The sequence below is a fragment of the Hylobates moloch genome, unplaced genomic scaffold, assembly GCF_009828535.3.
Source record: "Hylobates moloch isolate HMO894 unplaced genomic scaffold, HMol_V3 SCAFFOLD_18, whole genome shotgun sequence".
Taxonomy (NCBI): Eukaryota; Metazoa; Chordata; class Mammalia; order Primates; family Hylobatidae; genus Hylobates; species Hylobates moloch.
The window spans coordinates 31,436,232-31,508,320 of NW_026652293.1; the positions used below are offsets into that span (position 1 = coordinate 31,436,232).

Here is a 72,089-nt window from a genome sequence, read left to right on the forward strand (position 1 = left end):
TGGTGGCACACAGCTGTGGTCCCAGCTACTTGGGAGCATGAGGTAGGAGGATTGCTTGAGCCTGAGAGGTCAAGGCTGCAGTGAGCTGGGATCACACCAGTGCACTCTAGCCTGGGTGACAGAGCAAGACCCTGTCTCGAAAAAAGAAAAAAGAAAGAAAGAAAGAAAGAAAACATTCAGGCCAGGCACCGTGGATCACATCTGTAATCTCAGCACATTGGGAGGCCAAGGCAGGCAGATCACTTGAGGTCAAAAGTTTGAGACCAGCCTGGCCAACATGGTGAAACCCTGTCTCTACCAAAAAATACAAAAATTCGCCAGGCATGGTGGTGTCTCCTGGTCCTAGCTACTTGGGAGGCTGAGGTGGGAGGATTGCTTTAACCTGGGAGGCGGAGGTTGCAGTGAGCCGAAATCTTACCACTGCACTCCAACCAAAAAAAAAAGCCAGGTGCGGTGGCTCATGCCTATAATCCCAGCACTTTGGGAGGCCAAGGCGGGTGGATCACCTGAGGTTAGGAGTTCAAGACCAGCCTGGCCAACATGATGAAACCCCATCTCTACTAAAAATACAAAAATTAGCCAGGCATGGTGGTGCCCGCCTTTAATCCCAGCTTCTCAGGAGGCTGAAGCAGGAGAATTGCTTGAACCTGGGAGGCAGAGGTTGTGGTGAGCCAAGATCATGCCACTGCACTCCAGCATGGGCAACACAGTGAGACTCTGTCTCAAAAAACAAAACAAAACAAACAACAAGACAAACAAAAAATTTCAAATCAACAAGCATTAAAAATTATTAATCTATTATTTAAAATTTTATTCCCTTTCCCTCAACCTCCAAATAACTTAGGCTTACATGGTTTTACAAGTAAATTCTATCTATCTATCTATTCTTCAAGGAATAGATTATCCTTTTCTAATACAGACTATCCTAGAAAATAAAATGAGAGAGGGCAACTTTTACATAAGACTGGATTAGGAAGATATAAGGGAAGAAAATTATGACTGCATCTCACGTGTAAATACAACTATAAAAATCCTAAATAAATGTTAGCAAATAAAATCCAGTAGGGAAAAATAAATCCTCAAAACCAAATAACAATGAAACAAAAAAAAAATATGACTAAGGAAGGTTTATCCCAGGAATAAAAAGATGTTGCAATATAAAGAAATTCTATTGAACTAATTAACCACATTAACTGATTAAAATAAAAGAAACAGGATAATCGTAAGAGACATGATAGAAAAAGTATTCAATAAAACTCACTAGAAATTCATAATAAAAACTCTTGGAAACTATGAAATTAAAAGACACTTCTTTAGATTTTCTTGACAACAGAGGTTAAGACAGAGACCAAAGTACTAAGTACTGTTTTTGGGAGATGATTCCAGGAAGTAGGAGTGAGGCCACAAGGAGGATGAAACAAGCAAGGAAGGCAAGCCAATATAAGGGTGTGTGTTATCAAGATTGCTGCTCTAAGCAAGAAGGTCTCAATACCACTGAGACTTCTAGGAGTATACAAAGAATTGTCCATCAGAGAAAAGTAAGACTAGAGGCTGAGGCATCTATTCATAAGCTCCCATCCACCAGTGATTGACAGATGCCCACAGGCAACATTAACACCCCCAGCCCAGGACTTCCAGGTTGTACCCACACTAGGACTGAGTGGGCTCCTGTGGTTTCTGAGAAGGCCTGCTATTGCAGAGAAGTCACTGGGCAAAAGAGAAAGACACGTGGCATATGCTTGAGGTGAGATGCTGTTAGCATGAGCCACCAATGTCTGCTATAGCTGCAGCTATAATTAGAGGTGGACAGAAGGGATGTGATGCTGGGTACCAACAATGTCTGTCATAGCTAACTAACAAAAACCTACAACTGACTGGGTGTGGTGGATCATGCCTGTAATCCCAGCATTTTGGGAAGCTGAGGGGGGCAGATCACTTGAGGTCAGGAATTTGAGACCAGCCTGGCCAACATGGTGAAATGTCATCTCTACCAAAAATACAAAAATCAGCCGGGTGTGGTGGCTCACACCTGTAATCCCAGCTACTTGGAAGGCTGAGGTGGGAGAATCGCTTGAACCTGGGAGGCGGAAGTTGCAGTGAGCTAAGATCATGCCACTGCACTCCAGCCTGAGCAACAGAGTGAGACTCTGTCTCAAAACAAAACAAAACAAACAAAAAAACCTACAACCAACATCATGATGGTGAAATGCTTTAAAGTCAGAAACAAGAGAAGGAGCCTCCTGTTATGAAAATTACTGTTGAACATTGTATCTGAAGGCCTACCTGATGCTATAAGGACAGAGAAGTATAAAAATTTAAAAGGAAGAGACAAAACTGTAGATAAAATAACTGCCTACAAAAACAGTCTAAGAAAATTTACAGATAATTCATTAGAACTAAACACAAGATTACCCTATAAAAATTAATAGACTTCTGTACAAGCAATAATCAATTTTTAAAATGTAATTAAAGTAATATTCACATTAACAGTAAAATCTCTGTGATCACTGGGAATAAAATCCAATAAAAGATTAACAGAACTCTTATGGACAAAATTATAAAATGATATTGAGGAACATAAAATAGAACCTTATAAAATACAAGATAGATCAACTTTATGCTCATAGATGGAGGGACTCAGCACTATAAAGATTAAATTATCTGGAACTTAAAGTCAACACATTCCCAACAAAAACTCCAATGCATATGTTTTAAGGACCTTGAAGAAAATGGTTCTAAGATTCATAGAAGGGTTAAAGTCCCATGAATGGCCAAAATAATTCTGAGAGGGAGAAAATAAAAAAGAACATGGAGGGGTAGCCTGACCAGTTAGTAAGATGTATGCCACAGCAAGTCATTTTAGAGTCATTGAGTCAGTTTTTTATTGACATAACATTAGAAAAATATTTTCATAAAAACAGACTAGAAAATCCAGAAAGAGACCCAAGCATACATATAGGCTGTTGGTGTACGATAGAGCGGGCATTACAAATCAGTGGAGAAAGATCAAGTTATTCAATAATGGTGTTGGAACAACAAGATATAAATACAGAAAGAAATAAAATTAGATTTCTTCCTCATGCCATAAAAGATTAAATATCCAAGTGTAAATAACAAAATGTTAAAACTGTAAGAAGTAAACTTACATACCTTTATAGCATAGGAGATGATTTTCTTTAATGAGACGTTAAAAGGAAGTATAAAGGAAAATAGGCTGGAATTAGACCACATTAAAAACTTAAAGTTCTGTAAAACAAAGGGTGACATGACTAAATATAAAAGACAAGTGACAGATTGGAAGAACATTTGTGACATATATACTTGTCAAAGGAGGACTATCCATAATCTATAAATAACTCAGACAAATCAATAAGGAAAACATATCAAAAACATTGGCAAAGACTAGGAAAAAAATCTAGAAGAAACATGAATTACCAGTAAAGATGGGAAAAGATGCTCAATCTCAAGAATAAACAAGGAAACCCAAAATAAAGTGCAACTCCATTTAACTTCCATTAGATTGGCAAACATTTCACAAATTTCACAACCTCCTTATGCAATTCACTGAGGACACGACATCTCTTCTATAATATTCCTGACAAAAATGCACAACCCAATCAAATCACATGTAAACCATTAGGCAAACCCAAATTTAGGAACAAGAAACAAAATAACTGTCCTGTACAATTCAAATACATCAATGTCATGAAAAATAAAGAAAATCTAAAAAACTGTTCCAGATTAAAGGAGATTAAAGAAACATGGCAGCTAAATACATTGAATGTTCTGGGTCAGAAAAAAAAATTGCTAGAAATGACTTAATTGGGAAAACTGGTGAATTTTATAGTTCTACATCAATGTAAGTTTCTTGAATTTGATAATTTTATCATGGTTACGTAAGAGAATACCTTTGTTCTTGGGAAATACATGTGTGACTATTTAGGACTGAAGGGTCATGATGTCTGCAATTTATTCTCAAATGGATTAAAAAATTATATAAGTAAAAAACAAATATGTATGAAGGGAAGAATGTAATAGAGACAGGAGACAGCAAGGGTCCCAGGCGAAAGCCTCCTTCAAGCCCAAAACAACGTGAAGGCTCAAAAACCAGACTGCTGGTCCGGGGTGGATGAAACCTGCCCTTTCCTGACTGATTCTCTCTGAATAATGCTCACCTGTGCACTGGGGAAAGGGGTGGAGCCAGGGGAAGTTCATTCCACTTGAAGGGGGAGGAGCCTGGCCTCTTCAGCTCCTGTGTGGTGGCCTGGGATTCAATCTGTAAGGTGGAGGCCTGCTAGCAGGACTGTCTCTCACTTTGCTGAGAGTTCCTCTTTCCTTTTTTTCTTTTCACCCAATAAGCCCTGCCCTACGCACCCCACAATGTGTCTACATGCCTGAATTTTCCTGGTTATGTGACAAGAACCCCATTTTTTCCTACAACATTTATGGCGCCCAGAATGTGGGATCTGAGGAAGAGTCAGACCCAAAACCTCTCACTTTCATTTCTGAGCCTTTTGGTCCTATGGCATTTTTCTTCGTTTTTCAAGACAGTAACAGCACCTATCTTTTCTTTTAAAATATTGCAGGTGGTCCACACCCACCTCAGTGGTGGCAGGCATGTGCAGGACGATTGGGTGAGCTGCAGCTCCCCACCCCCCTTCTCTCCCAAGGGGGTGCACGGCTGTGTCTGCAGCATGTGTGTAAGTTGAGGTCACACAGAATGGGAATGAGCCACAGCCGCTGCCCAGGCCCCAAGGCAGCCCCAAAGGGCTGGCTGGTCAGACTCAGTCCAAACCCAGGGGAAAGAAACCATTTGCATAAGAATAAGAGGTTCTTTCCCCAGGCGTCTTTCCAACCCTGCACTTTAAACTTCTTTCCTTTTCTCTACCCTGTCAGCAGTTAACTTTTAAGGAGTTGTTTTGTTTTTGTTTTTTGCTTTTAGAAGATGTTTTACTAGGCCAGGAATGATAAGGATCACTGTTTATATTCTCTGCAAAGTTGTTTTTTTTTTTTTGAGATAGAGTCTAGCTCTGACACTCAGGCTGGAGTGCAGTGGTGCTATCTCAGCTCACTGCAACCTCCGCCTCCCAGGTTCAAACTATGCTTCTGCCTCAGCCTCCCAAGTAGCTGGAATTACAGCCACGCACCATCATGCCTGGCTAATTTTTGTATTTTTAGTAGAGACAAGGTTTCATCATGCTGTCCAGGCTGTTCTCAAACTCCTGACCTCAGGTGATCTGCCCACCTCAGCCTCCCAAAGTGCTGGGATTACAGGTGTGAGCCATTGCGCCTGGCCACTCTGAAAAGTTTTAATTATGTAAAAGGATTTGTGAGGTTGATCTTAAGCTGTAGCCAATCTGGTGTGCTTTGCATGATTTTCTGTATAGTCAGTAGCAAACTTTGCTGTAGGCCTCCATCTTTTTTCATGTGCCTGGGAGCATGACCTGTAACCACGTGGCAATATTTTGTTTATCCTCTGCCACTTTACAATGGCAGCTGATTCAGTCCTGGCTTAGGGAATGAGTACTTTCAGGTTGATAGCTGTGTGGCTTTTGCCATTTACTGATTGCCATTTACATTAAAGGTAACCTTTAAATGTTCTAAATTTTGTAAGAACTGCTTACCCCCTTTGAAAATACCTCATACACTTGCAGTTAAATCATAACCTTTATTAAGACTTGCTGGTTTCACCTGTGAGGTTACGTTTAGTAAAGTTTGAAAGCCAGAAATATTGGCAGCTTGGTGAGGCTAAAGTAGGATAATAAGGGAGTTAAAAGGATTTTCTTAGAGCATGCTCAGCTTAATTAAAACTGGATATCCAAGTTATAGGTATAGTTAAAAGGCCTTTCTGTTTTTTTTTTCTTGGATCTTGTTTTGCTGGAAAAATGTTTTTTTTTCTCAGCCAAATGAATTTTCTCCATTTTGTCTTGCTACTCTTAATGCACACATGAGAAGCCAATAATCCAATTAGGAGATTGGCAAAGGAAAACTCTTATGGCTGCTGGGTTTTCTTCTGCCTATCTGTGTAGTTACATATGTGTTGTGAGTGTGATGTCTATTAAAAAAAAATCTCTAATTAATTGACTTAAAGAAGGATAAGTGCTTGGATCAAAAAATTTTTTAAAGGGAAGATAAAAGCTGTGGTACCCTTCAGTTCAGATGATTTTAATCTTTGAAAAGTAAAAACAGCCTTAAAGATTATTAGTAAAGTGCAGATGTCATCAAAATGTAAATAGGTGGACTAGATTGTGCAGGTCAGATACTAGGTTTGCCAAATGTTTTGGGGTTATAAACTGCTTTCTTGGTTTTTGAGAACTGCTCAACTTCCTGCCTCACAATTGGTAAGGCCTGGGGACATACAGAACCAACCACACCCTTAATTATGCTGGAAGGAGTCAAACCTTGGCTTCACTTAGTACATAATTAATACAATTTACCAGGTTTTACATTAAAGTTAAAAATTTTTAGGAATTACCGTTATAACATGTAATAGAAACTACTGGAAATAGATTTACATGCAACGTATGTAAGAGCAGTAAAATGTGTTTTTAATAAAAGATTATAAGAAGGTGTGGAAATGTAAATTCTTTCTTAGGGTTGAAGGATTGTTTTGAATTAGATAAGATAAAACCCAAAGTTCAAACAAGCTGTGGAAAGACTGTAAAAATTCATCTTGAAAAGAAATTCTGCATGTGAACATATTAACTAAATTCAAAAGGTTATTATAAGGTTTTTATGTAAATTGAGCATTGAAATAAAAGCACAACAAGATACTCTTAAGGCATTAATCTGCTGTTTAGCAAAATTTGTAAATGGTTATAAAAGCTTTTTGCTTTTTTAAGTTTTTGAGTCATTTTGGCAAAATAAATAATTTATGGTAATCTGGAATTCTGTTTCATAACGTCAAGTGTTTTAAACCTCTCACATATTTAATTGGCTTCCCCAAATCAAACTTCAGTTTCAAAATTGTCTTTCCTGATGCCTGGCTTTTGGATGCTACAGAGGGCCCCTGGAATACTCAAAAGGCAGGTAAATGGGATTAGTTGACATGTTTAGTTACATGGGTTTGCCAAAATGATGTTCAATCTTCTTTAGTTTATATTTTAGTGAATAATATTAATATATATTCCAGAATTGTATGGGATTTCTAAAATTCTAATGTCTAAAGTATATACTCTCAATCCTAATTAAGGTTGTTATATTAAGTTATTGTAAACCCCAGAGATAACCAACCTTCTTTGTCAACTGTGTTTCTGACTGTAACTACCCTGGACATTTTGTTATTCAGAAAAGTGTTGTCTTGCTTTGAGCCTTTTCAAAAGATGGTTTATAATAAGCTATAGGACTCTGCCAGGTGCACTCAAATACAGGTTTCTGATAGCTTTGGAGATTGTAACATTGAAATAAAGGAAAAACTATTTGTGGCCTTTAATAATTGATAAAGACATGAACAAAATTTGGAGCATGTTTGTTTCTTTCTGCCTGGTTCCTCTAGAATTTGGAAACTATCTGTGAGTATTCTTAACTTATGGCAATATAGTTATTTCCATCAGGACTCATGAAGAGCTGAAATGCTCATGAATATCAAGCAAAATGACTAATTGAATGGACTAAACTAATAGAAAACTTCAGTAATCTTTTTTACTTTTGCTTGGAGCATTGTTAATCCTTGCTTTGTTTTTCAGAGTTATGGAAACTTATTTTGAACTATTTATGGCCTCTAATAATTGAGAAAGGTGTGAACAAAATTAGATGCATGTTTGTTTCTCTCTGCCTGGTTCCTCTGAAATTTGGAAACTATCTGTGAGTATTCTTAACTTATGGCAATATAGTTGTTTGCATATAGTGCAATAAGAATCCATTTTCTTTTGCAACAGAATGCAATTAGAGAAACTGGTTGTTTTATCAAGGCTTTGACTGGAAGGGTGTGCTTCCCTTTAAAGAGTCAAGCTTGACTTGCAGAGCTGATAAAACTAGGTCTCATACCCTTGTCTACACAGTCTCCATACACGGTTCCTAACCTGCAGTGAGTAAAGAATGTCACTTTCCAACAGGCCCAGGAACCACATGCTCTTGGGACCTCAAGAAGAGCAGAGTTTACCCAACTCACAGGTATTTGAGGATACAAACCCATGGCTGGGCTCAGCTTTAAAAGGTCTTACCGGAGATTCCTTGTGGAACAGTTCCACCAAAGCCAATCTAAAAGACCTATGTAGAAATAATTATTCTTGTTGCACTTTATGCAAATAATCAGGCCAAGTATAAGACTAACATCTATTTCATAAATAATGCAGTCCTATCATGATTGTTTTTAACAGAAATGAGGACTAAAGAGAAATTATATTTTAAAACTTACACATTTATCATTAAATTCTAGACTCATTAGTTGTTTTTAAATTTTTGCCTACATTTTAAACTAACTCTGCTTATTCCTATAAACCGACCAGTGATCTCCAGCTGCAGCTCAGAGGGAACAAGAGGGATGGGTGATATAAAAATCTGGATCAATATTCTAGTTCTGAGCAATTATCCTGCAATTCCTGGCAGGTGATGGGAATAAATAGGGTGCCCATAACCCAGAGGTTTCCTTTTTGGGAAAGTAAGACCAAGAGAGCTAACCAAAGCCAAGCCCCATGCATTCCAAATCTTAGCAAGCATATCTATAGTCACCAATTATCTGGATGTCCTTTTCTCTCCCTTGTTGGAGGAGGACTCAATCCCACAGCTTCACTGTGGCATTCGGCTTATGATAAGGAATCCATGCAATGCCCCAGAGACACACTCAATTCCAAGCTCGGGTAAAAGCCTTAGGAAAGAAAACTGGATCTGAGGGATCCAGAGGCAGACAATAGCAGAAATTAAAAGGCACAGCACAGGTGAACATGACTAATTCCTGCAGATTAAACCAAGCTTCCGGTTTCATGGATAAAAGTCATGCTAGTATCCATGGCGTAAGTGAGGTCTAAGGAATTCAAAGGCTACTGACAGCAGGGTAGATAGGGCATATGTAGGTAAGAGCAGATACTCCCACACCATCCTCGTCTCCCTGATAATGGGTGAAAGCTGCTTTGACACCCATGGGTGGCACCCTGTCATGGTCACCGGGACTTGGGGATACAAGGACAGAAGAGACAAAGAGCAATGCCCCACTTTCTCTCCCTCACGTGCCCTATTTTCCAGGGAAAGAAAGGAAGCAGGGACACCTGCTCCTCTCTTTCTAGATGAGTAGCCATTTATCTTCAGTCTGTATCCCTTTCAAATGCATCCTGAACCCCTGGGACTCCTCTGAAAAAAATGCCTTCTTTCTTCCTTTTTCCTCCTCTGTCCTCTCCACCGAAAAGTAATTGTGTCTTCGCACTACAGGAAACTCCCCTTGGATGCATCCTCCAAACTGGAAAAAGTTAATTTCCCAAACCTTAAACTCGTTGGCATAGGATTGGGCTTGGGGAAAGGGAACCCAGAAGCCTGACATGCTGGCACAAGGGTAAAAGTTTTTTTTCCAGTTGGGCTTTTGGCCTCCTTCTCCCAATGCAAATTGGTAAAAGGCCTTAGGATTTTTGAGCTGTCCTTACCTCACCTCGCTTCGTTTTAATACATATTTTCTAAGAACCCGATTTGTTTCTTCTCGCCTCAGGCCATCAGACTCTAAAAGGTCATGCATCCAGAGCCTCGGATGATGGCCCCTTTTGTCAGAAACCGTTAATATAGGCCTCTGAGGGAGATCTGACTGCCGTATTCCCAAAACGGCACCTCCTGTCAGCAGGAGGCAGTTAAGATCGTCTTACCATCCTTATCTTTATTCTTATCCTTATCCTTATCCTTATCCTAACAGCAGTTAGATGTACTTCTTTAGAAGGGAGAATGATAGAGACAGGAGACAGCCAAGGGTCCCTGGTGAAAGCCCACCTTCAAGCCTACAACAGCCTGAAGGCTGAAAAACTGGACTGCTAGTCCCGGAAAAAGCCCGCCCTTTCCTGACTGATTCTCTCTGAATAATGGCCACCTGTGCTCTGGGGGAAAGGAGTGGAGCCAGAGGAAATCCCTGCATGGGGAGGAGCCTGGCCTCTTCATTTCCTGTGTGGTGGCCTGGGATTCAATTTGTAAGGTGGGGGGCCTGCTAGCAGGACTCTCTCACTTTGCTGAGAGTTCCTATTGCCTTTTTTCCTTTTCATCCAATAAACCCCGCCCTATTCACCCTACAATGTGTCTGCATGCCTAAATTTTCCTGGTTGCATGACAGGAGCCTAGCTTTTTCTACAACAGAGGGAAGGGAGGAAAGAAGAGAGGGAGATAGACAAAGAGAAAAAAAGGCAAGTGCAGCAAACTGTTATTAATTGGTGAATCTAGGTGGAGGTTATACAGGATGTCATTGTATTATTCTAACAACTTTTCTGCTAATTTGAAATCTTTTCAAAATAAAATGTTAAAAGTACATATTTACGTCATGTTGGTAAGGATGTGGAGAAATGGAAATTTTCATACTCTGATAAAAGGAATGCAAATTATTGTTACAGTTCTTGGAGGGTAATATAATGATGTTTAATATATTGATCTACTATTAATACAGTATGATGATGATATGATTGTAATATCAGTAATGATCAATATATCTATACCTTATACCTTAGCAATTCAAATGGGATATGAGAAGAAAATAGTAGAACTTCATATTTATCTTTTAAGAAAAAATTTACATTTTATAATGGGTATTACATGTTAATACAATAGGACATTTATATAATTTATAAATACAGACATATTGAGGATAAGCAGTTAAGCTTTTTTATTGATGAGGCAACACAATCAGCAAAGCAGGAGACCATTCCCCTTAAGAAATTTAAGTGTACATGAGGAGATTATAAACATATGTAAGAATATTAATTGCAGCATAATTTGTAATGGCAAAACTTTGGAAACATTTTAAATATTCATCAGTAAAAGAAAACATAAATCAATTGTGTTTTATTAATATAATGGGATGTTAAATAGCAGTTAAGATGAATGAAGCAAAGCTGTAAGTACAGGTTTAGAAAATGTTGAGTGAAAAAACCAAGTCACAGAACCATAAGTCTATTCATGTAAATTGTCTTATTCATTTGGCTGTTCCAACAAAGTACCATAAACTGGGTGGCTTATAAACAACAGAAATTTATTTCTCACAATTCCGAAGGCTTGGAAGTCTAAGATCAGGGCACCAGCAGAGTCAGGGTCTGGTGAAGTTCCTCTTCCAGGTTCCAGACTGCTGCTGACTTCTAATTGGATCATGACATGGCAGAAGGAGAGCTAGCAGTTCTTGGGCCTCTTCTTATAAAAGGCACTAATTTCAATCACGAGGCTCCACCCTTAGGACCTGATCACCTCCCACAGGCCCCACCTTCAAATATTATCCCACCGGGATTAGGATTTCAACATATGCATTTTAGGGTTGACACATTCAGTCCATTGAATAAATTTGGGCACAGAGAAAGACATGAATAGCACGACAACAACGTGGAGAGACATAGGGAGAAGATGGCCATTAACAAAGCCAAGAGGGAGAGGCCTGGAACAGACTCCCCCTCACAGCCCTTAAAAGGAACCAACTTTTAAGACACTTTGATATCAGACTTCTAGCCTCCAGAACTGAGAGGTGAAATTTTTATTAAGTCATCCAACTTATAGTACTTTATTATTATAGCCCTAGCAAACTAATACAACATTTATAACTTGGCAATTTTGTTATTTTTTTTAAAGTATGTTTTCAACCAGAGGGAAAAAACCCTTCTTCTCTCAAAAATGTAAAATGAGGAACTAGAAGGGGTGAAGCTGATCTGCTATTTAATAGAATATCCTTATATATTTTAATAGTAAAGTTAAAATTTTTATCTGTTATCAAAGAGGTTTTTGTTTAATAAACCTGGTGGGTCAGTCTCATGGAGCAAGGGAAAACAGTTCCCATGTGCTCAGAAGAGCATTTTGTAATTTCCTAATTAAGGATAAGAAAGACAATTCCCAAGTTTCCTTCAGAGAAGACTGGGGCAATAAACATAATTAACTCTAAGAGGTTTAATAATAAATCACCAAATCTCATGAGTATAATAAATACAACTAGGGAATTATTTTAATATAGTCTCAATATAATAATCACAAATTCAACTTCAGAACAGTGTGAATTACAAATATAATGTGGATATTTTCTTGGCATAGATCTCAAGCCATGCTATTTTTAAGGTCATTTGTTATTGGAAGCAGAAGGGGCATGATAATATATAACCTTAGTCCTGCTGACAGAATTTCAGCAAGAGTAACAATGTCCTTCTGCAAACTCTTGATGATACCTTGCTAGAGAAAAAATATGAAGCTGAATAAAGCACAGAATATGAATATGACCCATGAGAAAACTTATTTAAGACCACCTGTAGAATTCTGCAATCACATACACAGGTTTTCTTGTTAGCAACATGCTGGTCTCTCTAATTCCCAATAGCATCTTGCTGTGATATTGTGAGCCTTTAGCATTTTGAAGCTCTTGTCTTCACATGTTCAGAACAGTGCCTGGGATATGCCTTTGATAGGTTCTCAACTGATAGGTGTCAATGAATAAGGTGAGACAAACAGTTTGATATGGATCCATATTTATTGGATCTCATAAACCCAAAGCAAGCTTATTGACAGTAAGTACAGCAGATGGGGTCAGGGTGGGGGCAGGAGGGTTGCTTTGTTGCCCAGGTTGGAGTGCAGTGGTGTGATCATAGCTCACTGCAGCCTCAAACTCCTGGGCTCAAGCAATCCTCCCTAGTAAGTCTATCGAGTTGCTGGGATTACAGGCATCAGCCACCATGCCCAACCAATCAGGTGATTCCTCTCCTCTGCTTCTGTGTTGGGCCTATAAAAGTCCATTGCTCACACTGTGCAGCACTCTGAACTTTTGGTTCTCAGTGATGCATGATTCCTGAGTCATTCTTTGCTCAAATAAACTGGTAAATTTAATTTGTCTAAAGTTTTTTTTTTTTTTTTTAACACATGTAAAGTGTTATTACAGAAGAAAGTGTAACTATTAAAACAGTGTTTTAAAGGACCAAAAGCACAGAAGTCAATTAGTTTAGGCAACAACAATAAAATACTTTAGACACCTTTTTTTTTTTTTTTTTTTTTTTTTTTTTTGACGGAGTTTCACTCTGTCACCTAGGCTGGAGTGCAGTGGTGCAATCTCGGCTCACTGCAACCTCTGCCTCTGGGGTTCAATCGATTCTCCAGCCTCAGCCTCCTGAGTAGCTGGGACTACAGGCATGCACCACTGCTTCCAGCAAATTTTTGTATTTTAGTAAAGATGGGGTTTCACCATTTTGGCCAGGCTGGTCTCAAACTCCTGACTTCAGGTGATTTGCCTGCCTCAGCTGTTCAAAGTGTTGGGATTACAGGCATGAGCCACAGTGCCTGGCTGACAACTTTTTTTTTTTGAGACAGAGTCTTGCTCTGTTGCCCAGACTGGAGTACAGTGGTGCGATCTTGGCTCACTGCAACCTCCACCTCCTGGGTTCAAGCGATTCTCCTGCCTCAGCCTCTTGAGTAGCTGGGACTACAGGCGCACGCCACCACGCCTGGCTAATTTTTGTATTTTTAGTAGAGACGGGGTTTCACCATGTTGGCCAGGATGGTCTTGATCTCCTAACCTCATGATCCACCCGCCTCGGCCTCCCAAAGTGCTGGGATTACAAGTGTGAGCCATAGCGCCCCGCCGATAACTTTTAAGAATAATCACACTGATTAGAATGTCCAGATTATTTACTATAATAAATAACTTTTAAATAATATTTACACTAGAGATTAAGAAATGGAGACTAAATAGGAGAGGGAAATGTTAGTCTTTTACACTTTAAATACCAAGAATATCAAACTAATATTATCTTTTCCTCACAAAGTAGCATTTATTAACTTTAGTACATGTTTTCTCAATATTTTTCCAAAAGAAATAATGGTTTCAATGACCTATCCTCAACTATCCCCCCACCCCTTTCCATCAACCTCCTTGAGCTCATCATATCAAGATCTTAATTGTTTCCCAACAAGAGTCTTCATCAAGATTTACTCTCCAAGCTTTAGTTCCATCCACCCACCTACCCAACCTTAAAACATCTATTTATACATTTGTCCGTCCCTTTTCTCCCACGTATATGTCCATCCTTGTAGCTATTCCCTCGCCCACCTGTCTGTCCATCATCAATCCGTCCATGCTACATTTACAGAATATTGAGATAAAGGCATTGCCCTAACAACTTGATACAGGAATAAGTAAACAGAATTATATCACAGTATAAAAAGTGCCACCAAGGAGAAGCATCCCAGAACTCGATGGTAGTACAGTGGAAAGACCTGTACTTGGAGGAAAGATACTGGAACTTTCTAGGAGAGTTGACACATTGGCTGAATTTCGAAGCTAAAATAAGCATTAGGAAGGTAAAGGAGTATTATGTACAAAGACAAAGAGATATATGAAAGCAATATGAGTCTGGAGAAACTGTAATTTGACCTGACTAGAAGGTAAGTTGAATAATGAGAGATGACTGAAGAGGTGGACAAAGTGGAGATGGCAGATAGCCTTTCCTTCAGTTATGGTTTCAAACCCTGTGAAGAAAGCTGTTGAGTTTCTATCCACCTGCATATTTTTTATTATTATTTTAGTTAGTTGTGCTTTTTTCAAAGGTAAACACTCTATTCCTTTTGCTTCTTCCAGTTTTCAACTGAAGATGTGGAGACCTCTCCTCACAGATGTGTTTTGAAAATTTAAAAGCATTTTAAACAGCAACCTAAGTAAATTAATTATTCAAGACAAGACACAGACCTCTTTAATTGCTTCAAAGAAAGTAAAATACTGGGTAACTTGTCAGGTATTTGTCCAAATCTTCTTTTCCCACAACTGCTGCTCCAAAGATTATGCATTTAATAATTATAGAAAAATCTATTAACAATATTTAGATTAATACTAAAATTTAGTAATAATTTAGAAATCTCTAGTTTGAACTATTCATGAGGAAATTACAAACTACTACACATTTCTAACTGGTAGCATTCACATGCCAGCTGTGGTCTATTATTTGGTGACATGCGGGGACTGCTTCTAAGTTGTTTGAGGGTCTTCTATTATCTGAGTTATCAAGGACAAGATGATGTGACCTGCAGCTCATTGGGGGTCAAGGGGAAAGGTGGTAGAGGTGAGGAATAAGAGAAGTAAAATGTTAAGTGCAAAGGCTTTATTCTCTCTGCTTATGGATCCTTCCTCATATCCCCGCACTGAGTCCACCAGTTCTGCTTCCCAGTAAACAGCCTATGGGGTACCTGCCTGTAAATACCTGGAGCATCACAAGGTTGGGGGGGCGGGGAATTAACAAACACCCTAAAGCCTTTGAGGTAGAAGCAACGCAGGCCCCCTTATAATGTGGGCCAACCGCCCGGCCGGATCTCGCCCGGAGTGGTCTCCTGGATCTTCTCTCCTCAGGCGAGCGTCCGGTTCCCGCGCGCTCCAAAGGGCTGCCCGCCGGCCGAGACCACAAAGGGGCGGCGCCTGACCCATCCAGAGGGCAGAGGGCGCTGCCTGCTCCGCTCTCCAGGCACCGCCCCGGCTCCCGGATGTAGGTTGCCCTCCGCCCGCCCCGCCCCGCCCCCCTCACCCGCAGGCCACCCGGCTTCCCACCGGATGGCGGCGGCCGGGTCCTGGAGGCCCGCAAGGCGGGTGCTGCTCAGCGATCTTCGCTGACCGGCCGCGGCGGTAATCCTGCCCCGCCCACTTAAGTAAGCAAAGGTACGGCCCCCCCAGGCCCCGCCGCCTGTCCTGACAGATAAGCCTCCTGGTCAACCAGGCTTCTCTTAAGTTTTGCTCCGTATCCCCGCCCTAGCTTTGAGCCCCACCCCCAGCGGACATACTCCGCCTCCAGCCCGCCTCAGAGGAAAGTGAGCTCTGGGTTAAGAAGCTGCGGGTCTGCGCCGCCTGAGTGCACTCAGTACCTGTAATGCCTGTGGTGCCGGCCGGGAGGGTCGGGCCCAGGAGAAGGCAGACTAGCCCCTGCCCTGCCCAACTTCAGTCCAGCCAGAGAGAAGTAAACGAGGGAGTGGGTGTTAGGTAAGGAAAGTACCCTGACCGGACGGGTTAGGTGAGAAGGTTTCTTGGAGGAACTGAGACTGGAAGATGGAGGGAATTCGCTAGGCCAGAGGCGGGAGGGTGCCCAGGGGAGGGGACAGAGTTCCAGTAAAGTAGCAGGCCTCGGTGAGAGGATCACCATAGGTTCCAGAAACTAAAACAATTTTTGACCAATATGGCTGGAGCGTAGAGTAGTCCAGCAAGAAATAAAGCTGGACAGAGAATGGAAGTCAGATTCTAGAAGACTCTAGAGGTTCACACTTTAGGCTTTTAAAGTGGGAACGTGGCATGATCAGATCTACATTTCATAAAGGTCACTCTGCAGAGTGCATTGGGAGGAGATCAGACTACAGACAGGAAAATCAGAAGACTGGCATTGATGTGGACTAGGATGGGGGCAGTGAGGATGAAGAGAGAGGGGTGGATTTGAAAGATGTTTTGCACATAGAATTAACAAATTTTGGATGAGGTGGCAGGGTAGGTGAGAATTAAAGAGAATGAAGAGTAAAGATGACTTATTTCTGCATCAGCAAGGTCAATGGTGACCGTACAAGTTATTGCTCTCCCCCCACCATATTTTTAGCACTTTCAGAGCTGTTACCTTACTGCCTTGAGTGATTCTCTTTTGTGTAGAGAATTTATTGCTGTTCCAAATTAGAGGTTTCTTGAAGAAATGGACATCTTCAGGTTTTCTTTTGCTTAGATTGTACCGCAAATTACCCATTTGATCATTTGCTGAATGATCCAATGAATCAATGGTCTCAAGGGTTTGATCCTCAAAACTAAAAAAAAGCTGTCAGAAAGGCCAGTCCTCAAGATGTAGATTTACAGTCACGTGCCCCATAATGACATTTTGATCATCGATGGACTACATATATGACATTGGTCTCATAAGATTATAATACAGCTGAAAAATTCTTATCACCTAGTGACAAAGCCATCATAACATTGTAGCGCAACGTATTACTCACATGCTTGTTGTGATGCTGGTGTAAACAAACCTACCATGCTGCCAGTCATATAAAAAGATAGCACACATAATTATGTGCAATACATAATACCTTATAATGATAAATGACTATTGTTACTGGTTCATGTATTTACTGTATTACACTTTTTATCATTATTTTAGAGTGCATTCCTTCTACTTATAAAAAACAGTTAACTGTCAGCCTCAGGCAGGCCTTTCAGGAGGTGTTCCAGAAGATAGCATTGTCATCATAGGAGATGACAGCTCCGGGTGTGTTATTGGCCCTGAAGACCTTCCAATGGGACAAGAAGTGGAGGTGGAAGACAGTGACATTGATGATCCTGACTCTGTGTAAGCCTAGGCTAATGTGTGCGTTTGTGTCTGTTTTTAACAAAAAAGTTTAAAAATTAAAAAGATATAAAAAGCTTATAGAATAAGGATATAAAGAAAGAAAATAGTTTTGTGTATCTGTACAATGTATGTTTTAAACTTAGTACAAAAGAGTCATTTTTTTCAAGTTTATAAAGTAAAAACATTGTGGTAAGCTAAGGTTATTGAAGAAAGAAAAATATTTTTTCATAAATGTAGTGAAACCTAAGTGTACAGTGTTTATGAAGTCTATAGTAGTGTACAGTAATTTTTCTAACAAAAGAAATATATACTGTTACAGAATATTAAAAAGACTAGAAGAGAAGGTATCACTTTTCTGAGATGAGTCAGTATTTGATCTTACATCATGTTATAACAGTAAAATAGAATCAAAGATTGACTCACCCCAGCATTATCAAAAGACCATGGAGGCCAGGCGTGGTGGCTCATGCCTGTAATCCCAGCACTTTGGGAGGCCGAGGCGGGTGGATCATGAGGTAAGGAGTTCGAGACCAGTCTGGCCAACATAGTGAAACCCTGTCTCTACTAAAAATACAAAAAATTAGCCGGTTGTGGTGGTGTGTGCCTGTAATCCCAGCTACTCAGGAGGCTGAGGCAGGAGAATTGCTTGAACCCAGGAGGTGGAGGTTGCAGTGAGCTAAGATCGCATCATTTCACTCCAGCCCAGGCAACAGTCTGAGACTCCATCTCACAAAAAAAAAAAAAAAAGACCATGGATTTGGGGGGCCAAGCAGCCCTGGGTTTGAATATTGGCTCTATCCCAAACTAGCTGGGCAATTCTGGACAAGTGAGGCATTCCTTAAGACTCAGTGTTAGTTTCCTAGGGCTGATATAACAAAGCACCAAAAACTGGGTGGCTTAAAACAACAGAAATATATTGCCTCACAGTTCTGGAGGCTGGAAGTCCAAAATCGGTGTCAGTAGGGTCATGCTCTCTTGAAAGCTCTATAGGAGGATCTGTTCCATCTCCTAATTTGTAGAGGCCCAGGTGTTCCTTGGCTGTATCACATCACTCCAATGCTCTGTCTTCACAGGGTGTTCTGGGTCTCACTGTCTTCTTATGAGGGCACCAGTCATATTGCATTTGGAACCTGCCCTATTCCAGTATGAACTCAACTTATTGTATCTACCATGTCCCTATTTCCAAATAAGGCCACATTCGCAGGTACTGAGGGTTAGGACTTTCACATGTCACTTTTTGGGGGACAAAATTCAATCCATAACACTCAGTATCTTCATCACATAGGTGAGAATAAAGTTACCTTCCTTGGAGAGCCATTGTGAGAACCGTGTATGAACTTATTTTTAAAAATTCCTAGCACAATATCTGACACATGATAAATAAGAAAAGTGTAATGTAATAAAAACCAGTCCATTGGAATGATACATTCTTTTTTTTTTTGAGATGGAGTCTCGCTCTGTCGCCCAGACTGGAGTGCAGTGGCGTGATCTAGGCTCACTGCAAGCTCCGCCTCCCAGGTTCACACCATTCTCCTGCCTCAGCCTCCTCAGTAGCTGGGACTACAGGCACCCGCCACCACGCCTGGCTAATTTTTTGTATTTTTATTAGAGATGCGGTTTCACCATATTAGCCAAGATGGTCTCGATCTCCTGACCTTGTGATCCGCCTGCCTCGGCCTCCCAAAGTGCTGGATACATTAAGTGGTGAAAAGCACAATTACTTTTGCACCAATCTTATAGTTATCAATACTATCTTTAAACAGTGTTTCTAATATTTTCTACTATTATCCTTTACAGTTCACAAGCAATGAGTTCTGCTTTTCACTCTCTTCTTGCCTCACCCTATTTGTGTTCTATTTTCACTTTTTTAAAGTAAACTATCTTTATGTGGGATATACCTTTTAGAAACTCTAGCACACACCTTAATGAAGAGCTCCCAAATATAATCAGCAAATGTCTCAGGTGATATGTCCTGGAAGTGAGGGAAGGGAAAGTGAGAAAAAGTAGTGTTTTGCACTGTTTATAATATATTATCTCTAGTTCTCATTCCAACCCCATGAGACAAGCATTATTAACCTTGCTTTTAGAAGAAGAAACTCAGGCTGAGAGAAGGTTAAGTAACTTGCTTAAGGTCAGAGCTAGCATGTGGTAGGGACAACATTCCCCCCAGGTTTGCCTGGCTCCAAAGAGCACATGTATTATTCTCCCCTCCTTCCATCACCTTGTGGTATTATTTCCAAACTCACATTATCTTTTCCTATTTCCTTTCCAAGTAGTCACTTGGAGCTGTCATTTTCCATATTCATATACTTCACTAAATCCTTGCTTCTCTTTCCCAAAATTGGCCAGAAGTAAAATTGTGAAGTATGTAGAAATCTTCTTTTGATCATTTGGTAAACTTTGACAAGGCCTTGTGGAATACTTTGGAGACTGACAATCATACCCAGCCTTTTCTCTTTTTCTGCATTCTCAGAGACCAAGATGTTCTTCCTTCTGTGTAAGACCCCTCCTTTGTGCTCTTAATCTCATCCCTTTTAGTCTCTTTGGGGATCTTTATCTCAGAACTGTATCTTTCATCATTCCCACTTCCTCTGCACTTACTAATATTCCCTATTTTTTTTAAATCCCTTTATAGCATCCTCCCTCTGAGTCATCACCCAATGGCTTATTTTCCATCTTTTTCTTTTGAGCCCTGGAGAGAAAAGTATAGTATACAGTTGTCAACTCCATTTCTTCTTCAACTAATCCACTGTAGTCAGATTTTGATCCCACCTTCCACTGAAACTGCTCTAAGATTACGCGAAAGCCTTTTAAATACCAAAGCCAATGAATGCTTTGAAATCATCATCTTACTCCATTTCTCTGCTGTAGCGGACAGTTTTTATTGCCTCATTCTGTTTAAAACTCTTCTTTTTCTTGGCTTCTGGAAGATTGCATCTGTCTGTGCTCCTCTTAATTTTCTTGGGTTTTTTCTTCCTCTACATTCTAATATGGCCCACAGCCTGTCTCTCATTGCATGCCATCCCGAGAATTCTTCCACTCTGATAGCTTCAACCAGGACCTTTATACATAGCTACGCACCAGAGATGTATAGCTGATTCTGTCCTCACCTGACCTTCTCTTTAATATTTCCAAAGGACTTTCTCTTAAGACGAATATTGAAGAAAAAGTGAAAATTTGCTGTCAACCTCTCAAAGTAGAGAGAGAGGGCATTCTAAGCAGGCAGTTTTGATATCGTGCAGAGGTATGGAAGTATGAAAGACCAGTAAAAATTGAGAGGGCTATGGTAAGTTCAGTATTGCTGCAGGGTGAAGTGGAATAGGTGTGGTCAGGATGTGTGGAGAGATGAGAGGTGAGGCTAAGCAAATAGGCAGGGGTCAAGTGATATGAAGGATCTTATTAGCCATACTAGATGGTTTCAAATTTTGCCCTATGTATGGTGAGCCATTGTGGCATTCTGAGAAGAGTAGTGTAATTGGCTGTAAGTTTTAGACAGCTTACTGTTAGGAAAGTAAAAGAAGTCTAAGACTAGAAGCAGGAGGCCAAGGAAGAAGCTATGGTAATAATCCAAGTGAGAGATGGTGATGAGGTGAACTAAGACAATGGACATGGTTTGGAGAGACAATGGGTGTTTCTAAAGTGGAATCAGGAGAATTTGTTGAAAAATCAAATAAAAGGGAGGAAAAAAGGTGGACTCTAGGATGATGAGGTTTCTGGTTTTTGTAATGGGGTAGATGAAAAACAATTTAGCACAATGGATTATAGGAAGTGACGTGTATTTATTGGAAAAAATTCATGCATTGATTCATTCATCAGACAGACATTTAAGCATTTTCTACATGCTAGACACTATGCTAAGCCCCAGAGTAATTTCTAATTTGGACATAACTTTGAGAATGCCTTTAACATCGAGATGGAGATGTTTAGCAAACAGGTAGAGATAGGCATCTAAAGCTCAGCAGACACATCTCCATTTTGTTGTTATTATTAACAACGTTGTCACATATGTTCTTGTGGGTAAATTTTTGCCCAGATGCTTAATTATCTACACTGTGCAGAAGATATTAGAGAAATGAGAATGGCTGAAATTTATAATCCCATGCCATGTCATTTATATTACTTTGTTTAATAATGTCCTTATCAACTTTTGTTCTTCTGTGATTGACATAACTTTCCAAAAGGAACAAATGTGCAACTACATGACTGAGCAGTGTGATATAACTGATTTCTGAAAAATTTGATATAGAATCAAAGGGTTAAATATCCTCTTCATAAGCATTTTTATTACTCTCTGTGAAATTTACTACCTTCTTCAGTTTAACATTTCAGTGTTCTTGGACTTAACGTTTTAGATATGATTACTACTTATATATTGCGATAGCATTATGAATAAGCATTATCCTTTTTGGAAAAGGGGAAAAATTTGGAAAGTCATAAATATATGTACCTTTTAACTCAGTAATTCAACTTTTTGAAAATTCAGCTACTCTAAAATCATCTAAGCAATAGAAAAAGCTGTATGCGTGATGATGTTTATCACAGCTTTATTTATAGCTTTTAAAGGAAAGGAAGCAACCTTGGTGTCCATGGGAGTAAATTATAGTTATTTTTTGTGTAACCATTAAAATTATGGTTGGAAAATTATAGAGAGATATGAAAAGTGTATATGATAGAATGTTAGACAATTCAGGAGAAAATTTTAAGTAGACTATAATTATAACCATGTAAAAATTACATATGAAAAATAATGTAAGTATATTGCCAAAATACTAACAATAGTTATATTTGGATGGGGAAATTATAGTTTGTTTGTTTGTTCCCAAATTATCTGCGTATCAGAGATTGATCATTTTCATTTTCCCAGGGATCACTTGCCCTTTCTCTAATAAAAGTACCCTGACTCAACAGAGGGAATTGCAGGTTCCTTCTCTGAGTTCATGTGGTTTCAGTGGGGTTGACTCCACCCCGCCAGAGACATAGCCCAAGCCAAGATCATCAAAAGCAATTAGACCCAATTCTAGGACTTTTATTGGAACTTTAGGAAAAATGCAAGTTATTTCCACTGTGGATTGGTAAGAGGATAGAGTGGAAGCCTGGAGCCGTAGGCAGCCATATAGTCAGAGTAGGGGTACAATCTATTTGTGAAAGGAGCCAAGACAGAGGAACACAAAGACAAGAGATGGCGACAAGGAGACTGGATTCTGAGAACACTGTTTGAGCCCCAGGACCTAACTGTGTCTGATGTGAAATTATCCCTGGAATTTTCAGTTATGTGAGCCCATAGCTTTATTTTGGCTTCAGCCAGTCTGTATTTTTTCTCTTTTAATTGACAACAAAAAGACTCCTAATTAATTAGATAATCAGATTTTGTCACCTTTTTATTTTTTTTTAAAAAGCATATGCATCATAAGCACTCCAAACCATCCTAAACATTCTAAAGCTTATATTCATTTCTTGACCTGCACTAGAAGTGCAGGTGAAATATTGATTTTAACTTTAGGATTCCAGAAATTCCAGAAATCTTGACTCAGCCCAGTCACATTGCCTTCACAAAGTTACCGAAGGTTTTAAGCAGGGGGAACAAAGTAATACAGAAGGACTTTGTTGTTAGTTGGGCTAGTATTTGATAATTACAGTAATGTGTACTTTTTGTTTTGTCTCTCTAGAACCCCTCCCTTCTCCTGCTGACAGCATTCCCTACTTCTTTTTGGGAACTATTTCTTTACCCAGCTCTGCCAGGGATGGGCAGATTATGTAAATGTGGTCATTCAGCATCCTTTTGAGATTTTCCAAATAGAAATTAAGAAAAAAGACTCTTTTACCTGAAGTTGAAGCAGAAAGATGCTAGTGCCCATGACTCCACTCTTCTAGAGGATGCTGGTCTGAGAGAAGGAGGCCATCTTGCTGAGGAAAGCAGAGGTAAGATATAAAGTCCAAATGGTAAATAATTCAGTTCTAGTAAATCTCCAAGAATAGCTACATTCCTGTCCTTTGCATTATTTGATTATATGAGCCAATAAAATTTCCCCCACCCCCTAAGGTACTTCCTATTAGATTTGTTCATTTGCATCTGAGAGTCCTAGCTAAATATATGTCTAGTGCCCCGGTAAACCGAGGTAGGGACATGTAGCCTAACCTAAAGGTCATGTCAGATCTATCTGTTTTTCCCTAAACCTGCAGATCTTGGGACCTTGCCACTTTCTAGTCAGTGGCATGTTGGAGATCAAGCCAAGGATTTTTACTTTGTGTATGAATGAGGAAGATAGAAGATAGTGCAAGATGGTAAGGCATGTTTTGAAGCAGGAAGTTCTTTTTTTGTTTGTTTGTTTGAAATGGAGTTTCGCTCTTGTCACCCACGCTGGAGTGCAGTGGTGCAGCTCACTGCAACCTCCGCCTCCTGGGTTCAAGCAATTCTCCTGCCTCAGCCTCCCGAGTAGCTGGGATTACAGGTGCCTGCCACCATGCCCGGCTAATTTTTTGTATTTTTAGTAGAGGTGGGGTTTTGCCATGTTGGGCAGGCTGGTCTCAAATTCCTGACCTCGGAGATTGAAACCATCCTGGCTAACACAGTGAAATCCCGTCTCTACTAAAAATACAAAAAAAAAACCAGGCATAGTGGCAGTTAGCCGGGGGCCGAGGGAGGAGGGTGCAGGAGGCCCGAGCATGGCGTGAACCTGGGAGGTGGAGCTTGCAGTGAGCTGAGTTCACGCCACTGTCCCCCAGCCGGGGGGCAAGGCCGGACCCCGACCCAAAAAAAAAAAAAAAAAGTCCTGACCTCGTGATCCGCCTACCTCAGCCTCCCAAAGTACTGGGATTACAGGCGTGAGCCACCGTGCCTGGCCTGAAGCGGGAAGTTCTAAATCAGCTTACCCACTTAAGTGAAAAGGAGTAACAGAGAGAGAACAAGATGGCTTGTCATCTGTGAGGAGGCAGTTCATTAGCTGTAAAGAAAAAGGAAATGGAAGAGAGAGTATCTACATGGCACTGAAAGATGAAAGAAGCACCCACTAAGAAATGTGGTCCAATCAGTGACTTGAAACCCAACTGGATTAGCAATTCCTCTCCCTTGAGAAGGGGAGAAGGGCAAAAACATGGTGGAAGGAAAAACAGGAGAGTTGAGAATGGGACAAAAGTTGCATGTTGGTTTAGTACTAGGAGAGTTTTACAGAGATATACTATACTATTCCAGTTTTTTTAAAAACAGGAGTGCTTGCTAAATATTCAATCATCAAAGATAAAACATGGCAGTATATCATTTATGATTTCTCATTGATATTATACTTCTCATTTGAACAGCTAAGTTTGAAACTCTAAGGAAAAGAAAAGCTCACATAAGACCTGGCTAGTCAGGTGTGTATATTGAAATTCAATCTTTTCATAATAAAAATCAATAATAAGAATTCTTACATTTTCTCTAATATGAATCAAAATGCACAAGATTTTAGTTGTCATCAGCAGTGTTATATAAATTAGCAAACACAAGAAAAATATGAAAAGGTTGTTAATATTTATAAATTTAGAGATGCTATTTATATCCTATGCCTTTGAATTTGATGCTAATATATAACAGTTAGTGAGTTAACTTGGACAAACAGCTTCGAACATGAAATACATTTACTTCAAAGTCAAAGCCATTTTTCTAAAAGGATGAACTAGTTTTGCAAATGTACATGCAAATTTTAAAGGGAGCTGATGTCTTGGTACATGATTCAGTTATTGGAAAACTTCTAAGTATGTTTGAAACAATTTGGGTATATAAATCTTTTTTCAACTGCAAATTTTATGAAATCTTACTACAAGTATTTCTGATGAAAATTTAACATCTGCACTGAGATGTGCTATAAGTGTAAAATATACACCAGATTTCAAAGACTTAGTATGACAAAAAGAATAGAAAATATTGCAACAATTTCTTATATTGATTACATGATGATATTTGAAATACGCTGGAATATACTGTTCTATCTCAGCATGAAATTTAAGAAGGACAGTGTGGAGGAGGTGGGAGTAACCTTTCTGAACTTACATTTCAACTTATTCCCTTTTAGCACTCCACTGCATTTCTCAAGGGTTCCTTTGGAAATTATTTAGCCAATGAGCCTCCACTGGAAAACAAATGACAAACATGGAGGAAATGTTTATGTAGTAACATATAGAAAAACATTCTCACTAATCAAAACGATGCACAGTGAAACAGTGATGAATACTCTTTCTTGGATCTTCAACTCAGCTGTGTACATACCCTAAATATGCATGTTCCAATTCATAAGGGTGAGCCACTGATTCCAGCTTGAGTTCAAAGGAATTGCCTGGGAATTCACAGCTCTTGTTTTTCTTGTCTGGAAGTCTTTACGAGAGCAATTAGGCAAAAAAAGAAACAAGACATCCAGAGAGAAAAGGAAAAGGTGAAATTGTCACTGTTTGTTGATGACATGGTCTTATATACAGAAAAATTTTCTTATATATAGAAAAATCTAAAGACTCAAAAAAACTATTGAAACTAATAAATAGATTAAATAAAGTTGCAGGATGCAAAATCAACACACAAAAATCAGCATTTCTATACACTAACAACAGTCTATCTGGAAAAGAAATCAAGAGAACAATCCCATTGACAATAGCCACCAAAAAAAAAAAAAAAAGCTTAGGAATAAATTTAACCCAGGAGAAGGGCCTATACACTGAAAACTATAAAATGTTAATGAAAAAATCAAAGACACAAATGGAAAGATACCCCTTCCAATCAATTCATCAATTGGAAGAATTAATATTGTTAAAATGTCCATACTACCCAAAGCAATATACAGATTTGAAGCAATCCCTATCAGAATTACAATGTCATTTTTTTATAGAATAGAAAAGATAGTCTAAAACTGATATGGAACCAGAAAAATTTTGAATAGTAAAGGCAATCACTAACAAAAACAGCAAAGCTGGAGGCAACACAATACCTGATTTTAAACTATACTACAAAGCTATGGTAATTTAAACAGCTTGGTACTGCCAAAAAAATACACACATTGACCAATAGAACAGAATAGAGACCCAAGAAATGGCTACATGTATGTAAGGTCAATTGATTTTCAGAAAAAAAAAGTCAAGAATACACAATGGGGAAAGGATAGTCTCTTCAATAAAAGAGTCTTGTAAAAACTGGGCATCTGTATATAGAAGAATTAAATTGGACTCATATCATATGCAAAAATCAACTCAAAATGGATTAAAGACTTAAAGGTAAGACTCGAAATTGTAAAAGTACTACAGGTTGAGTATCCCTCATTCAAAATACTTGGGACTGGAAGTGTTCTGGATTTTGTTTTTTTATTCTGGAATATTTGCATTACATTTAATGGTTGAGCATCTCTAACCCAAACATCTCAAATCCAAAATACTCCAGTGAGAATTTCCTTTGAGCGTCACGCCAAAACTAAAAACGTTTCAGATTTTGGAGCATTTCAAATTTCAGATTTTCAGATTAGGGATACTAATTTTTTTTTTCTTTTTCTTTTTCTTTTTTTTTGAGACAGAGTCTTGCTCTGTCGCCAGGCTGGAGTGCGGTGGCGTGGTCTCAGCTCACTGCAACCTCTGCCTCCTGAGTACAAGTGATTCTCCTGCCTTAGCCTCCCAAGTAGCTGGGACTATAGGCATGCACCACCATGCCCAGCTAATCTTTTGTATTTTAGTAGAGACGGGGTTTCATCATGTTGGATAGGATGGTCTTGATCTCCTGACCTCGTGATCTGCCTACCTTGGCCTCCCAAAGTGCTGGGATTACAGGCATGAGCCACTGCACCCGGCCTAGGGATACTAAATATAGAATAAAATAAAAGGGAAAAACTACATTACATTGATCTGGGCAATAGTTTTTTGGACTTTTTTTTAACCCCCAGTGCTCAGGCAACAAAAGTAAAAATAGACAAATGGGACTGTATCAAACTAAAAAGGTTCTTCACTGCAAAGAAAACATTTAGCAGTGTAAAGAGACAACCTATGGATTGGGAGAAAATATTTGCAAGCTATACTTCCAATAAGGGGCTAATATCCAAAATATGTAAGGAACTCAACTCAATAGCAAGAAAACAAAAAAAAACTCAACTAAAAAATGGGCAAGGGACCTGAATAAACATTTCTCAAAAGAAGATACATAAATGGCCAACAGATATATGAGAAAATGCTCAACATTGCTCATCATTCAGAAAATCCAAATTAAAATCCCCATATCATCTCACACTTGTCAGAATGGCTATTATCAAAGAGCTGAAAGAGAACAAGTGTTAGGAAGATTTGTGGAAAAGAGGGTCCCTCTTGTATACAGTTGGTAGAAATGTAAATTAGTACAGTCTTTATGGAAAACTATGAAGTTTCCTCAAAAATCTAAAAGTATAATTACCGTATGACCTAGCAGTTCCACCTCTGGGTATTGACTCAAAATATTTGAAATCAGTTTGTCAAAAAGATGTCTGCACTCCCATGTTCCTTGCACTGCTATTCAAAATAGCCAAGTTATAGAATTAATCTAGATGTTCATCAACAGATGAATGGATTAACAAAAAAGTGGTGTAGATATACAAAATGGAATATTTTTCAGCCTTAAAGATTCTGTCATTTGTGACAATATAGATGGAATTGGGAAACATTATGCTAAGTGAAATAAGCAGGCACAGAAAGATAAATACTGCATATTCCCACTTACATGTAGAATCCAAAACAATTGAACTCAGAAGCAGAGAACAGAATGCTGGTTACAGAGGCTGGAGGGTGAGAAGAATGTGGAGATGATGGTCAAAGGGTACAAAATCTCAGGAGAAAAAAGTGTTATTTTTTCTTGAGAGCTATTGTACAGTATGATAAATATAGTTAATAATAGTGTATTCTACATTTCAAAATTGCTAAGAGTAAATTTCAAATGTTCTCATCACAAAAAAAATTTGAGGAGATATGTTAATTAGCTTGATTTAATTACTGCACATTATATTCATAAATCATAATATCACTTTGTACCCCATAAATACATGCATTTATAAATTGTCAATTTACCAAAAAATGGAAAGATACATTTGGTTTGAGATGAACCTGTAGTGGCTCCCCTCCCCACTCCCACAGAAGGAAACTAGATATTTGTCTACTAATCAGTGAGGAAAACTGCATGTTTATAGGGAAGTGAGGTTGGCATGTTATAGTTATGAAATCTGCTGGGTGGCTTGGATAGTATCTTGTTGGAGAAAGGACTCCTAGTCAAGTTTTAGGCCTAATTCTGCTCCTAAGATACTTGCCCTGGAAAAATCACTGATGTCCCTAAGTCTCTTTTCTATAATTTGAAAATTGGGCATTAAAATAGCTGAGCTTCAGAGTCCCTTTCAGGTCTATCATCCTAAAATTATGTAATTCATGAATCACAATAATTTCAGAAAACATAAGTACATTTTTCCTCCATATGGGGCCAACATCCATAATTCTGAAACACTATTATTAAAGAAGATAAAATAGAAAGAAAAAGACAGGTTCCATGGCTATTTTAAGGGTCTATTGGCATAACTCCATGAAGCATTTTGGTAAGTGACCTTGTTGTAGTTCTGCAGCTTTAAACTTCAAGAAAGTTTTCAGACCAAGCTGTATCACCCTTGGAGAGGGGGTGGCTGAAGGAGAAAAATGGTTATTATGTCTAAGCCTCTGTACACTGCACTGAACTTGGAGGTGACGTTGTACATTGTCTGGGCCAGAGATTGATGAGATGCACCTGACTCAGATGAAGACATATCCTGATTAGTCTATAGACAGAACTACTGGAGGGGATTAATCAAGCTTCACATGACCCTCACTTACTTGGACGTAGCAACATCTGTGCTTCCTTCCCCTTCCCTCCATCAGAATCAGGGAGGGAGTTCTAGAAGCTTGCCTCTGCATGTTTGCTCTAAAAAATAATGCTAAGTTCTGTGTCTTTCCTTTTGTACCCTTTAGAGAATTGAACTTTGTCTGAAAACCCCAAGAAAGACTATGTCAGATATTTCGTGTAGTCTGAAACTGTAATTGAACTTAACAGTACAGTGGTTGCTTATGTAAAAATGAAGGAATCCAGCCGGGCACGGTGGCTCTTGCCTGTAATCGCAGCACTTTGAAAGGCCGAGGTGGGTAAATCACGAGGTCAGGAGTTTCAGACCACCCTGGCCAATATGGTGAAACCCTGTCTTTACTAAAAACAAAAATTAGCCGAGTGTGGTGGCGCGCACCTGTAGTCCCAGCTACTTGGGAGGCTGAGGCAGAAGAATCGCTTGAACCTGGGAGGTGGAGGTTGCAGTGAGCCGAGATCGCACCACTGCACTCCAGCCTGGGTGACAGAGTGAGATTCTGTCTCAATAAATAAATAAAAACAATCCAATAATTTATTCTTGGTCTAGTATAGAAAAAAAGCATATGTTGAGGCAACCAAGAATTGAGTAGCAAATGAAACATTAGAATTTCCTGTGAGAACAAATACTACATGAAATGAAACTGGGCCTCCAAAGCTTTATCTTAAGGATAGCAAGAAATAACCAACAGTAAATCCCATACATTGAGAAGAGCCAGCAGGAGGCAGCAGATCTCATTGACTAGGGGAAGCACTTGCCCTACAGTAGATCTGAGGTGGTATTTCTTTTCTAAGTCATATTTTTTTTTCATTTCAATTATATGAATTGAATCAATCTACTTCATGGGTTTCTCTACTTTGCATTCACTTTTGAAGGATATTCTCCCTGCATGTGAAATTTTAGGAAGAAAGTTTTGTAGGAGTTTTTTCAGCACTTTACACGTGTTGTTCCTTTGTCTTGGGTCCTCCATCATTTTTTGTTTGCATTGTGTTTTTGTTTTTGTTTTGTTTGTTTTTGTTTTTGACACGGGGTCTCACTCTCGCCAGAGCTGGAATGCAGTGGTATGATCATCGCTCCCTACAACCTTGGCCTCCTGGGCTCAAGCGATTCTCCCACTTGAGCCTCCCAAGTCGCTGGGACTACAGATGTGTACCACCATGTCCAGCTAATTTTTGTATTCTTTGTAGACGAGGTTTCACCATGTTGCCCAGGCTGATTTTGAACTCCTGGACTCAAGCAAGCCACCTGCCTCGGTCTCCCAAAGTGCTGGGATTACAGGTGTGAACCACCATGCCTGGCCAGGTCCTCCAGTGTTTCTGATGAAAAATCAACTGCCATTCTTTTCATTGTTCCTTTTTATGTATTGTGACTATATTTTTCAGGTTATTTTAAAGACTTTTGTTTGTTTTAAAAAAGGCTTTGGTCTTCAGTAGTTTGACATAATGTGCCTATGTATGGTTTTCCTTGTGTTTATCTTGCTCAGGATTGTTGAAATTTTTGGATTGTAGGTTGATTTGTTTTTTTTTTTTTTTTTTTTTTTTTTTTTTTTTTTTTTTTTTTTTTTTGAGACTGAGTCTCGTTCCCAGGCTGGAGTGCAGTGGCGCGATCCCGGCTCACTGCAAGCTCCGCCTCCCGGGTTCGCGCCATTCTCCTGCCTCAGCCTCTCCGAGTAGCTGGGATTACAGGTGCCTGCCACCACGCCCGGCTAGTTTTTTTTGTATTGTTAGTAGAGACGGGGTTTCACCGTGGTCTCGATCTCCTGACCTCGTGATCCGCCCACCTCGGCCTCCCAAAGTGCTGGGATTACAAGCGTGAGCCACCACGCCCGGCCTGTTTTTAACAATTTAGAAAAATATTTGCTATTATTTTTTCAAACCTTTTTTTTGCTCCAGTCTATCTCTTCTCTCTCTCTTTTCAGTTATATGTATATATTGCTTTATGTTGTTCCATATGTCTCTGGGATTCTTCTTATTGATTTTTTTTCTCTTTGTAATTCAGTTTGAATGGTTTCTGTTTACTTGTTTCAGTAAATAATCTTTCTTTTACGGCATCCAATCTGCTATTAATCCCTTCAAGTACATATTTCCTTTCAGATGTTGTACTTTCAATTCTATAATTTCCATTTGATTTTGTTATAGTTTCCATTTTTCTGCTGAGATTTCCACATCTGCTCACTTATTATGCGTATAGTTTTCTTGAAACCCTCAAGTATATTTATAATAGTTGTTTAAAAATATTTTTCTGCTAATTTAAACATCTGTGTCATCTTGAATCTGTTTTCATTTAGGTGTGTGCATGTATAATTAACACTATTTTTGCTATTCTTGTATTTAGTGGTTTTTTTAAAATCATACATTAGATGTATCAATTGCTATGTTAAAGAAAGTCTGGATTATGCCATCTCCTTCAAAAGGTACTGAGTTTTGTACTAGCAAGTAGTTAATTTACTAGTGAGTCATTTTGATCCTGGGGTGACTTGGCTTTAGGCTTCATTAGAGCAAGTCTAGAGTAGCCCTCACTCTGTGCTATGGTCTTCAGTCCTAAAGAGTGGCCTTTCTACCATTCGATTGTTTACATTGAGTGTTCAGCAAAGCCTTCACTTTGGCTGGTAGGAATCCCAATATCTCCTAGTTTTGTGCAAGCTCTTGCATTTTCATCCAGCTAGAGCACCGCCCCCCACAACCTCAGCAGCGATTCCATGCCATGTCCTTGTAGAGTCTTCTTACATGTTTGTGCAACTTAGTTTTCACCCAAAAAACCAAGGAGACTTCTACACATATTTATGGGGCTGCTTGTTTACAGATCTGCCTCATTAGTACCACAGATTTGAGCTACCCCAGCATTACCAACCTCTAGTCTGTGTTTTCTCCATCCAGCATGACCACTGCCTTTTGTGTTGCCCTCAAGCAGAACCTATGATGAATATTGAGCTCACCTGTGTTTTCTTCTTAAGGATCACTGCCTTGTGCTACTTCTTATCCAACATCTAAAAATTGATGCTTTAAGTATTTGTACATTTTTAGAGTTATTCATTTGGAAAGTAAGTCCAAAATTCATTATTCATCATAGCCAAAGCCATAATATTATGTGTCTCTCTAGATCTATCTCATTTATGCCTTGTGTCTTCTATCAAAAGCATTTGGCTTTGATACTAGACCTTGTCCTGATACAAGACTGTGCTCATCAGGTAGAAACTTGGAAAATAAATATCCTTTTTCCTTTCAGCTCTGATTCTTTTACTTTTTTATTTACATATAGATATTCAAAGTGATCATATTTTTTTTGCCCTTACATACTTGAGTAGGATTGGTATTTAATTGTGGAGCTTATTATAATGATTCTCAATGACTTCAGCAGAGGTTTTTGTTTTGTTTTGATTTATTTTGTTTGTCCTAGAATATTATGTGGGCACTTACTAGAAATAAGTAAACCATGGCCCAGGCCTTGAAAAACTTTTTGCTAGTGTTTGATGAAATAAAAATTAACCTGGTGTATCTTTTTATTTTTTAGCAGTTTTTTTATTTCAATTGGTTTTTGGGGAACAGGTGGTATTTGATGAAATGGACAAGTTCTTTAGTGGTGATCTCTGAGATTTCTGTGCACCCATCACCTGAGCAGTGCACACTGTACCCAGTGTGTAGTCTTTTATCTCTCGCCCCACTCTCACCTTTCCCCTCAAGTCCCCAAGTCCATTGTGTCATTCTTCTGTCTTTGCATCCTCATAGCTTAGCTTCCCCTTATAAATGAAAACATACAATGTTTGTGAGTTACTTCACTTAGAATAATGGCCTCCACTTCCATCCAGGTTGCTGCAATTGCCGTTATTTCATTCCTTTTTATGGCTCAGTAGTATTCCATGGTGTGTACACATATTTCTGGGGCTGCTTGTTTACAGATATATATATATATATATCACATTTTATTTATCCACTTGTTGATTGATGGGTATTTGGACTTGTTCCATATTTTTGCAATTGCAAATTGTGCTGCTATAAACATGCTTGTATAAGTGTCTTTTTCGTATAATGACTTCTTTTCCTCTGGATAGATAACTAGTAGTGGGATTGCTGGATTAAATGGTAGATCAACTTTTAGTTCTTTAAGGAATCTCCACACAGTTTTCCATAGTGGTTGTACTAGTTTACATTCCCACAAGCCGTGTAAAAGTGTTCCCTTTTCACCACATCCACGCCAACATCTATTATTATTATTATTTTTTAAGTTATGGCCATTCTTTTAGGAGTAAGCTTGTATCATATTGAAGTTTTGATTTGTATTTCCCTAATAATTAGAGATGTCGAGCATTTTTACATATGGCCACTTGTATAACTTCTTTTGAGAATTGTCTAGTCATATTCTTAGGCCACTTTTTGATGAGAGTGTTTGTTTTTTTTCTTGCTGATTTGTTTGAATTCCTTGTAGATTCTGGATATTAGTCCTTTGTCGGATGCATTGTTTGCAAATATTTTCTCCCGCTCTTATGAGTTGTCTGTTTACTCTGCTGATTATTTCTTTTGCTTTTCAGAAGCCTTTTAGTTTAATTAAGTCCCATCTATTTATCTTTGTTTTTGTTGCATTTTCTTTTGCATTCTTGGTCACGAAGTCTTTGCCTAAGTCAATGTCTAGAAGAGTTTTTCTGATGTTATATTCTAGAATTTTTATGGTTTCAGGTCTTAAGATTTAAGGTCCGTGTTGAGTTGATTTTTGTTTAATGTGAGAGATGAGGATCCAGTTTCATTCTTCTACATGTGGCTTGCCAGTTATCCCAGCACCATCTGTTGAATAGGGTGTCCCTTCTCCACTTAATGTTTTTGTTTAGTTTGTCAAAGATCTGTTGGCAGCAAGTATTTGGCTTCATTTCTGGGCTCCCTATTCTGTTTCATTGGTCTATGTGTCTATTTTTATGCCAGTACCATACTGTTTTGGTGACTATAGTCTTGTAGTGTAGTTTGAAGTCAGGTAATGTGATGCCTCCAGATTTGTTCTTTTTACTTAATCTTCCTTTGGCTATGCAGGTTCTCTTTTGGTTCCATATGAATTTTAGGATGTTTTTCTAATTCTTTGAAGAATGATGATGGTATTTTGATAGGAATTGTTTTAAATTTGTATATTCCTTTTGGCAGTATGGTCATTTTCATAATATTGATTCTATCCATCCATGAGCATGGGATGTTTTTCCATTGGTTTGTGTCATCTGTGATTTCTTTCAGCAGTGTTTTGTAGTTTTCCTTGTAGAGGTATTTCACCTCCTTGGTTAGGCATATTCCTAGGTTTGTTTTTTTTTCCAGCTATTATTAAAGGGGGTGACTTTTGTATTTGATTCTCAGCTTGGTTACTGTTGGTGCATAGCATAACTACTGATTTGTGTACATTAATTTTTTATCCCGAGATTTTGCTAAATTCATTTATCAGTTCTAAGAGCTTTTTGGAGGAGTCTTTATGATTTTCTAGGTATATGAGCATATCATCCACAGACAGCAACAGTTTGATTTCCTCTTTACCGATTTGGATGCCTTTATTTTTTTCTCTTGTCTAATTGTTCTCTCTAGGACTTCTAATACTATGTTGATTAGAAGTGGTGAGAGTGGGCATCCTTATTTCAGTTCTCGGGAGGAGTGCTTTCAACTTTATTCAGTATTATGTCGGCTGTGGGTTTGTCATAAATGGCTTTTATTACATTGATATGTCCCTTCTATGCCAATTTTGCTGAGGGTTTTAATCATAAAGGGATGCTGGGTTTTGTCAACTGCTTTTTTTTGCATCTGTTGAGATGATAATGTGATTTTTTTTAATTGTGTTTATGTGGTGTATCACATTTATTGACTTGCATATGTTAAACCATCCCTGAATCCCTGGTATGAAACCCACTTGATCATGTTGGATTATCTTTTAGATAAGCTGTTGGATTCAGTTCACTAGTATTTTGTTAAGGATTTTTGCATCTATATTCATTAGGGATAGTGGCCTGTAGTTTTCTTTTTCTGTTACGTCCTTTCCTGGTTTTGGTATCAGGGTGATACTGGCTTCATAGAATAATTTAGGGAGTATTCCCTCTTTATCTTGTGGAATAGTGTCAATTGGATTGGTACCAACTATTCTTTGAACATCGGACAGCACCAGCTGTGACTCCATCTGGTCCTGGACTTTGTGTGTGTGTGTGTGTGTGTGTGTGTGTGTGTGTCTGTGGCAATTTTTAAATTACCATTTCAATCTTGCTGCTTGTTATTGGTCTGGTCAGAGTTTCTGTTTCTTGCTGGCTTAATCTAGGAGGGTTGTGTATTTCCAGGAATTTGTGTATCTCCTCTAGGTTTTCTAGTTTATGCACGTAAAGGTGTTCATGGTAGCCTTGAATGATCTATTTCTGTGGTATCGGTTGTGGTATCTCCTGTTTTGTTTCTAACTGAGCTTATTTGGATCTTCGCTCTTCTTTTCTTGGTTAATCTCAGTAATGGTCTATCAATTTTATTTATTTTTCCAAAGAACAAGCTTTTTGTTTCATTTGTTTTTTGTATTTTTTGTTTGTTTGTTTCCATTTCATTTAGTTTTGCTCTGATCTTTGTTATTTCTTTTCTTCTGCTGTGTTTTGGTTTGGTTTGTTCTTGTTTCTCCAGTTTCTTGGGGTGGGACCTTAGATTGTCTATTTGTGCTCTTTTAGACTTTTTGATGTAGGCATTTAAAAATATAAACTTTCCTCTTAGCACTGCCTTTGCCATTTCCCAGAGGTTTTGATAGGATGTCTCACTATTATCTTTCAGTTCAAAGAATTTTTAAATTTCCATCTTGATTTCATTTTTGATCCAATGATCATTTAGAAGCAGGTTATTTAATTTCCATATATTTGCATGGTTTTTAGGGTTCCTTTTAGAGATAATTTCCAATTTTATTCCAATGTGGTCTGAGAGAGTACTTGGTAGAATTTTCTTATATTTATTGAGACTTGTTTTGTGGCCTATCATGTGGTCTATTTTGGAGAATGTTTCATGTGCTAATGAATAGAATGTATATTCTGCAGTTGTTAGGTAGAATGTTCTGTAAATATCTATTAAGTGCATTTGTTTTAGGGTATAGTTTTTTTTTATTTTATTTTAATTTTTTTATTTTTTTTGAGTCAGAGTCTCACTCTATCACCCAGGCTGGAGTGCAGTGGTGTGATCTTGACTCACTGCAACTCTGCCTCCCATGTTCAAGCAATTCTCCTGTCTCAGCCTCCTGAATGACTAGGATTACAGGCATGCACCACCATGCCCAGCAAATTTTACTATCTTTAGTAGAGACAGGATTTCACCATGTTGACCAGGCTGGTCTCGAACTCCTGACCTCAAATGATCCACCCTCCTCAGCCTCCCAAAGTGCTGGGATTGCAGGTGTGTGAGCCGCTGTGCCCGGCCTGTTCTAATGTATAGCTTAAGTCCATTGTTTCTTTGTTGACTTTCTGTCTTGATGACCTGTCTAGTGCTGTCAGTGGAGTACTGAAATCCCCACTATTATTGTGTTGCCATCTATCTCATTTCTTAGATCTAGTAGTAATTGTTTTATAAATTTGGGAGCACCAGTGTTAGGTGCATATAAATTTAGGATTGTAATATTTTCCTGTTGGACTACAAATTTTATCATTATATAATGTCCCTTTTTGTCTTTTTAAACTGTTGTTGCTTTAATGTTCTGTTTTTTCTGATATAAGAATAGCTACTTCTGCTTGCTTTTGGTGTCCATTTTCATGGAATATTTTTTTTCACTGCTTTAAGTTTTTGTGAGTCTTTATTTGTTAGGTGAGTCTCTTGAAGATAGCACATACATGGTTAGTGAATTCTTATCCATTCTGCCATTCTGTGTCTTTTAAGTGGAGCATTTAGGCCATTTACTTTCCATGTTAGTATTGAGATGTGAGGTACTTTTCTATTCATCATGCTAGTTGTTGCCTGAATACCTTGTTTTGTTTTCATTTTGTTATTGTTTTATAGGCCCTGTAAGATATATGCTTTAAGGAGCTTCTGTTTTGGTGTATTTCAAGGATTTGTTTCAAGACTTAGAGCTCCTTTTACCTGTTCTTGTAGTATGGGCTTAGTAGTGGTGAATTCTCTCAGCATTTTTTTTTCTGAAAAAGACTGTATCTTTCCTTTATTTATGAAGCTTAGTTTCACTGTATACAAAATTCTTGGCTGATAATTGTTTTGTTTAAGGAGGCCAAAGATAGGACCCCAATCCCTTCTAGCTTGTAGGGTTTCTGCTGAGAAATCTCCTGTTAATCTGATAGGTCTTCCTTTATAGGTTATCTGATGCTTTTGCCTCAAAGCTCTTAAGATTCTTTCCTTCATCTTGACTTTAGATAACCTGATGACTGTGTGCCTAGGTGATGATCTTTTTGCAATGAAATCCCGGGAGTCCTTTGAGCTTCTTGTATTTGAATGTCTAGATCTCTAGCAAGGTCAAGAAATTTCCCTCAATTATTCCCTCAAATATGTTTTCCAAACTTTTAGATTTATCTTCTTCCTCAGGAACACCAGTTATTCTTAGGTTTGGTCGTTTAACATAATCCCAAACTTCTTGGAGGCTTTATTCATTTATTAAAATTCCTTTTTCTTTGTCCTTGTTGTATTGGGTTAATTCAAAAGCCTTGTCTTTGAGCTCTGAAGTTCTTTCTTCTACTTGTTTGATTCTATTATTGACTTTTTGGTGTATTTTGCATTTCTCTAAGTGTATCCTTCATTTCTAGAAGTTGTGATTGTTATGCTATCTATTTCTCTGGAGATTTTTCTGTCTATATCCTGCAACATTTTAAAAATTTCTTTAAGTTGGTATTCACCCTTCTCTGATGCTTCCTTGAGTAGCTTAATAATTGGCGTTCTGCTGTCAGAGAAATGCAAATCAAAACCACAATGAGATACCATATCACATCAGTTAGAATGGTGATCATTAAAAAGTCAGGAAACAACAGGTGCTGGAGAAGATGTGGAGAAATAGGAACACTTTTACACTGTTGGTGGGATTGTAAACTAGTTCAACCATGTGAAAGACAGTGTGGCAATTCCTCAAGGATTTAGAGCTAGAAATACCATTTGACCCAGCCATCCTATTACTGGGTATATACTCAAAGGATTATAAATCATGCTGCTGTAAAGACACATGCACACATATGTTTATTGTGGCACTATTCACAATAGCAAAGACTTGGAACCAACCCAAATGTCCATCAGTGATAGACTGGATTAAGAAAATGTGGCACATATACACCATGGAATACTATGCAGCCATAAAAAAGGATAAGTTCATGTCCTTTGTAGGGACACGGATGAAGTTGGAAACCATCATTCTCTGCAAACTATCGCAAGGACAGAAAGCCAAACACTGCATGTTCTCACTCATAGGTGGGAATTGAACAATGAGAACACTTGGACACAGGAGGGGGAACATCACACTCCGGGGCCTGTCGTGGGGTTGGGGGAGGGGGGAGGGATAGCATTAGGAGATATACCTAATGTAAATGACAAGATAGTGGGTGCAGCACACCAACATGGCACATGTATACATATGTAACAAACCTGCACATTGTGCACATGTACCCTAGAACTTAAAGTATAATTTAAAAAAAAATATATATATATATATATATATGTGTAAAATGCCTGGCACATAGTCAACCCATGTGTTCGTGATTACTACAATTTAATTAATTTGATAGTATGTTCAGAGCTAGATTTAGGGTGTGGCTATCATGGGTGCTAAAATATAATAGGTACATAAAAATAACCCTAGAAATATCATGAGATAAATAAAACTATTTATCAGAAAAAAAATTGGTCTTCTGAATTCTTTTTCTGGAAATTCAGAGATTTCTTCTTGGCTTGCATCCATTGCTGGTGAGCTAGTGTGATCTTTTGGGGGTGTCAAAGAACCTTGTTTTGTCATATTACCAGAATTGTTTATCTGTTTTTTTCTCATTTGGGTAGACTATGACAGAGGGAAGATCTGGGACTCAAGGGCTGCACTCCAGATTCTTTTGTCCCACAGTGTGCTTCCTTGATGTGGTGCCCTCCCCCTTCCCCTAGGGGTGGGGCTTCCTGAAAGCCAAACTGCAGTGATTGTTATTTCTCTTCTGGGTCTAGCCACCCAGCGGGTCTACTGGGCTCTGAGCTCGTACTGCAGAGTGTCTGCAAAGAGTCCTATGATGTGATCCATCTTCAGGTCTCTCAGCCATGGATACCAGCACCTGCTCTGGTGGTGGTAGCAGGGGAGTGAGGTGGACTCTGTGTGGGACCTTAGTTGTAGTTTTGTTTAATGCTCTGGTGTTCTCGAATGCTGGTTGTGCTGGCAGTAAAGTTGTCACGTGGACAGACTCAGGACCTCTAGTTAGCCAGGATGTCATAGGCAGTGGAGTTAGCTATTGTTTTCTCCTTTCTTGAGGCAGGGTTGTTCTTTTATGAGTTGCTGTAATGGTTTGTGTTGGTTGGCCTCCAGCCAGGAGGTGGCGCTTTCAAGAAAGCATCTGCTGCGGTATTATAGGAAGGATACAAGCTTGCCCTAGAGTAGCCTAGATAGATACTGGGGTTTCTCAGGTGGTGGGTGGTGCCATAGAGCTCTCAAGAGATTATGACTTCGGCTGCCACAGCGGGTAGAGAAAGACCATAGGTGGGGGAAGGGTTAGGTGTGTCTGAGCTCAGACTTTCCTTGGGTGGGGCTTGCTGTGGCCACTGTGGGGATGGGGCTGTGTTTCTCAGACTGATGGAGTTATATTCCTAGGGGGATTATGGCTGCCTCTGCTGAGTCATACAGGTCACCAGGGAAGTAGGAGGATGCTGCAGTGACAGGCCCCACCCAGCTCCCACAGAGCCAGTAAGGCCAGTCTCACTCCCACCACGCTCCCCCAACAGCACCGAGTTTATATCCAGGCAGCTGGTAAGCAGGGCTGGGAACTTGCCCCAGGCTACAAGCCCCCCCACTAAGAAAGCAAGCAGGGTTTTCAGGTTTTGCCCCTCCTCACCATGGCTTCTGTGATTGCACTTCCCATTCACCCCCAGATTCTGCCCTGGAAAATTCATGCTTGGTTGAAATTATTACAAAGCAGCTGGAAGTTTCCTTCTCCCTGTGGTCCTTCCCCAACTCCACTGACAGCCCTCCCCAAGGACTTCTGTGAGATAAAGTCAGAAATGGATTCCCTGGGCTTTCTTGGGGCCTGGGAGTGCCTACAGGGCTCTTCATGCTGCTGCTTCTACTTTTGTATTTCTCCCAGCTTTCTAAATTCGTTTCAGCTCCAGGTAAGGTTAAATTCTCCTGTGATCTGGATTTTCAGATCCTCTCCAGTGAGGATATGTGTTCAGAGGTAGACTCTCCCGCCTCGCGCTTTGGGCACTCGCAGTTTTTCAGCTGTCTCCTGGAGTTTACAGCAGCAAGCTGCTGCTTCCGAAGGGTCTGTGAATTCTTTTGGTTTTCCTGGTATGTTTCTCCGGTGGCTCTTGGAGCAAAAGTTCACAATGTGAGTCTCCACATGCTATTCTGTCCATCTAAGTGGGAGATGCAAGTTAGTCCTGCCTCCTATTTGCCATTATCCCCTGCCTAGAGGTCAATTATCATATTGATCCAGAATGACTGGGATCCCGGCTAAACCCCACCCTTAAGCCTGGAACCATCAGTCTAAATGAAAACAGGTGACCCTGTTTTTCCACCCAAATGTTGCTTTTTTGGCCTGCCACGCCCCTTTCCTGTGGTCACAAAAATATTTCAGCTGGCAGAGGTATACAATCTGCTGAGCGTCAGGAACACAAGCTGCTGAGCATCCGGGATACAAGTGGCTGAGCGTCAAGCAGAGAAGCAGCAACTGAACATCAGAGTCTAAGGATAGACATGGCTAACTTCAGTTGGTGTGGCTTCAGGGAAAGATCACCTTCTTCCTGCACCACCTCCTTTCCAATTCCCCATCCCACTGAGAGCCATGCTTATTGCCCAATAAAATCCTCCGTGTATACTACCCTTCAATCCGTTTGTGTGACCTGATTCTTCCTGGACGCCAGACAACTCGGGTGCCAAGAGGCCAGGGACTTGGATGCTGCTGCGGGGCCTGCACAGAGCCTGCTCCTGCCAGACAGGAGTGACCGGCTGGTTCCAGCATTTGTTCCCTCTGTTTCCTGCGCTCACTTGCTCACACACTCCCTCTTCTGAGGAGTGGCCAGTGGCAGGCTGAGTGAAACGAGTCACCCTAGTTCACACCCATGAAGGGAGTCAGGGTCAAGGGAACAATCCCATCTCGATATTTTTTGTTGTCTCTTTTCAAAAAGGTTAGTCTGTGAAATAAACTTTTTATCTACTGATACCTGGATTCATTCATTTCGTTTAATTTTCATTACTCACTATACATAATTAAAAAAAACAAACTTTCTTTACTGAAGTCAGATAAAATGTCAGAGGAACTCTTATAGGTTCAAAATTCAGAGATCCTGCTGCTCAAGCCTCAACTCTAGGCTGCCCTGAGGGACTCTGAAACAATTACTGATGAAATTCTACACATGCTTTATATAAAAGGGTCTATAAGACAGGTAAGATTTTAATCACTGAGGGACAATACAGTAATAATGGGTTGAAATCATAAAAGCTATACAGTCTTAACCCAATAGCAAAAGGGACAAGGAACTTGAATAGGCAGTTCACAGAAGAGAATACTAAATATCCAGTAAACATGAAAAGGAGCTCAAAATCATTAGTCATCCAGAAAATGAAAAAACCATAATAAAGTACCACTATACATCTGTTAAAATGACTATAATGAAAAAGACATACAATAATGAGTGTTGGTGAAGACAGAAAACACTTGAAATTCTATATTCTGTGTGGGTGTAAACAGGTACAACCACTTTGGAAAACTAGCAGTATTCACTAAATTTAAACTAAGCATACCCTATGCCTAGCAATTTCACTCCTATATATAGCTCACAAAAACATGTACACATGTAGACAAAAATATTAATATAAAAATATTCATATCTCATTGCTCATTATAACCCCAAACTGGAAACAACCAAAATGCCCGTTAACACTATAAAATGATTAGTAGTATTTTTATGTGACTGAATGCTATGAAGCCATGATAAATAGTGAACTGCTATATGTAATAATATGAATACATATCATAAACATATTAGTCAAAATCATCCATACACAAAAGAATATATGCTGTATGATTCCATTTATATAAAATTTTTAAAAATACAAAAGCTAATCTATGATACATCACTACAACAGCTACCTTTGAAGAAGGGTGTACAGATTAGAAAGGGGCATGAGGGAGGCTTCTTGGGTATTTCTAAAACTCTGTTTCTTGATCTGGGAGGTAGTTATGTGAGCATGTGTACCTTGTAGAAATCCATCAAGTTATACACAGATGGTTTGATAACATTAAGAAACATTCTTAAACTGTAGTTTCACCCACAGCAAATGATAAGTTACATTGACGGAATGAAATACTATTACCCATAACTATTCCTGAAATTTGATTTGTATAGAATTTCCACATTCCAAGACTAAACTGGTAGATAAGATTTGGGCAAAATTTAGAGAGACTGATGCAAGTAGAAAGGTATGAGAAAAGCATAAAGGTCAACAAGTGCAGATCATGTTCAGTGACTAGCGAGAGATGCAGCATCATGGGAAAGGTAGCTGAGAAGGCAATCCGGGACCGGACCAAGGAAGGTCTTGAATATTGGCCAGGGTTTGTTCTTAATCTCGTAGGCTGTAGAGAATCAGTATGAGTTTTGAACAGGATAATAATATTCCCTTCCTTCAGTTCTTCTACTTTTAATAAAGTGAGGCATGGGGAGAGTATCTGAACTTATTCAGAAATGTTTTTGTCCTAGACACACATGTATGTGCGTGCACACACACACAAAATAGTGTGTGTGTGTGTATAAAATAATTTCATCCCCACAACAATCCAAAGGAGTGAACTATTCCTACTTCACAAATGAGGAAATTGACGTCTAGAAAGGTAAGTAACATCTGAGGACAACAGGAGTAGGCTTCTGCCAACAGAGGGACAGGTTTTCTTCCTTTTTCAGAGTAGCCTTAGGAGACAGAGCACAGAGGGATTCAGCACTTGTCTTCTCCATTGGTCGTAGGAGGTGGTGAGCAGAAAAAGAAAGCAAAAATCTCAGCATTCTGGGGAAGCCACCCTTGAGGGCAGGTGGCTGGCATGGTTCCTATAGTAATAGATACGAACCCCTGCACAAAACCTCCTCCTCCTCTACGCCAGAGGACCCAATTTGATGATTTAATCCAAGCTATGGAGTCAGAGTCACTCAATTCTGTGTCAGCTCAGGGCACTGCCTCTAGAAAAATACTTTTTATTTTAGCAAGTGATTATTAATGATTCTTCTTTCTTGTTTCAGAAATGTTCTCCTGCTCAGTGATGTGCTGGGTGAATGAGTATTTTTTGAAATTTTCCATCTCCTTCATAGCCTTCAGATTTGGCTCATGTGAAAGAAAGCTGAGAAGGTGGAAAATTTCCTTTCCTCATACTGATCTCTCTATCACCAATGTGTCTATGTATGTGAATCTAAGATAAGCCATTTTCTCATTAAATGTCCAATATTAGTTTTGGTGTCAGATAGTAATTTTAGTTTCATTCTCAGACCCATCCCTTCCTAGTTCTGTGATTTAAAAATAGTTAACAAACCCCCTAGAGTCTCAGTTTTCTTATCTGCATTGGGATGTGATGCTAGTACTTACTTCATAGTGAGAAAATGGATGTAAAGTGCTTAACACACAGCCCAAAGCCAAATAAATTATTAATCCCGTATGGAGACTTGTTTTCTGGCCTTTCTATTACTTAATGGAGAATTTCTTAGTAATTTTTAACAATGACTATCCAAGGTAATTGCTAAATATAGTGTTTCAATTAATTGAATATTACCAGCAACTGAGTTGATACACACACACATAGAACCAATAGGTAAGATCAACAATACTTAGGGAATAAGATTCACAATTGAATTCTAAGGGCACTATTATTGTAAAGCACTTAAAACCCAGGATATGAATCCAGTTGGCTAAACTTAGTGTCCCTACATTAAGATATAAACAGAGATAGGTTCTGCATGTACCCATTTAAAACATGTAGAAACTGAGATATGCCTTTTTATCTATGATATTATTACACCTGAAAACATGGCCCTTCGTTGTATAACCGTGAGAAAGTCACTTGAATTCTCAAGATTCATTTTCCTTGTCTCTAAAATGGAGATAATCATAATATCTCTTTCATGGAATTGTTGTGAAGTTTAAATGACACAGTCAATTTTAAAAAGCTTATCATTAGGCTGCCTATAATCCCAGTGCTTTTGGAGCCCAAGGCAGGTGGATCTCTTGAAGTCAGGAGTTCGAGACCAGCCTAGTCAACATGGTGAAAGCTCGTCTCTACTAAAAATTAGCCAGGTGTGGTGGCACACGCTTGTAATCCCAGCTACTCCGGAGGGCTGAGGCAGGGGAATTGCTTGAACCCAGGAGGCAGAGGTTGCAGTGAGCTGACATCGCGCCACTGCACTCCAGCCTGGGCGACAGAGTGAGACTCCGTCTGAAGAAAAAAAAAAGGAAAGAAAGTTTATCATATACTACATACTCATTAGTGTTAAGGATTAGCTTTGTACTCCACCTAGATCCTCTTTATAGGCCTCTTTATATCTCCTGGTTGCTGTTGCTTGTGTTGGCTACTGATAATTCTCAGCTGCCCCTCCACTAGGAACTAGCCTTCAGCCAAACAGAAGCCTCCTTTCCTGCGAGGAAACGCCCCCACCTCCCAGGACAGCCAATTGTAACAGACACAGTGGTACAAAAGGCTGCCCGCCGCGCTCTCTACCCACTACCTCAAAGTGGGCTTAATATGTAGTGCAGCTTGAGCTTCCCTGTAGAATCATACCAAAACTAGTCTTCAGCCATGACCACACTCTTGTTTAAGTTTTCTATTCCCGTCCTATCCTGCTTCCTTCACTCCTCTTATCCTGGGAGGACTTTCCCAATCAAGTATAAGAATCTTCATCTCAGTCCTCACTGCTTAGGAACCCAATTTAAGACAACTGGCATTGGAGATGGATTCTAGGGTTAATTCACTTGCTGGCTGGATGGCAATGAGGACCCCACTGGTGGAGGTAGGTGGAGAATTAATCCCTGGTACACTATACAGTGTGATTGCTAAGATTTCCATTGTAATGAGCTGGTGTGGGTTTGGGTGGAATTTCTGGTGCAGTGTCTCAGGCATTTGAGAAATGAGGGAAAATAGTTATAAGTTATTTGGAGTTGAATGAGTAGTTGAGAGAAAATTACAGACTCAGATAAATTAGTCAAAATTTTAAGGCAAAGCATGGTAGAAGGCTTCAATTCCTGCAGCTGGAATGGGGTGGGGGCACAGGACTTGACTGCAATAGTGCAAAACTCTGAGAAGGCAGAGCTCTCAGGCTAGGAAAGTCTCTTAAGCCAAAGTCATGATCTTAATAGGGAAAGCATGTGATTTTGACTCTTGGAATAGATCTTTGCATATATGCACTTCGAACTTTAATTTCCCCTGAACCCTCCGTTCCTGAAGAAATGGCCTATTCTCCATTGTTGAAGATTGTCCCCCATTCTCCATCTTGCTTGAAGAGTATAAAGAGACTTCAAATAAGGCCTTACAAGACCATGAAGGGTCCTCTTCAGGATATGCCCCCACTTCCCCTCTTAGCCACCTGATGCATAACTAGCATCAAATCTCAGCTCAATCAGAAAAGTGCTGGGCCTTCTTAAAGGAAGATGACATTATTTGTTCAAGGAACCTCAGGACCTAGAGAAAACTTACTAAGCAGAAGCTGGGAGAGTGTGTCTAAGAGAGGACCCTAGGAGTGCCTAACCAAAGGGAACAGAGTATAAGTTTGTTAAGGGAAAGCTTGGGGATTTGGGGCACGCCACCACTGCTGTAAGCTAATTCCCTAGCAAGGACTTGGGAGGTGACTCAAGCTGATGCTAGGAAACGTTTTGGAAGATTGAAAAAGGCAATGAAGCAAAGTGAAGTAAAAATGCAGGAACTTTTGTGACAAATAATGGAGAAGGTATTAGAAATTTCAGAGAAGTGGGGTATGCTGGGTTACATCTGCTAAATAAGGCAAGAAAACCACTAGATGACCAAATTCTCAAGAGGACCCACAGGGCAATCCATTTAGAAAGAAATGCACTGGTGAGGGGGCTTCAGCATCATAGAAAACCTCAGCAGTAGCTGTTTTTTGTAAGCCAGTTCTGGTGGTAGGGCATGCTGTTACAGAATTGGGTCCCTAATAACAATGGGGATGATAGGAGTCTGGAAAAACAAGTCAGGTGGCAGCACTTAACTGTCAGAAGCAAGGTGGGTGTAATAATCATAATGGGCAGCAGGCTCAGAATGGCAGCCAGAGAGGCCTAACCTACAGATATCAAAGGAGATGGCTAGAACATGGTGTTCCTGGGGATAAAATAAATGGACAGCCAAAAAGGGTACTGCTTATTATATACAATCAAGAGATCAATAATGGTTGGGTAGAAGGCTGAAATCAGCCACTTCTGTAGAAAGTCATAATCTCCTAATCAGGTTTTGGCTCTCTGGTTAGAACCCATTTACTGAAGGAGAGGCCAGGTCCCTATGAGAAAGAATGCTGCAACACCATGGCAATTGTACACAGTAGTTATTTCTCCAATCTTCCCCTCCAAAAAAATCTTTGACCATTTACCCAGATCTTTCTATAGCTATTAGATGCACATTTTGGGTTGATGCTGATACCCAGGGGGCTCAGAGCACCAATGTGATGCCCCTGTTAGAGAAGGGGCACATTTGCAGCTGAGACAGCAAATGGAATCTTGGCCCAGATCCACCTCACGGGGGATCCAATGGGTCATAGTCCCACGCTGTGCTCATTTTCCTGCTTCTAAGCTTGGTAATTGGAAGAGACATATTTAGCATTTGGTGGAAACCTCACATTCATTTCTTGATGTGTACAGTAAGAAGTCCTGTAGTAGAGAAGAATAAGTGGAAACCCCTGAAACTTCACACCACCTGTCCCCTTTCTGCCCATATCAAGATTAAAAAAATTTTATCACAAAGGAATGGCAGAGATTAGCACCACCCTGAGATCCAAAGGATGCAGGTATGATTGTCTTCATGGCATTCCCCTTTAATTCACCAGTTTGGTCCCTGCAAACAGATGAATTATGAACAATATTGGATTATTAAATATGAAACCAAATAGTATTCCTAATTGCAACTGCTGTGCTTGATGTGGTATCATTACTTATCATAAACTTATGACAAAATTATCTTCCCCAAGAGTACCTATGTCTTTCATGAAAGACATTCATGAATTCATGAACTTGGAAATTTTTAAATAGACCAATTAGACACAGTCAATTTCTTAAAATGGGTTGGGTGTCTGATTACATTTTGGGTTGTAGAGTGAGAATATAAGTAGCTAGTAGATTACTTTAAATTTCTACTATTAAGAGGGGCTTTCAAATAATTATGCCAATTAACAAATTTATACATTTTGGTAAGAGCTTGTAATATATCAAATTTTGTTTTTAAATGGTTTAAAATAGATACCTTACAAACAATGAGTATGACTCACAGTTGGGGATAAAAACAGATTTAAGCTTCATGGAGAAATGTGGGGAACCAGAAACTCTCCCTATTCTGACTGGAAAGTATAATCTCTCTTCCCTCTAAGAGCTTGTTTGCCAGCTGGCTCCTCCTGAGTCCAGCTTTAGGAGAAGACTGAGAGGGAGCAAAATCTCTGCAAGGAGAGAGGGAAAATCTAATCTGAATTATACCAAGTCTTTGAGAATCTACTCCTCTCCCTCATGTTCACACAGATCCTTAAACTTCTCCAAAACTTTCCAGGGATATATCACCAGGAGGGAAAGAAATGGAGCAGGGGGGAGCTCCACTGCTGCATAGGATTTTTACCCTCCCCAGAAGGCCACCTAAGGCCAGCAGCCCAGAACAGAAGCAATCTGAAAAGAGGCTAATCTCAACCAGTCTCCATTTTAATTGTGTAAAGTCCTTTCCTGTGACTGAATGCAGTGTGAGTCTCTATAAGAAGACTACAGCTGCCTTCTTGCAGGCCCCAAGAACAAACACAGAGCCTTTTGTTTAAAAGGTTGTAGTGCTCTTTACTACTGGGTCAAAGACTTGGAAGAAGTTAAGAATTGATGAAGTTCTTGTCATCATTCCTTTTCCATGTCCTGGACTCCTTGCCTAGATGATAGCAGAAACCCCACTGATCTCCTATAGGCTTAACTATTTACAGAGTGCTTGTCTTACTTCTCTACTTCCTCATATCCCAATCTTCCCTTGGTCTTATGGATCCTTCCTCACCAGTTCCTTCTTTCCTACATGAGTTCGTGGTATCATTGGTCCCAATTCTTTGCCCCATTCTCTGCATTCTCTGCCCCATTCTCTGCATTCACATCTTTGTCATGGCCTCATTGTGAGTGGGGCTTGACTTTGGGCTTAGTTCTATTGCTTGCTTTGCATTTCCATTTGCTCTCTCGCACTTTCACCATTTGCCATGAGAAGGACATGCCCAGGGTGGGGAGGATGAGACTCATGTGGTACAAATCTGCTCCCACCACTGGCAGCTTAAAGCAGACCTCCCCTCCTCTTACCCTGCCAGCTGATCTGTAGAGCTGCAGTGAGAAGCAGAGCCCAGTCCAGATCTGCTAAACCCCAGTTGACAGACTGAATATGAGCAACAGTAAATTACGTTTGTCTTAGGCCACTGAGTTACGAGATGCTTTGTTACTCAGCAATAGGTGGACAGGTCTCAGGATTCCACCAGAATCAACAAGTATAAGCTACAGCTCTTCTTCTCAGTTGGTTAATATTATCTCTGAATCTCAAGATATCACTGGCAGACATTGCCACCCCTGCATGCCATAAAACACACACACCTCTGAATGCTAAATAAACCAACAACAAAACAAAATCCAATAACTTTGCAAGAGTCTAAAACTATTAAAAAGGTATAAAAGTTTAGGATATTCAACTGGCTTATTAAAAGTTACAAAGATAAATGTAGTACTCACACCTACCTTTATTTTCCTTTGTTCATAAGTTGGCCTTTTATTCTCTCATCATTGAACTTGGACACAATACCACAAATATTAAGCACTATTAAACAACAGGCAACACTTTGCCAGATACTCAACAAGTGTTAAACTATAAACTTAAAGGCCGGGTGTGGTGGCTCACACCTGTAATCCCAGAACTTTGGGAGGCCAAGGCGGGTGGATCACCTGAAGTCAGGAGGTCAGGACTAACCTAACCAACATGGTGAAACCCTGTCTCTACCAAAACTACAAAAATTAGCCAGGCATGGTGGTGGGCGCTTGTAATCTCAGCTACTCAGGAGGCTGAGGCAGGAGAATCGCTTGAACCTGGGAGGCAGAGGTTGCAGTGAGCCGAGATCACGTCACTGTACTCCAGCCTGGGCAACATGAGTGAAACTCCATCGCAATAAAAAAATAAAAAAATAAAAACTATAAACTTTATAAATAGAGAACCCTACCATACTGTAAATTGAAACATCCAAATAATGTAAGGACTTCAACAATTTTCTACCTACTTGACACGTCCCATAAAAATTCCAATATTTGGGGACTTGAAAAAATGATTTTTAATGTTTGTTTAAAGAAATGAACATCTGGCCGGGCACAGTGGCTCATGCCTCTGATACCAGTACTCTGGGAGGCCAAGATGTGTGGATCGCTTGAGGCCAGGAGTTCACGACCAGCCTGGACAACATGGTGAAGCCCTGTCTCTACAAAAAAGAACATCAAATAATGAAAACCAGGAAAAACTTAAATTCACAGATGTCAAAACAAATTACAATAATTAAAACTATAGTTCTGACACAAGAAAAAAACAGGAAAAACAGCTAAAAATAGAATGCATTTACATATAAGAATTTTTTACATGAGACAGCAGTGGGAAAAGCATTCTGCTCAGTGATGGAGCTGGGATTAACAATTTGTAGGAAGCATCAGTTCTGTAAACTACTGGAGGCAGGACCATTTCTGCTCATCTTGTACCTCCAATACCTGAAATGTAGGAGGCACTCATCAAATAATACTGAGCATATTTTACTGAGGACCTGCATTTACAAAATTTAATCACAGTGAAACAAGTAATAGTGAAATTTCTAGAGAAATATGTGATTATTAGTAATCATTAAAAGAGGATCAACTGATTTAAAGATTTTAAGGACATCTATTAAAAGGCAAATAAGTAACTGATGGATCAATATAGAGAATTTGTACAAAGTAATAAGAAAAGCACTATGCACTGAATGGATACATAAGTGATGTTTACAGACAGATAATTAATTAAAATGAAATTATATACAAATATACAGAAATGTATACAAATCCATTTCCTCCTAAGTTAGCAAAATATTTTTCAATAAAAACAATGCCAATGACTGTGAGTATGTGCATTTATGCTTGCATGCATTAGGAGTTCGTATAATAATTGTAGAAGTTGATTTCTGTAAAATCCACCAAGAATCATGGAAATGTAATTAGATTTGCTCCCATTCTTTACAGCTTTAGGCTGTCCCTCCTAAGGAAATCATTTAAAACTTAAAATTTACTCAGATAGTCACAATGATCTTATTTAGAACAATAAAAGATTGGAAGCAATATTAAAGTCTAGCTAGTGGGAGGGTTAAGTAAAATATGGTGTGTCTGTCGTATAGGATATTTGCAACCATTAAATGTAATAGCTGTGAAGGTCATCAAGTTCCATGGAAATACAATTATTATACAATGTTAAGTGATAAAAGGCATGACACCCTACACTAAACTGAACAGGCTCTGCAAGGTACTTGCCAGTCATCCCACTCTCTTCCATTAAACCAAGTGCAGGCCATACCTCTGAGGGTTTGTTGTTTCAACCACAGGCTGTTGGGTCTTGTGTCACATGACTCCTCATCATAGCTTTTGCCCAAAGGGTGAGTGTCTGTGTTAGTGGGCCTTTTTAATTTGGAGACTTGCATATTTTAGTTTGTGGATGATTTTTTGGTATTTATAGAACATCTCTTCCCATTCTTTTTGTTGCAATCTTCATAATTCCTAATAATTGGATGGATTATAAACCTCTTTAAGTTTCTCTGTGATTTAAAAATGTATAGTCATCCCTCAGGATACACAGGGGATTATTTTCAGGACCATCTTGTATGCCAAAATTCACATATATGCAAGTTCCACAGTTGGCCTTGTGAAATCTGCATACAGAAAAAGTGTAAGCACTTTTTGTATTCCTCAAATGCTATATTTTCCATCTGCTTATAAGTGGATCTGTGTTGTTCAAGGGTCAACTGTATCTCCTGATAGGTTTTCTCAAGTTTATCTTCTAAATTTTCTACTGAATCTTTAATTTCAGCTATCATTATTCATTTTCATGAGCTCTTTCTTGTTCTCTGATAGTTCCTGTTGCAGACATGTGAAGCTCAACAAATATTCCATGTGCTTTTCTACATTTCCTGGCTTTAGTTAGATTGGAGCCATGTGACTAGTTCTGGTGAGTGGTCTGTGAGAAGAAGTGACATAAGTCACTTTCAGGCTGAGGCAGCTAAAAGCTACTGTGCCTGGGTCCATCCCTCTTGCCTCCTGCTCTGGTGTCCTTGTAAGCCACGTGTAAAAATGGTGGTGTCCTAAAATCAAGGGAACTTGCATCTCTGAGTCCCAGATAAAGGAGAACAACTTATAATTGCTTTGGACTTGCTATAAATAAGAAATAAACTTTAGTTGTCCTCAGTCATTGAAAATTGAGTGTTGCTACAGCATAGCCTATTATATTTTAATACAATGCTTTTTCTTTTTTTCATGGCATTCTGTCTTGCTTCATGAATGCAGTATTTTTTCTCCTCTCAGTATTATAATAATTCCTTGCTGGTATAGTCTGTTTTTCTTCTAATTCCTTTTTCCCATTTGTTGTTTCTCTTTTGGATGTTAGAGGCTCTCCTTAAATATCCTATGCTTTTTGACCATTCAATTTAAAAATAAGGTATTAAAAATTTGATGCAAAGTTTTGTAAGCATGGATGGGTCTTGTAGACCATTAAGCAGGGGTTAGCTCTTCATTGAGAGACCCACATGTGCCAGTACATGAAAATCCTTTGGGGCTATTCAATATCCAAATAGAATAGTCCTCCAATATTTTGGGAGGTGGGATGGCACATATATCTGTCTGTGTTGTGAGAGCAAGGTGTGGGAAGAGTCTCATTATTTAAAGTGCAAACTTTCACTAAATTCTGCATTTTCAATGCCTGGTGTCCCCACATTTGGAAGCCTTATTCAATTTTGCTAGAGAATCAATTTCTGATCTTTTGCAGGGTTAGTCATCTGGTTGTGCAGTTTTTTTTTTTGTTTCTGTTTTGTTGTTGTTTTGAGATGAAGTCTTGCTCTGTCACCCAGGCTGGAGTGCAGTGGCTCAATCTTGGCTCACTGCAACCTCTGTCTCCCAGGTTCAAGTGATTCTTCTGCCCCAGCCTCCTGAATAGCTGGGACTACAGGCGCGCGCCATCACACCCAGCTAATTTTTGTATTTTTAGTAGAGACAAGGTTTCACTGAATTGGGCAGGTTGGTCTTGAATTCCTGACCTCGTGTTCCGCCCGCCTCGGCCTCCCAAAGTGCTGGGGATTACAGGCTTGAGCCACCGCGCCCGGCCTGTGTAGTTTTGAGAAGGGGATTTGGGAGGATCCAACTACATACAGATTTCAACCAAGCCCTCTATTTTTAGTCTTATGCCTCATCCTCGTCTTTGGCAGGGCCTGGGTCTTCCAAATGCTAAGTCCTCCCAGGAACCCATTGGGCAAGTTACCTTTCTGCTGTAGGCATGTGGGCTGGGCTTACTCCACTCTGCAGTCAGTCACTACTCCTCCATCTGGTATTTGGACTTGACATAAATGAGATCTTTCAAACTTGCCAAATTTTCTTCTTATCTATGGTTTGCTTGTGTGTTCTCTTGTTTCTTGTGGGATTTATGTATTTTTATTCCTTCACTGAGACTTGACGGCATGTAGGAACAGAGAAGAAATTTCTCTTAGAAAATAAATGGTAAATTACCTCTTTTACCTGGAGATATATTGCTTTTGTAATGGAAAAATCTGAATAAAATAATTATAAGGAAGTGCCAACACTGCTCACTATGAATTACTAAAATCTATACAAGTACAGCAAGAAAGTGGCCAACAGACATGATTTGATTTTCTTTCCACTCACCTCCCCCCAATATCAGCAAAGGTTTCATGGAATTCTGTAGGTGCTTATGCAATTCTTGAAATATTAAGAAGGTTTAATAATTCAATTTCAGGAATACTTATTGATGAGAAAAATCACATCACTAAAACTCCTTTCCAGAATTGTTTTCTGTGAATTGGCACCAATAGTACAAGCAAAAATTAATATTTTAGTTTTTGTTGCTTTGTTATTTGGTTTCTGAACAAAATTGTAAACATGAAAAATTGACTTTTTTGGAGAAAGGAATAGGCGTAAAAGTTATCATTTGGATTAACTGCATTGTAACATATAAACTCAGACATATTTCCTAAGTGTTATTCATGTTTTCATTGTAGCTTAGCTCTATTTTAAGTTTTTCTTTCATAAGGTTAATTTTTCCCTCTCATATGCAACAGTGAGCCAGAGATAGCTTATTCCCCTGATTCCCACTCCCCTCAGCACATACTATATTACCATGAAAATAGAAATATGGTTTGCCCTCATCCTTATATCTTTTTGGGAATCCATTCTAAGGAAATGATCCAAAATTCAGCATATTTGGCATTAAGTTATTCATAACAGTCTTGTTTATAACAGGAAGAAATTAAAAGCACACACAGTTTCAACACATACACACTCAACTTACCCCAGTCAGGTGTTCTTAATTACGTGAGGGAAAGATTGGCTTGAAAGAGGAGCATAGGGTTCATCTTTAGTAACAGCAGGAAGGCAGAATATATGGGTGCAGATGGTGGAAGGTGGGTAGATTGAGGGAGTGGGAGTTTGTGGAAGTTCTCTTCTGATTGCTCCAATTTTGCCAGGAAAGTAAGAAGCAAGGTTGTCTGCTGTGAGTGGGGGCAGAGGTATTGGATGTGTGAGGAGAAAGAAGAAGGTGCGAAATACTCATCTAGTAGAGTGGGAGGGTGAATGTACTAGGGAAATACAGTGTGGTTGTCAGGCAGCTTTATGGACCTCCTTAAGGTCAAGAGTTGAATTTAAAGCAAGACATGCCAGCATGGTTTTTTATGTTTCCAGCCACTTCTAGCTGGACTGACTTCATAGGCCAAAGTAGCAAAAATGAGAAATAATCAAACTTGGAGTTTAGCCAAGCAAATATAATGAAACAACAGGGACATGGAAAGTGAGGATAAATACACAGAAGTGACTAATGACTGACTATGGATCTAAGCTGGTTTAGGAGGGAAGAGAAGAGGACATAACGTGGGTGGGGACAGTAAAAAGGTGGCAGGATCAATGGATTATAGGTCCTGTGGAGGGGGGTGCAGAGGATTTTTTGGATCTAGGGCTTCAGAAAGAGCTAAAAATATAAGAGTGATCACAGAGGGAGTATCATGGAATAGTCACAATAATTTGTTATGATAAGGCCCAGGGTGTCACCATGAGAGTAATGAGGGAGGGTGGAGGACAAGATCACCAATGCAGGGACATTTAGTGAAGTGAGTGGCCATGACACATGAAGTTTCTTCAGATGGTATATTAAAACCACGAAAAATCAAGATAGAAGTAATGTTGAAGAAAATGACAGTGAGACAAATGTCAGTAAGTTTAGCTGCAATGAAGGGTAGTGGGTGATATAGTCGGATGACATATGATTCAAAGCAGGGGTATTTTGGGAGGAGAGAGGGAGAATGGTCTGGAAGTTGTGATGAGCATCAAGGAGGACCTCATCCTGCCTTCAAGCCCAGAAGTCTGAGGGCTGTGGGAGGAAAAGCAGCCTCTGCGCTACTGGAGGGTGTCCTCTGGGGAGAGCCAAGTTTTGGTTAGAGCAAGAAAGTGAATGTTCAGAGAAGAGGCTGGAGGCAGAGGGAACTTTTGCTAATGATGGATCATGAATTCAGGAGGGCACAGTGGAAGGTCTGGGGAGCTCGGGAGGAGTGGGATGTGGGGATACAATTAGGTTGTACAGAGTCATATAGCGATAAAAAGATGGGAAGTGAGAGTGTCCTGGGAACCAGCAGCTTCTTGGGGCAAGTAACACAAACAGGGACAAACTCCATAATGAGATTGGTTCCAGTGGACTCAAGGCAGATGTTGATGAGAAACTTTGAGTGTTGGGCTGTGAGCACTTGGGGGTATGGAGGCATGAGTGTCTGGGGCTTCCTGCTGGCCCCTGTCCTTGACAGGTAGAAGAACTGGAATCTTAGAGCTAGAGTAGAGCTTTTGCTTGAGCTCTCTTAGGGAGGGACCATGGGGTTACTATCATACATTGTCATTTAAACCTAACAACTCAAAGGGTTTTATTCCTCATTTTATAGATTAGAAAGTTGACCTTAGCTCAGAGAGGTTAAGCAACTTGCCCAAAGCCACACAGCTAGTCAGATTTGAGTTAAGATTCAAAAGCCAAATCCGTTTTTTCTTTTTGTTTAGTTTTGTTCAGGTGTGTTTGTTCACGTTTGTTCTTCTTCTCTCAAATCACATTGCGTCTATACCTCTTCTTTGAGATGAATGTGACTGAGGTAAGATAGGTATAGATGAAGATATGTTTGTGGAATGGGGGCAAAGTTGAAGAAATTTACTCTTGAAGGCATGTTTTTTGTTTTTGTTTTTCTGTTTAATCCAGATATCCGTTTGCGGGGGTCCTCTCTTCCCCTTTAAACTGAGATAAGAGTGCTTCAGTATTTCAAACAAGTGAAAGTTATTAAGGCCTTCCCAAAATTTCTACAGAGTTCCAGGGCTTGGGTTTTCATAGATTCCTCTGGGTCTCAATCATAGCGCTCTGTTGTCTATGCTTCATTGCCCCGGATAGAAAAGTGTTCCTTCCTTAAATTCTACAAAACCACATTCTCACAAAGCACTTGTATTTGTGGTAGACTGTACAGAGGCTTTTGATGGGAGGCAAAGAAGGGGTATTTATCCACTCTTGTTCTTAAAAGCCTTTGTTTTCCCCACTGGGATTTTGCACTTGGGGCTTCTCCTGAGTGTCAGTTAACTTTGGCCAACTTGCCGACTCTTCTCTATTCCTCTCCTTGTTGTCCTTCAGAATGCTATTTTTTCCCACTCTACTATGTTAGGCAACTGTTCCTATCCCTTACTCGCCTTTCTGGTCTAAGCCTTCCTTTGTAAATCCAAGTTCATTAAGGCTTTCCACTGACGAAAAGATCTTCCATGAAACAAGATCCAGCTGCCTGGTTTCCCTTTCTATTGCCCGGTGTGCAGATAGAAGCAAGGCCATCTGCTAAGATGGAGAGCTAAGGTGGGGAGGGCAGGAGTAATAAAGGGCTTGGGAAGGGGGTAGGGTAATGCCAAGTGGCCTCTACAAGGAAAAGGGAGACAGGCGTATCAAGGGAAAGGAATGCCAGGGATGCTGGGGAACTCAGCGGAAACAGATTCTTTAGCACTCAGTCATGCAAGCAGAAAAGTGAAACATTTGCTGGGTTTTCTTGGGGTTAAAGTCTGCAGAGTGAGCACAGGATAAAGACAAAGACACAAAGTTATGTAATGTGCTGACAAGACAGTTGCTGGCGAGACTGGCTGTGGGTCTGAGCGGGACAGTGAGAAAATGGGCCAAGAAGAGAAGGAAAACAAGGAAAGAAAAATCCAACATCTCAACAAGATTGGAAAATGGGCTGTGAAAGGAGGGGCAAGACAGGAAGGAGGTAATGTCAGAAAGGGGGTTCATAGAGGAGTTAAGATTCAGCAGTTGCTTGGCTTTCCTTGCACCCTAGGACCTGAGTGCCCACTGGGCCTCAATGCCATGCTGGCACTGCCTGCTGGCCGTACTCCCATTTTCTCCCTGAAAGACATCAGCCTGCCAAAGCTGCAGCAGCATAAAGCAGCCCACCTCTCCAGCTTCACAGAAGCCTGATGAGAAGGCTAATCAGGAAATCAAGTGCCCCTCCCTAGGCAGGCTTAGCACGGCTCCCTGCAGCACCTGTAGTCATCCAGTTTAGGAAACACAGTCGCAGAATAGCTCCTATTTCTCTCTCTCCCACTTCTCTAACATCCCACTCTCCTTTTAGGGAACAATGTTCTCTCCTGCCTGCTGCCACACATATGGGGGGTAGCAAGAGTGGGCATTTGATTTCCCTGGACTTGAAATTGAATCCTTCTCTACTGAAATTCTCTCTACTTTACATGTGCTCAGTGTTATCACCTTGTGGTCTGATTGCTCATCAGTTGCCGTCCTCCAATCCCACAGTCTCCCCACATTTTTGTTTCATTTTTATTTACTCCTCTTCCAAATCAAATGTCATCTCTGTTAACACTATATTGGAAGAAAGGCAGAGAGAGCTCTTCTTTCTGCGTTCTTGTTAGAGGCGAGCTGTGGTTTAGGAAATGTTCCACATGCCATAGGTGATCCATCTGTCATCAGTGTAGCACAAAGCAGCATTTCTGCCTGCTTTTTCTTTCTCTCTCTTCCCCCAAAAGCCATATCTCTAGTAGCTTGATATCATGTACTACTGTGCCTATGGCACAGTTAGGGGCCACTTTAAAGTTAAAACAAATGTCCTTAGTCACGGGGCCATATGGAGACTTGGTGGGTGGTACCATTAGTGGTAAAGCTTGAGACAGATTTGCATTTGCTTTGTCCAGAAGAGAGAGTCCCAAATCAGAGAAATGTTTTCATAAAATATTCTGGAACAAATTTAAAGCTGCTCTACCACCAAACAAAAATCTTCCTGTTCTCTGTGCAATTTTTCCCCTCAGATGATTTCAGACATGCCCATTCTGGGCAGAAGCTCCCGACACTTACCTGCGTGATCCTTGGCAACCATCATTTTATCCCAATGGGCACATTTGATCATGGTCTTCTCTAAAATCAGCACAGAGCTCTCTCAGGGGATTTCTTGGGAAAACAATGACACAGTTTCTCTTTAATATTTCATCATAGATTCACATATTTCTGGTGAACTCACAAGTAAACATCTAAAGCACAGAGCAAGCTATTAGCCAATGGACTATAAGCAATCCAGCTTTTGGGCATTCTGCTCACCCTTCAAAGTGATGTCCTCAGCTAATTAGACAACTTGCTCTTCTATCACAGGGACCAGAATAGACCATGACTGTGAGCAGCTTGGAGGCAGGGGACATGTCCCTTCTCATTGCACCAGCACATGTTTGGCAAGAAGTAGGGCCTTATGGCAGAACCAAATTGAATCTGGAGCTGAAAGGAGCCCACAAAATCATCTAGTTAATAGGTTTCTTAGAACATTAGGGCCCAATGAGATAGAGATTAAAAGGTGTCAGGGGAAGAGGAAAGAGAGGTTCAGGGGCTGTTTCATGGCAAGTTAGTTTGGAAAATAATGTAATCAACAAAGTTTTATTACTATTATAGAACATAATGAGTCTTTAAAGTGCTATTGAGCCTTATGAATGACCAAAAGAAGGGACATACATGTATATTGTGTATTCTCACTAGAGTTCTGTGGGTCAGTGTGGGAGGGGCTGATACCATTCAATCCTCTCATTTTATACATGAGGAAAATGAGGCTGTAAGAGGAAATAGCAAGGCCAGGTGTGGTGGCGCATGCCTGTAACCCCAGCTACTTGGGAGGCTGAGGCAGGAGAATCACTTGAACCTGAGAGGTGAAGATTACAGTAAGCCAAGATTGCGCCACTACACTTTAGCGTGGGCAACAGAGGGAGACTGTCTCAAACAAAACAAAACAAAACAAAAAACACACTCAGAGACATTTACCTTATTATCAGTGCGTCTGAGATTAGAACCTAGACCTCTCCTTGCTGTGCTTTTTTCCACAGAAAATCACCACAGCCTCTGCATCCCAGGCAATGGGGAGAGAACCTGCTGAATGAGCCAATAGCACTAATATGATGTTAAGAGCTTGTTTTTAGCTTGACATTTCAAAGATTCATGTCCTGTGACAAGAAGAATTACCCCAAACCTCCCCAGGCCTTTCGAGAACACATTTTCCCTCATGAACCATGCAGTTCCCAAACTTTTGATCCATGTGAGGAGATGTCATACGCTGCTTTATATTTTATTCATGATAGCCCAAGCCATCACATCACCTGTAAAAAAAAAAAAAAAAAAAGGCAAAAATGATTGCTACAGAAAGAACCTTTATGGAGAGATGCAAAACCCTATACTGAAATTAGAAAAACATAAAATGCCAAGGAAAACAGTCAAACGTGCATGGAACACTAGACAGAGAGGTGTGCATGTGATGGAGTGGGGGTGTCTTCTGAATCATTTCCCTAAATATAGCAATGCAGTTTAAAAAAAATAAGCCTTTAAGTGCTGCTTCCCAGAAATCCTGTTATTTCTCTGCATATGCCTTATGTAAGTCTGTGCCACAGGCCTGCAGAACAGTCAAATGGGAAAGGACAGCCCTATCCCAAAAGAACCATTAAGAGAGATTCAACAGAAAATTTGAGAGACTATGAAACTTGGGAAACTTCAGCTTTTCCATCCGTGCAGCTGTGAGTGGTGCTGTCTGTTATAGCTGATGTCTGTCAAGTGCTTCCCACCTAGATGTTGTGGGGTAGCTCTAATATTTATTCATTTCACTTCTGAATAGAGCTGTCACTGTTGTTAATCATTTCCAAAAGCCTTAACATTATTCTTATTAAACTCTTGAAGGAACGTCTCTTTCCACCTCCCACCCTCATTCCTTTGGCATCTCTCTCTCCATTTTCCTTTTTCTATCTTTACCTTCTGAGTGGTTTTAGAAAGAGGCCTCCAGAGGTTTTAGAAATCCATTTCTTTAGATTATTTTTCCAGCTTACATTTAGTAACTGCTTACAACAGTTCTCTGAACTTCCTCCTAGTAAGTGGCACAGGTTGGCAGGAATCCTGATGGCCAATGGGAGGCATTTGTATACCACACAGGTGAGTTGTTGAAAGAGTCACATTTATGTTGGAACAACTGTCCTGATGTTTCTGGCTCCACTCTGCTGCCTCCATAAATGCCCATGTTTGGGGTCAGCTTTGAGCACACCAGCGAACAGAGTGAGTTGTCATGATGGCAATCTCCTCTCCTTTCTAGAAGTCCCTTCTAATGTCATTGACCTGCGTGCACCCTCATCCTGGCAGTTTCTCCTACCTGGGCCTCTCTTTTTCCTACTTACCCATAACAAAACCTCTTTACCATTCTGCAGTCCTATTTAATCCTCTTTAGTTTCTCCCCTGAACTGCTAGAGATAATCGTGCATCCCTGCTAGCTGGAGCCCTGGAAATAAGCTGATAAACAATTTCCTAATAATCTATTAACTGATAATGACTATATGTTATTTGCCTAGGATACTTCATATTTTAATAAAAAATGTGAAGTATCCTAGGCAAATAATATAGGCAATAATATAGGCAAATAATATAGGAAATGTGAAGTATCCTAGGCAAATAATATAGGCAATAATATAGGCAAATAATATAGGAAATGTGAAGTATCCTAGGCAAATAATATATTACTCATTAATTCACAAAAGTACTGAAATACCTACCATGTGCTAAGCCTTATTCTAGGGATCAATTTAGACAAGGTCCCTGCTTACCTTCTAGTGGGAGAGACAGACAGTAAGTACATAAACGAGACCATTTGTGATAGTAGTAGGTTCTATGAAGAAAATAAAAAGGTAATATGATAGAATAATTAGTTGAGCTGGGGTGAATAGGGAGGGCTTCATTGAGGAAGTGATATTTGAATCTTCCCCTGAATGAAGCAGAGCAAGATCTGGGAAAAGAGTGTTCCAGGCAGAAGGAAGAGCAAGTGTAGAGTTTCTGAGGTGGAAACAACTTGGATAGGAAAGGGAAGGAAGTGAGGATGGCTGTGGCGTGATGAGTTAGGAGAGTGGAGGGGATAAGCCCGAAGAGGTGGGCTACAGTCAAGTCATGCAGTGCTTTTTAGTCCCTGATAAGAAGTTTAAATTTTATAAGTGCAATGGGAAGTCTTTGGAGGGTTTTGGAAGGGGACTGACTTTCAATTTAATTACTTAAAGGTCAGGCTCTAACTTAACAGAATGTTCCTCTACCTGTGGAGAAACTTTCAAGCCGGCAGAGGAAGAGCTAAGACAGTGTATTGAGAAGCAGCTTTAGGACATCTGGATCACAGTTCTAACTACCCAGAACAACTTGCCAAGCTCCTTCATCTCATTGCTTTCAGATTTTTCACATGGACTATGATGAGGTTGCACCACTTAGTACCCATAAGCCTTTTCCCATCATAACACACATAGAAAGTAATTTTTGTACTGCACCCCTGGGAATGAGGCTTCTAGAGTCTTCCCTAAGGGCTGAGGTACACCCATAACACACAGGGAGGGAACTTCTAGACTAGGTGACTTCTAAGGTCTGTCTTTATTCTAGTAGTGTAAGATTTCATGATATTTCCTTGTGATGTCCTTCAATTCATACCACACAGGCGATTGTCTATTCTAAAACAAGAGCAATACCGACCTAGGTGATAATGATTCATGTGGCTTATTATTTCACATTTCCCAAGCATCAAACCTCAAATTCTAAATAATCAAGCATTGTCATCTGGTACTTTCTGCTGCTGACCATACACATTTTCCTGACTCCTCCTTTTCTGCCACTTGAGTGATCAAGCCCTTCCTGAAGTGGCCTGCCCAGCTCACAGCTGGTGATGCTTCAGAATGTTTTACCTTTCTGATTTGCAAACTTAGATTTCAAACCAAGTGGCAAGATAATCCATCACAATGACTTAAGTCCAAAGTGTTTATTATGCCCTTTCCCCTTTTCCATAGCTTGAAAAAATTTCTTATTGCCTAAAAAGCTAGAGCCATAGTCTGATGTAATAGATAAAACATGGAGACAGGAGGTATCTGCGTAAGAGGATCAAAAATCACTCTAAAACAACAAAAGGTAAATGTGTAAAGATTGCAAGTTATCCTCTACCCATAGAACATGTCCTTTGATTTACACATTCAGTCACACAGATGCCTTTGAATGTATCCCTCCCCATTTTTCAATCCTATCCTAGTATATACAAACTAATTGAACTCTACATTACTCACATTTATTGTACCTCCAGACTTTAAACATCCTTTCTGTTTTATGATTTACACCTCCCATACTCACCTTTGCGCTGCACCCCATCATGAGCTCAGTTTTTTTATTTTTTATTTTACTTTAAGTTCTGGGATACATATGCAACATGTGCAGGTTTGTTACATAGGTATACATGTGCCATGGTGGTTTGCTGCACATATTGACTGATCCTCTAAGTTCCCTCCCCTATCCTCCCACCCACCAACAGGCCCTGGTGTGTGTTGTTCCCCTCTCCATGTCCATGTGTTGTCATGGTTCAGCTCCCACTTATGAGTGAGAAGATGCAGTGTTTGGTTTTCTGTTTCTGTGCTAGTTTGCTGAGAATAATGGCTTCCAGCTTCATCTATGTCCCTGCAGAGAACATGATCTCATTCCTTTCTATGGCTGCATAGTATTCCATGGTGTATATATAGCACATTTTATTTATTTTTCTTTATCCATTCTATCACTGATGGACATTTGGGTTGGTTCCATGACTTTGCTATTGTAAACAGTGCTTCAATAAGCATAAGTGTACTTTTATAGTAGAATGTTTCCATAAATATAAGAATATTTATAAATATTTTTGATAAACATTTTTAAAAAATATATATATATATATGATATTTAAAAAAGAGTAGAATAGTCTACTCTTTATAGTAGAATGATTTATATTCTTTTGGATATACCCAGTAATGGGATTGCTGGGTCAAATTGTATTTCTGGTTCTAGATCCTTGAGGAAACGCCACACTGTCTTCCACAATGGTTGAACTAATTTACATTCCCACCAACAGTATAAAAGTGTTCCTATTTCTCCACAGCCTTGCCAGCATCTATTGTTTCTTGACTTTTTAATAATTGCCATTCTGACTGTTGTGAGGTGGTATCTCATTGCGGTTTTGATTTGCATTTCTCTAATGATCAGTAACGTTGAGCTTTTTTTCATATGGTTTTTGGCCACGTAAATGTCTTATTTTGAGAAGTGTCTGTTCATATCTTTTGTCTACTTTTTGATGAAGTTGGTTTTTTTCTTGTAACTTTGCTTAAGTTCCTTGTAAATTCTGAATATTAGACCTCTGTCAGATGGGTAGATTGCAAAAACTTTCTTGCATTCTTTAGGTTGCCTGTTCACACTGACGATAGTTTCCTTCGCTGTGCAGAAGCTCTTTAGTTTAATTAGATCCCATTTGTTAATTTTGGCATTTGTTGCAATTGCTTTTGGTGTTTTAGTCGTGAAGTCTTTGCCTATGCCTATTCCCTGAATGGTATTGCCTAGGTTTTCTTCTAGGGTTTTTATCATTTTGGGTTTTACACTTAAATCTTTAATCCATCTTGAGTTAATTTTTGAATAAGGTGTAAGGAAGGGGTCCAGTTTCAGTTTTCTGCATATGGTTCGCCAGTTTTCCCAGCACTATTTATTGAATAGGAGATCTTTTCCCCATTGCTTGTTTTTGTCAGGTTTGTCAAAGATCAGATGGTTGTAGATGTGTGGTGTTATTTCTGAAGTCTCTGTTCTGCTGCATTTGTCTATGTGTCTGTTTTGGTACCAGTACCATGCTGCCTTGTGTAGCCTTGTAGTACAGTTTGAAGTCAGAACAGCCTCCAGCTTTGTTCTTTTTGCTTAGGATTGTCTTGGCTATACAGGGTCTTTTTTGATTCCATATGAAATTAAAAATAGTTTGTTTCTAATTCTGTGAAGAACGTCAGTGGTAGTTTGATGGGAATAGCATTGAATCTAGAAATTACTTTGGGGAATATGGCCATTTTCATGATATTGATTCTTTTTATCAATGAGGATGGAATGTTTTTCCATTTGTTTGTGTCCTCTCTTATTTCCTTAAGCAGTGGTTTGTAATTCTCCTTGAAGAGATCCTTCACATCTCTTGTTAGCTGTATTACTAGGTGGTATTTTTGTAGCAATAGTGAATGGGAGTTCATTCATGATTTGGCTCTCTGCTTGTCTATTGTTGGTGTAAAGGAATGATTGTGATTTTTGCACATTGATTTTGTATCCTGAGACTTTGCTGAAGTTACTTATCAGCTTAAGGAGTTTTGGGGCTGAGATGATGGGGTTTTCTAAATATACAATCATGTCATTGCAAACAGACAATTTGACTTTCTCTCTTCCTATTTGAATACGCTTTATTTCTTTCTCTTGCCTGATTTCCCTGGACAAAACTTCCAATACTATGTTGAATGGAGTGGTGAGAGAGGGCATCCTTATCTTGTACCAGTTTTCAAAGGGAATGCTTCCAGCTTTTGCCCATTATGATATTGCCTGTGGGTTTGTCATAAATAGCTCTTATTATTTTGGGATATGTTCCATCAATACCTAGTTTATTGAGAGTTTTTAACATGAAAATATGTTCAGTTTTATCAAAGGCCTTTTCTGCATCTATTGAGATAATCATGTGGTTTTGTCTTTGGTTCTGTTTATATGATGGATTACATTTATTGATTTGTGTATGTTGAACTAGCCTTGCATTCCAGGGATGAAGCCGATTTGATCATGGTGGATAAGTTTTTTGATGTGCTGCTGGATTCAGTTTGCCAGTATTTTATTGAGGCTTTTCACACTGATGTTCATCAGGGATATCGGCCTGAAGCTTTCTTTTTTTGTCATGTCTCTGCCAGGTTTTGGTATCAGGATGATGCTGGCTTCATAAAATGAGCTAGGGAGGAGTCCCGCCTCTTCAGTTGTTTGGAATAGTTTCAGAAGGGATGGTACCAGCTCCTCTTTGTATCTCTGGTAGAATTTGGCTGTGAATCTGTCTGGTCTTGGGCTTTCTTTGGTTGGTAGGCTATTAATTACTGCCTCAATTTCAGAACTTCTTATTGGTCTATTCAGGGATTTGACTTCTTCCTGGTTTAGTCTTTGGAGGGTGTATGTGTCCAGGAATTTACCAATTTCTTCTAGATTTTCTAGTTTATTTGCATAGAGGTGTTTATAGCATTCTCTGATGGTAGTTTGTATTTCTCTGGGGTCGGTGGTGATATCCCCTATATCATTTTTTATTGTGTCTATTTGATTCTTCTCTCTTTTTATCTTTATTAGTCTGGCTAGCAGTCTGTTTTGTTAATCTTTTCAAAAAACCAGCTCCTGGATTCATTGATTTTTTTTGGAGGGTGTTTTTGTGTCTCTATTGCCTTCAATTCTGCTCTGATCTTAGTTATTTCTTGTCTTCTGCTAGCTTTTGGATTCATTTGCTCTTGCTTCTCTAGCTCCTTTAAGTGTTTTTGTTGTTGTTATTTTTCTAAATTTTAGTTCTGGGATACATGTAGAGAACATGCAGATTTGTTACATAGGTATACATGTGCCATGGCAGCTTGCTGCACCCATCAACCCACCATCTACATTAGGTATTTCTCCTAATGCTCTCCCTCCCCTTGTCCCCCACTCCACCGACAGGCTCCAGTGTGTGATGTTTCCCTCCTTGTGTTCATGTGTTCTCACTGTTCACCTCACACTTGTGAGTGAGAACGTGTAGTGTTTGGTTTTCTGTTCCTGTGTTAGTTTGCTGAGAATGATGGCTTCCAGTTTCATCCATGTGCCTGCAAAGGACACGAACTCATTCTTTTTCATAGCTTTTTAAATTGTGAGGTTAGAGTGTCAATATGAGATCTTTCTAGCTTTCTAATATGGGCATTTTATGCTATAAATTCCCCCATCTTAACACTGCTTTAGCTGTGTCCCAGAGATTCTGGTACATTGTCTCTTTTTTCTCATTGATTTCAAAGAACTTCTTGATTTCTGCCTTAATTTGATTATTTACTCAGGAGTCATTCAGGAGCAGGTTTTTCAATTTCCATGTAATTGTGTGGTTTTGAGTGGATTTCTTAATCCTGAGTTCTAATTTTATTGCACTGTGGTCTGAGACTGTTATGATTTTAGTTCTTTTGCATTTGCTGGGAAATGTTTTATGTCCAACTATGTGGTAGATTTTAGAATAAGTGCCATGTGATACTGAGAAGAATGTATATTCTGTTTGCTTGGTCTAGAACTGAGTTCAAGTCCTGAATATCCTTGTTAATTTTCTGTCCTGTTGATCTAATATTGACAGTGGGGTGTTAAAGTCTCCCACTATTATTGTGTGGGAATCTTAAGTCTTTTTGTAGGTCTCTAAGAATCTGGGTGCTCCTGTATTGTGTGCATACAAATTTAGGATAATTAGCTCTTCTTGTTCAATTGATCCCTTTACCATTATGTAATGCCCTTCTTTGTAACCCCTGCTTTTTTTTTTTTTTTTTTTTTTTGCTTTCTATTTGCTTGGTTAATTTTCCTCCATCCCTTTATTTTGAGCCTATGTGTGTCTTTGCATGTGAGATGGGTCTCCTGAATACAACACACTGATGGGTCTTGACTCTATCCAATTTGCCAGTCTGTCTCTATCTTTTTTAAAAAATTTTATTATTATTATACTTTAAGTTTTAGGGTACATGTGCAAAATATGCAGGTTTGTTACATATGTATATATGTGCCATGTTGGTGTGCTGCACCCATTAACTCGTCATTTAGCATTAGGTATATCTCCTAATGCTATCCCTCCCACCTCCCCCCACCCCACAACAGTCCCTGGTGTGTGATGTTCCCCTTCCTGTCTCTATCTTTTAATTGGGACATTTAGTCCTTTTACATTTAAAGTTAGTATTGTTATGTGTGAATTTGATCCTGTCATCATGATGCTATCTGGTTATTTTGCACACTAGTTGATGCAGTTTCTTCATCATATCATTGGTCTTTATGTTTTGATGTGTTTCTGTAGGGGCTGGTACAAGTTTTTCTTTTCCATATTTAGTGCTTCCTTCAGGAACTCTCTTGTGAGGCAGGCTTAATGATGATGAAATCCCCATCATTTTTTTGTCTGGAAAGGATTCTATTTCTCCTTTGCTTATGAAGCTTGGTTTTGCTGGATATGAAATTCTGGCTTGAAAATTATTTTCTTTAAGAATGCTGAATATCAGCCCCCAATGTCTTTGGCTTGTAGGGTTTCTGCTGAGAGGTCCACTATTAGTCTGATGGGCTTCCCTTTGTAGGTGACCTGGCCTTTCTCTCTGGCTGCCCTTAACATTTTTTTCTTCATTTTTACCTTGGAAAATCTGTTGATTATGTGTCTTGGGGTTGATATTCTCGTGGAATATCTTAGTGATGTTCTCTGTATTTCCTAAATTTGCAAGTTGGCCTGTCTTGCTAGGTTGGGGAAGTTCTCCTGGATAATATCCTGAAGGGTGTTTCCCAGCTTGTTTCCATTCTCCCCCTTTCCTTCAGGTACTCCAATCAATCATAGGTTTGGTCCTTTTATGTAGTCTCATATTTCTTGAGGATTTCTTCATTCCTTTTTATTCTTTTTTCTCTATTCTTGTCTGCATCCCTTATTTCAGCAAGGTGGTCTTCAAACTCTGATATCTTTTCTTCCACTCAGTTGATTCAGCTGTTGATACTTGTGTATGCTTCACGAAGTTTTCGTTCTGTGTTTTCCATCTCCATCAGGTCATATATGTTTCTATCCAAACTGGTTATTCTAGTTAGCAGTTCCTCTAACCTTTATCAAGGTTTTTAGCTTCTTTGCATTGGATTAGACATACTCCTTTATCTCAGTGTAGTTTTTCATTACCTATCTTCGGAAGTCTACTTCTGTCAATTCATCCATCTCATCCTCCGTCCAGTTTCATGCCACTGCTGGAGAGGTATTGTGATCATTTGGAGGAGAAGAGGCACTCTGGCCTTTCGGGTTTTCAGCATTTTTTCACTGATTCTTCATGAGTTTGTCTAGTTTCGATCTTTGAAGCTGCTGACCCTTGGATGGGGTTTTTGTGGGGACTTTTTTTGTTGTTGATGGTATCGTTGCTTTCTGTTTGTTTTTCTTTCAATGGTCAGGTCCCTCTTCTGTAGGGATGCTGCAATTTGCTGAGGGTTCACTTCAGGCCCTATTCATCTGGTTACCTCCTGCACCTGGAGATGTCACTCAAGGAGGCTGGAGAACAGCAAAGATGGGTGCCTGTTCCTTCTTCTGGGATCTCTGACCTCAAGCGGCACCAACCTGATGCAGTAGGATCGCTCCTGTGTAGGGTGTCTGACAACTCCTGTTGGAGGGTCTCACCCAGGTGGGTGGCATGGGAAATAGGACCAGTTTAACAAGCACTTTGACTGTCCTTGGTGGAGGGAGTGTGCTTTGCTGGGGGGAAACCCACTTGTCTGTGCTGCCTGGATTCCTCAAACACACCAGGAGGAAAGGCTAAGTCTGCTAGTCTGCAGAGACTGCAGCCACCGCTCCCTCTAGGGGCTCAGGCCCAAGGAGATTGGGGTTCTGTCCCTGAGCCTCTGGCTGGAGTTGTTAGAGTTCCTGCAGGGAGGCCCCACCCAGTGAGGAAGGATGGGTCAGGGTCAGGCCTGAAGAGGCGCTCTGGCTGCAGTTTCCCATATCTGGTGTGTTGGGCTGTGGAGGACACATTTTGGGATCAAGGTGTCCAGCCTTCCTAGCTCCAGCAGGGGAAAAGCGTGGCCTGGAGTTACAGAGGTGGAGCCCAGGAAGCTTAGCATATTAGGCAGGTATGAGTCCCAATGCTGGTTGCTGCCCCTCTCCTAAGGAGCTCAAATGGCTTAGATAGGCAGCAGCAGCTTTGGTGCTGGTTGCCCCTTTCCCCAGGAACTTGCCAACCTTAAGCAGATTCTAGCTGAGAGGCTGTTGAGAATCTGTGCAGGTCCAGGATTGGGACCCTAGGCCCTGGTGTGGTGGATTTGCAAGTGGGATCTTCTGATCCGTGGGTTGCACAGTTCCGTGGAAAAAGCATGGTTTCCCCTGCTGGGTAGCATGCTCACTCACTGCCTCCCTTGACAGGGAGATGGGGACTCACCTGCCTCATGTGGCTCTCAGGTGGGCCACTGCACCACACTGCCCTTCCTTCCTCTCTGTGGATCACACCAGCCGTCTAGTCAGTTCTGATGAGAGAAGCTGGATACCTTGATTGCCAGTGCAGGATTCACATGGTATAATGGTTCTTTTCTTCTCTCTTTTTCTTTCTTTTCTTTTCTTTTTTTTTTTTTTTTTGAGATGGAGTTTTGCTCTTATCACCCAGGCTGGAATGCAATGGTGTGATCTCGGCTCACTACTACCTCTGACTCCTGGGTTCAAGAAATTCTCCTGCCTCAGCCTCCCCAGTACCTGGGATTACAGGCAGCTGCCACCATGCCTGGTTGTTTTTTTGTATTTTTGGTGGAGACTGGGTTTCACCATGTTGGCCAGGCTGGTCTCAAACTCCTGACCTCAAGTGATCTGCCTGCCTCAGCCTCCCAAAATGCCAGGATTACAGGTGTGAGCCACCGTGCCCAGCCTAATCATTCTTTTCAGTGGGAGCCTCTGATCGCTGCTGCTTTTAGTCGGCCATCTTGTGAACTCAGTTCTTTGACCTCCCTAATTCCACCATCCCATCCCACCTACTCCCAACCTCACTTATTTCCCTTCTCACTGTCTATGATGTGTTCACCATAATTTCTTGTGACCTTGACCTACTTTACCAGTTCTCAACCGTAATAGCCCCCTGAAATCCCCAGCATTACCAGTTAGATAACCCAAACAATTGAGTTGATTTTGAAAGAGTCAACTCTGTGGCCACCTCTGGTTAACACTGGGTTCTACCAGCTGGTCTCAGGCTTCACTGTGTGTGTGCTTTTGCTTTCTTTTATGTTGGGTACAATTTGTTTTTTATGTTGGGGGCTTTTTTTATGTTTCAGGTTGGGGCAGGGTTTCCTCAATCTTCACCCCAAGAATCTGGTGAAATTCCTGAAGGTAAAATTCATGAAAACGTGGAGATCCACCCTAAAGTGAGGCACCCGAAGTTTTATCTCTCAAGCTGGTTTACATTAAGTCTCTAGCAATTAATCAATTTTCCTTAAATACTCCTACCTGTCTCTAGCAGCAGCTTCTGCTCCATGTAAGCTGCAGTTCTCTATATTCATCTGCCTCTCCAATTTTGAGGATGTATTTAATAGTTGGCTTTGTGACCTTAATTTTCTGGATGGATCTAAGAAGAATTACTTGTTTTCAGTTTATTTCTTGTTGTGAGGACAGGAGTTACAATTGGCAAGCTCCTTGCACATCAAACTGGCAACTGTGGGGCTTCTTAGTGATAGTCAAAGAACTTTATGATACAATGCCTACAAGATAGCAAATATTTAGTAAATGTTTGCTGTGTCAAAGTCTAAAAACAAGGGCGCACTAATTTAGTATCAATTTCTCTAAAGATATAGGGCTTATTTTCAGCTGTCACGTGAGAAAAGGAGCTTTACTCCTTGGTCTTGAGCTAAGATTGTGGCTTTACTTGTTTACGTACTTTTTGGAATAAATGTTTTCCCAAAACTTCTGACCCAGAATCAGATCCTAGTTTCCCAACTAGGTACCATCTGTTGTATTATTACTATTATTATTTTATTTATTTAATTTTTTTTGAGCTGAAGTCTCACTCTTGTCCCCCAGGCTGGAGTGCGATGGCACGATCTTGGCTCACTGTAACCTCCTCCTCCCAGATTTAAGTGATTCTCCTGCCTCGCCCCCGAGTAGCTGGGATTACAGGCACCTGCCACCACGCCTGGCTAATTTTTGCATTTTCAGTTGAGACTGGGTTTCACCATGTTGGCCAGGCTGGTCTAGAACTCCTGATCTCAGGTGATCCACCTGCCTCGGCTTCCCAAAGTACTGGGATTACAGGTGTGAGCCACTGCGCCTGGCACCATCTATTGTATTCTTATTGACTCTCCTCTAGAATTCCGACAGGTTTTCTAAGTCTCAACTTGAATAAAATACCTTGTTTCCTACATTGTCATCTACCATGAGACCTCTGAATTTCTGTTCTCTCCATCTTAAACATTTATCCCTATCCTCCTTTAGGTCAAAGCTATTAAGCAAGTTAAAAACACCAGGCATTGTGCTGTGTGCTTTATAGAGATGATTTTATTGGCTTTTCATAACAAAAAATATGAGATGGGTATGAATTCTGCATTTGGAAGATATGGAATTATGACTTAAAGAGGTTAAGGAAATTACCTAATTTACATAGCTAGTAGGTGGCAGAGCTGGGAGATAGTCAACCTCTCCTCTTGTTTGTCTCAGCTCAGTGCATCCATCTATCCTACAAACCAATGCAGAACACCTCCATGTGACAGGCACAGAACTAGGTGCCTTGGTGGTTACAAAGATCAATTGCATGTTCTTGTGCTCAGGAGTTACAATGCCCGCCTTTGGAAAAGAGTTGCCAACCTATGACTAACTCTGACAAAGTAGCCCCTGAAGCTGCCATTTTTGCTTCCTGCCTGGATTTCTTGCAAACTTGGAATGGGGCAAACTGATAAGAGTTAAAACTTGTTGGCTGAGTGTGGTGGTTCACGCCTATAATCCCAGCAGTTTGGGAGGCCGAGGCGGGTGGATCACTTGAGGTCAGGAGTTCGAGAACAGCCTTGCCAACATGGTGAAACCCTGTCTCTACTAAAAATACAAAAGTTAGCTGGGCCTGGTGGTGCATGCTTGTAATTCCAGCTTCTCAGGAGGCCGAGATATGAGAATCACTTGAACCCAGGAGGTAGAGGTTGCAG

At 39.9% G+C, this 72,089-nt stretch overlaps 2 long non-coding RNA genes across 2 annotated transcripts; both read left to right on the plus strand.

The window, feature by feature from the left end:
* Window positions 1-15,672: 15,672 nt before the first annotated feature.
* LOC131381849 (uncharacterized) lies at window positions 15,673-23,708 on the plus strand. Its single transcript, XR_009210838.1, has 4 exons — window positions 15,673-15,778; window positions 17,247-17,435; window positions 23,102-23,354; window positions 23,616-23,708. It is a non-coding gene; the product is annotated as an uncharacterized LOC131381849 (long non-coding RNA).
* A 16,142-nt stretch (window positions 23,709-39,850) lies between these two features.
* Window positions 39,851-41,251, plus strand: LOC131381848 (uncharacterized). Its single transcript, XR_009210837.1, has 3 exons — window positions 39,851-39,907; window positions 40,019-40,174; window positions 41,001-41,251. It is a non-coding gene; the product is annotated as an uncharacterized LOC131381848 (long non-coding RNA).
* The last annotated feature ends 30,838 nt before the right edge of the window (window positions 41,252-72,089 follow it).